Source organism: Pinus tabuliformis, chromosome 4_2 (genome assembly GCF_031772625.1).
Source record: "Pinus tabuliformis cultivar Carrire ecotype Pingquan chromosome 4_2, CPIR1, whole genome shotgun sequence".
NCBI classification, from domain to species: Eukaryota; Viridiplantae; Streptophyta; class Pinopsida; order Pinales; family Pinaceae; genus Pinus; species Pinus tabuliformis.
The window spans coordinates 158,879,079-158,951,167 of record NC_142304.1 but is presented as its reverse complement, the minus strand read 5'-3'; positions in this window follow the sequence as shown (position 1 = coordinate 158,951,167).

Genomic DNA, 72,089 nt, shown 5'->3' with positions numbered 1-72,089 from the left:
AAACACTGTGGCAACACAAGTTATGTGCCAATTTGGAGAAATGCACTTTTGGCATGACCTAGGTTCAATATATGGGATACATTATTGATGAACAGGGGGTGCATGTGGATCCAGCTAAGATCCAAGTCATTCAGGATTGGCCATCTCCAACCACTCTGATAGAGCTCCACAGCTTTCTAGGTCTTGCCAACTTCTACCACAGGTTCGTGTTGGGATTTTCTCATATCACTTGGCCCTTAAGTCAAGTCACCAAGGGAGGAGCGAAAGCAAAATTCTTTTGGCCTGAATCTCAATAGAAGGCATTCATAGAGTTGAAAGATCACCTCTTCTCGGCACCAGTGCTCGCATTACTATACTTGCAACAACCATTTGAGGTCAAGACAGATGCCTCTGACTATGCTATTTGGGTAGTCCTTACTCAACATGGGAATCTAGTGGCATATCACAGTGAGACACTTTCAGACACAGTCCAAAAGTATCCCACTTATGACAAAGAGATGTATTCCATTGTGCAGGCCTACCGACAATGGAAGCATTACATTTTGGGGAAGGAAACGATCATCCACACAGACCACCGACCCCTGCAGTTCATACAGACTCAAGGGAAATTGCAGAATGATCACCATCAGAAGTGGTCTACATACCTACAACAGTTCCATTTGAATATCAATTATAAGAAGGGCTACACCAATAATGTTGCAAATTTCCTCAGTCGACCACTAATCATGGTGTTAACCACCCTGCTCAACTCTTGCGGGCACAAGACTTTTGATTGGCCACTTCTCTACAAAAGCTACCCAGAATTCGGCCACATATACGAGACACTCTTGGAGGGTCAGCATGTTCCATATTTTCACTCCAAGATGCACTGTTATGCCACCTAGGTCACCTTTGTGTTCCTTCAAGCGAGCGTGCCAAGATGATTTGGGAAGCACACTATAGTCGGGCTACTAGGCATTTCGGGGTTGTGAAAATGGTGACAATACTGCAGAAGTGTTTCTATTGGCCGAATCTTCGACAAGATGTCGAGAAGTACATCAGATCATGCACTACCTGTGCCATTTCCAAACTGACCATCAAGAAGCAAGGCCCCTATACCCCGTCGCCTAACCCTAGTCAACCTTGGGAATCCATCTCCATGGATTACATTTTATGACTTCCTTCCACTAAGCATGGAAACGACTGTGTTTTTGTGGTCGTCGACAAGTTCTGGAAGATGGCCATTATGACGGCCTGCAAGAAGAATATCACAGCCAAAGCCACTGCTAAAATCTTCTTTGAACGAGTCTAGTTACACTTTGGGATCCCATAGTCTATCATATCAAATTGGGATAGCAGGTTCCTTAGTACATTTTGGTCCAGTCTCTGGTCGATGTTGGACACCAAACTCACTAAGTCCACAGCCTTCCATCCTCAAACTGATGGCCAAACAAAGGTTCTCAACATGATGTTCATACACATTCTGCGTATCTACAACTCAAAGCATCCACGCACAAGGGATGAGAGTCACCCCTATGTTTAACACAGCTACAACCGGGCTCTCCACAGCTCGATTGGCCACAACCCTTTTTAGGTGGGCTTGGGATTCCAACCACTATGTCCCATTGATGTGGCCATGGCATTTGCAGCTACTCGCACAGATTTGGCTCATGTCCAGTCTGAAACAAATAAGGCAAATAGCTTCATTGAGCACATCCAACATATTTTCCAACAGGTCCATGAAATTTTGGAGAAATCAAATTCCAAGTACAAGCAGCGATATGATCAACATCAAGTGCCACATAAGTTTCAGGTGGGAGACAAAGTCTGGTTGCATTTGCAAAAGGAATGCCTTACTGGAGCCTATCAGAAACTTAGACCAATCTGATATGGTCCTTACACCATTACCAAGGTTATGGGAGACAATGCATTTGAGCTCAGCATTCCCCCATTCCTTGGCCTACACCTAGTGTTCGATGTGGACCGCCTTCAGCCATACTTTCCACCATTACTAGACACATCCGACATTGGAAAACAGCTCACACCCATAGATTTAAATCCAGATTGCATGGAACAAGCTGCAATTGATCAGATCATGAACACACAGATCAAGCACACTCGCCAATAGAATATCCAACTATATCGAGTTGTCAAAGTAGGCCAACTCCTTCACTGGGGCAAGTGGCTGACCAAGGACCAAGTTCAACAGAATTTTCCTCATCTCATGGAGGAACTCAACGCAATGGGGACCATTGCTTCCTAAGGGGGGAGAAATGATCCAAGTGGATATTGGTGGCCACCTGCTAATTCCACTTGGACCCCCACCATTGCTTCTTTCAATTTTTCAGTTTCCTTAATTGTAGCACAGTTTATTATTTTTAGCAATTTTTCGGGTCCTAAACTTCCAAATCCGTTTTGAGGCCCTAAACGACATTTTTTCGGAAATCTACACCAACGATTGTTTGTCTAAAATCATATTTTCCGTCGTAGTCCTCGGAGAGATATTTCCAACGGGTTATCATGCGCATCAAATAGAGATAATATGACCAAGTCACGACCCCGAGAAGTTGGTTGTCCAATTCACCCCAACGGTGCCCATAAAATCTTGGTGTTACATATCCTCGGGTTAGGGTTTTGGTTGTTTAGGGTTTTCTCTTATTGTTCAATAACAAAAATGCCCTTGAGCCTCATTGTAAGATGGTTCAGAGGCATGCAGCCACCACATCTCTTCCCAGAGATAAGCTACCATTGCCCTTGCTAGGTTATTTCCATTTCTGTTTGTAAGTATATTTCAATATTTTACATTAATGAAATGAAGTATTATTTCCATTGCATCTTTGTGTTTATGGTTATCATTGTAATTTGTTGCATTGTTGTTTAAATCGGGATCATGGACCCCCCTGGTGGAGCACATAAACGGGCGACGTTGCCACCACATTACCAAATGGGGTCCATTGCAACAATACCTTTGAATAAAGAAGATAATCAGGCTCCACACCCAACATTTCCCTGGTGGTTTGATTGGTCCTATGAATTTGATTGCCTACTTATCAAATTCTTGTAGTCTGACCTATCGCTTTAAGGGCAATTCATCTTGTCGCAAAGTTTCCTAGTCCTCTGACATACATCACATGCTCTGCAATATTCCTTAGCATCCTTATGCATCGTTGGCCACCATAAACCTACTGTTGGCTTAATGGGGCCTGACCTAGGTTCAGAAATGTTTAGCCAAAAAAATCCCAACACTACTGGCCCTTTCGGCAACAGTCCGCAGAACGCAGACTGAAGTCTCACCCAAGGTAGTATGGGAGGGTGCTGGAACCAAGTTTCCACACCCTAGGGATGTCTTGATGTGGTCTGTGTTTGCGCGGAGCAATCCTACACGCGGAGTTGCTTTCGCGCAGCTGTCTTCTTGGAGAAACTACCTTAGTCAAGCGCGAATGCAATTTACCCTTTCCTGTGCTTATTATTATTATAGATTTTTGGTTATTTACAAAGTTACAGCACTTCCAGTTTTTATTCAACATAAACAGGCATGCGCGTAATCATAAATCAGGAACAAATACGTAAACCAGAATCGAGAACAAATACACAATATTTTAGAATGAGCTTATCTTTATTAATTCCCTTTATCCAGTTACAATCAACTTCCTACCCTGCACACACAGCTGTAGGGGTCTGCGCACTTAGTTGTGGACACTAACCAGGCCTTCGCACACCGCTGTGGAGCCTCTATCTCCTATTACAACCCACACTTGCACTTATAGACTCAGATCTACTATCACGTTCAGACACCCATATTACTTCTATTACCAACAATCTACCTTACACTTAGAGCCTTGCTCTTATTTATACATTCCCATGGTCCGCGGACCATGGGCAAATCGACACACTCTAGATTAGTTTATAATATTTTGGGGTGGACTACCCTTAGACTTGACCCATTACAATTCGCTCTCTGCGCACTTCGTGGAGCTTTTACAATATAATTCCCAAAAATGTGGGCTTTAAGCCCCAAAACCATTATGCGGGGGATCCGTTGCCCAACAGGCCCCCAACACAATCATCATGACTCGTCCCTAATCACCTTTCAGTGCTGCGAGACGCACAGCCAAGGCTTCGCGGTTCACCATCCCTATGAGTGACGTACTGCGCTTCGTTGTTCCATCCTCGCTTCTTGCAATACTTCTTCAAGCTCCTGCTCCATTGCCCCTACTAGTTCACCTAACCGATGATGCTCATTCTGCTCTACTTAGTTAACACAAAGTGGCTCCTCATAGGATTTTAGCTCTAGCTAGGATGCCAAAGCCATGAACTCTTTGTGCAAGTATGACAAGCTTGCAATCTCTGGTCTCGTATACTCAATATCTGCTGCAGCCTGTGTTGCATTTTTGCAAGAGAGATGTTGTTGTCCGCAAGGTCCCAATCTTCAAGGTTCATTGTAGGCACGTAGCCCAGGGTTGTACTTATCCACGATGTCCCAAGATTCACCATCTCACCCTTATCCTTCATAGATCGCTTAGCCGACCACAGGTTTCATGGCTAAATTCGGACCAATCCTGCTATCTGTCTGGGAATTTGCGGTATGTCTCTTACCACCGGTGGTGAGCTAGGCACGGTGACTTCGGCCATCGGCATTATGCTTTCCCAAAGGTCTTGCAAATCATCGAAGTTGGGCAGGTCCATATCTATCAGGTAACTCAATAACTTAAGCCTCATAATGCCATGGTTTGTCCGGTAGATGACCAACTGTGATTTATAGGCCAACCAATATTCAAATTCGTCCGTTCCCTCCTTTTATGGTTCATTAATACGATACGTACTAGAGATCATTTCAAATGCGATACGTATTGGAATACTGACTTCCTGTATTAAATGCCCACCATCCACTCCTTGTTGCCACAGATTGACCATCTTGTCATGAACAGTGACCTCAATGGTCACTTTCCCGCCTTTCTGCGCAATAGCCTAGCCCTTTATGCGCGATCGTGATTTCTATAATAAATGCTTCTTATGCGGAACCCTGTTTCCACGCAGCTTTCCTGTAGACTCGTTTATAGTCTCGCGCCTTCTTTCAACTACTTGAAGTGCTGAGACTGTACTTCAATCGATTAGTCAGACAGCCGGCTCACTCGTGTAGAGCTTCAGGCGATTGCCATTTACCTTTCCTGGGAAGGGTTCTCCATTAATCTTGTCGAGCTGGACCACCCCACCATCTCTGACTTCTTTGACTACATATGGTCCTAGCCAATACATTCAGAGTTTTCTAGGGAATTTCTCGAACTTGATATCATACAGTAATACAAAATTGTTGGCTTTTAATGTGCGCAACTTGATGTGGTGATCGTGCCAAGCTATCTCGCGCTATTTTTGTAACTGTTGATGGAAGCTTGCTAGAAATCATTCTTCCTCTAGTTCTTCTAGTTGCATGAGCCTCTCTTCCAAGGCTTCAGGGTCGGCCATTCCTGTCATCACTGCTATCCGCAAACTAGGTACAATGTATTCCATTAGCATGACGGCTTACGTACCGTAGAGTAACCTGAACGGTGTCTGCCCTGTCTATTTTTTACATGTGGTTCTGTATGCCCATAACATGGCAAGTATGTGTAAATCCCAATTAGTTTGCTACGCATTGCATAATTTGGTCAACGCAGTCTCTAGAATCTTGTTGAATGCTTCTAAAGTCCCGTTCACTTGTAGATGGTACGGCGTGCACTGCTGATGATACACCTGGAACTCTTTAGTAAGTGCGTTGATAGTTTCATTTAGGAAGTGTGTTCCGCAGTCACTCATTAGAATTTTTGGGCATCCAAACTGCGTCAAGACGTTGTCAAATAAAAATTTCACAGCTGTAGCGGCCATACAGTCCTTAACCGGTTGTGCTTCCACCCATCTAGTCAAATACTCTATCACAGTGATGATATAGCACGCACCCATCTTCCCTTGAGGGGTGATAGGTCCCACAAAGTATATGGCCCATTTTTCGAATGGCTGCAGCATCATCTATGGATTGAGTGGCATCTCATCCCTTCGCGATGGTTTCCCAGTTCGCTGACATACGTCACATGCTCGACAGTACACTTTGGAGTCTTGATGTAGGGTTGGTCACCATATTCTGGTGCGAAGAATCTTCTGTTCTATCACGTGTCCCACATAATGTCCTCCTGCAACCCCCCCCGTGTGCTTCTGCAAGGATCTATCCTCATTCAAATTCAGGTACATATATTCGTAATATTTCATCATTTCCCATTTTGTAGAGGTGCCCCGCGATAACAGTAAAATCCTTCGCGCGTACCACCAATTCTTTCTTCTGCTGAACTGAATATCCCTGTGGCACGGTCCTTGTGGTTAAGAAGTGGATTATATCCTCGAAGTGGCCATCCACGACGTGCACTACATAGAGTTGTGCATCAGGTATTCCTTCCTCCAAATTCGTTGGCTCCTCATCGTTCTCAATTCGGGACAGGTGATCTGGCCCTGCGTTTAGGCGTCCCGGCTTTACAATGACCTCGAAATCATATTCTTGAAATAGTAACAACCATCTAAAAATGTGCCCCCCAACACAGGCTTGTTCACCAGGTATTTCAGCGCGGAGTGATCAGTATACATTTTACAGTGCCTACCGAGGAGATAGTGGCGGTATTTCTGGAGTGCATATACCATCACCAACCCCTCACACTCAGTAGTGGAGTAGTTCTTTTCTACCTTAGACAATCGTCGACTTGCGAACGTGATCAGGTGATCAATGCCTTCTACTCCTTCCTGTGTGAGTACAGTGCCTAGCGCGATACACGACGCATCAATGTGTACATGAAATTCAATGTCCCATTTTGGGAAAACCAAAATGGGGGTGGATGCCATCTTTTCCTTTAGAATATCCATACTCTTCTTACAGTCATCATTCCAACAATATGTAGCGTCCTTTTTCAACAATTTTTCCATTGGTGCCGTGATTTGTGCATAGCCCTTAATAAACTTTCGATAGTAGCCAGTGTGTCCCAACGTGGTACAGAGTTGTTTGACACTGCGTGGTGCTTGCAGATTGAGTATGACAATAATCTTCGCAGGGTCCACCATCAAGCCTTGTCTGCAGACTACATGGCCGAGCAAGTTGCCAAAAGGGATGAGGAATGTACACTTTTTAAGATTTAGCACAATCTGGTGTCGTCAACACATATCCAGCATCAACCGTAAGCTCGCTACATGTTTCTTGACTAGCCCAAATACAGTCCAATCATCAAAATAAATGAATTCTTTGAACACAACCACTATTACGCGCGATAATATAGATGGCATGTTCTTCAACCCGAAGGGCATAACAGTGTACTAAAAACATCCCCATTCGGTCGCGAAGGTGGTCTTTCTCCTATCTTCTGGTGTGATCTTGATCTAATGGTACCCTGAGAACCCATCCATGAACGAGTATGCTTTCTGTCCACCAAAATTCTCCAGGACTTAATCTATAAATGGGGGCGGGAACAAGTCATGAACGCAAGCATCATTCAGTTTTCAAAGGTCCACGCACATTCAAATTTCTTCCTTCTGTTTTTTCCCCTATACTATCATAGGACTCACCCAGTTAGACTCTTCCACAGGTTCAATAATTCCTGCTGCAAGCATTTTGTCCAATTCTTCACGGACTTTTTCCTTATACTTCGGATTCAAACGGTAAGGACATTGCTTAACTGACTTCGCGTCCGGTTTCAGAGTTATCTTCATCATCCCCAGGTCACCGAGAATCCCCTTTAACTCTGTCATTTTGGTCGGGAATAAGTCTTGATATTCGCATAGTAACTTGCTAACTTTATCCACCGTGGCATCATCCCAATAGTCCCCCAGGGTCACGTACATTGGCTCCTCACCTGTACCAATGTTTACCTATTTCGTTTTTATTGGCATTGTGATGTCAAGGTCCTCAATTGACGATCCTCGAATTTGGGGACTCCATTCTGTTTCCAGAATGTTAATGTTTCAAGGTTCATCATGATCATCCTCCACTTGCATGTTGTAATATTCTAGGGCATGGCTTAACTGATGTGACCATTCTGGTTGAACGATTTCTTTTGGTTCCCGTGGTATTTGGAAGATAGCGGCTTTCACAATTTGCAGCACATTGTCAACAGTATCCATCCATTGGTCTTCAAATAAGAATGTTAATAAAAACCCTTCACGCAAGATATCCCATTCGCCCATACCATGTCAAAGCTCTGTCTCAGTATACCAGTTTCTGGGGATGACATCCAAGGTATGATAGAATAAGTGTACCCATTCAGGTTGGGGCTCTTCGCCATAGGCTTTGGTCCATTTTGCGAGGTGCATGCATGGGTCATCGCGTCCATCATATTTCTCGGTTATTCGTAGTTCCGGCTTCCCAAACCTTAGCTGCATCATCCTTCTGCAATCACACCAGTTTTCAAAATTCCCTTCATGTGTTCCCCACCAACGTGCAGGTGTTGCGCATAGCACCCACTTTAATGCATCGAACCTCTGGTGCTCTGGTACTACACTCTCAAACTTGCTCAAGAATTCGTCCACCGCTGTTAGTCCATCATATGTTGGTAGATCTCGAGCTTGGGTGGTTATGCAACGCAGTCATTTGGTCATCATATTACAATTTAGCGTCGTTACTTCACTCAATCGATTGTGCCATCGCTCATCTTCTTCGTCAGACTCCAACAGGGAGGATTCTGCATGCTTCCACGGGGTTCTTTCATCTGCAGTCAGATGTAGCCAATCCTGGTTTCACACGGTTATTTTGTAGATACAATCTAACTCTTCGTCGCTTCCATCATCACGCACGGGTTCTGTGTAACGCTTTCCTTCGGCGGGATCCAACGGAACTATCACATGTAGGGACTTTTTCTCGAAAATCATTTTCCACTTCTTTAGATTGATGACTCCATTCATATCCATTTCCCAGTCTGTTCTTAGTAATGCGAGGTAAAGGTTACTGTCATCGACAATCTCTATTACCTCAAAATCTATCTGCGCACTTGCAGCTTCGATATCCATTGTTACTCCTGTTAATATTCCCATGGGCAAGATCTTTTGTTGGTTCGCCATCCATAATTGAATAGGAGACGAATGTAGTGCAGGCCTGCCCATGCGTTCCCAAGTCTTCTTTGGTAAGACATTCGCGTCTAAACCCAGGTCTAAGATACCTGATCCATCTCATATTCGCCAATTTTCACTATCAGCCACATTTCTATTCCAGTACATAGAGCATGCTTCCCCATTTTTCGAACTACGTGTGGCTCCCCTAACCCTGTGCACCTAGCAATCAACTCTTGTAGTCCTTTAACTTCCTTATCACGCAACAGTTTCATACATGTCTCTAAAAAGGTAGTTAGCATCAAGGGATCTAGCCTCATCTCTGGTTGATCCCTACTACCTCAAATAGAGACCTCTACGAAGCTCTTCTTAGCTTCCATAAATGTTTCTTTTGTGCGATCCAAGTCAAACTCAGGTTCCTTTGTAGGAGCCTTACATACCCAGGTATCCTCTTCAGGATTCTTCCCCTTATCTTCCCACGTGGTCACACCACTTCTCAGCATCATGTTTACATTGGGGTCCTCTTCACATGATTCAAACCTCATCATTTGTATATTTTGTGTCGGAGTGGGCTATAACACCCCTTTTTCGCGCATTTGTGCGATCAGTGTCGAACAATCTATCATTTCATGATCAAACTGTTCAAAGTATGGGCAAGATAGTCTCATCAGGTTGGTACAATCTCGAGCGTAGTGCCCAAATCCTCTGCAATTATAACAAATTAGCTATCTGCAACCCCTCCCGAGCCCCATTCCCCCGCAACCTCGACCTTGCCCTTGGAAGCCACCCCACGCTATTGCTACAGCTGGATCGAGGCCTCGTGTTTTTGTCTGCATTCGATAAGCTGGAGTCCTATCCATCATTATTTCATAGCTTTGACATGTTCGCTCATCATGACCCACTGATCTATAGAAATTACAATACAGTTGCTGCGGAGTCTGGATATATTTCTGCAACAGGTGACAGTTGTTCGTTGCGTGCTTTCCTCCCACCTGACAAATCGCGCACCAGAGAGTAGCGGACATACTTGGACTTGCTTGCACCTCTGGTCTCAATGGCATCGGTCCCCCTCCTGCCAAATAGCTCATGAATACAGGACAGTGATCCTTATCGTGACCCTGGCCCTTACATTTTATACACCACACTTCTTTGTGTGCCTCTAGCTGGGGTGCCCTATCCTGCTTCAAACTCTACATCTCTAAGCATAGGTTTTGTAGTTGCATGTGGATTTGTTGGACTCCCAACCCTAGATCTTGTATTGGTGTTTCGTGCAACCTCATCGCCATTTCCAATGCCTCTGCCTGGGTTGAGAGCTTCTGTTGTGACAGTGTTTTCCTCAGGTGTGGTGTCAAAGACGCCAAAAACCACACGCGGTGCTGCGCATCTGTCAGTGTCATATTAGCCTCGCGGATCATAATTTTCAGCCTTTAATCTACATCCCAGGGGGTTTCACCTGGAAGCATCGAGATCTCCTTGAAGCCCATAATCTACAGTGTCTCTAATTTCGGTCAACTAAACTCTCTCTTCAATGCACTTTGAATTTCTATTATTCCTGCATTCAGGTGATCATTTGAGTGCTTGATATACCAAGTCAGTGTGCGATCCTGCAGCGTGCTAACCAGTGTGACCTTCTTAATGTTATCATCTGTAACCCCATGTGCTTCCCTCACTGCTCTTACTACGAACCAAAATTGACAGGGATCTTCATTTCATATTCCTTTGAATATAGGAAACTTAATTGTGCTTGCCATGCTAAACTGCTGGTTTGGCGGAGGCTGAGTGGGCGAAGTTGGAGGTGAAGAAGGTGATGGGAGTGGTGGCATTAGCAGAGATGATAATTGTGGAATGTGCTACCTGATCAAACTAACCACACTCCTTGGAGAAACCCAGGCGCGCTCTTCTTCACTTGCCCATGATGGTGAAATTAAAGGACTGTTTCCTAGCCCTTCGATCCCTTTGAAGATCCTTCTACTTCGCATCGTTCCAATCATTAATGTATGCACATCACCTGTTTTTCACATAACAACATCTTAATCCAAGTATTCAAAGACTTGATTTACTTACCTCATGGTCCTTTGAGAAAATGTCTTTCGGCTTCGATGTAGCTAACAGTTGTATCTATCGCAATTCAATGATAAACCCTCCTATTATCCGATCCAACCAATTATCTAAGGCCTATGCGATCTTATCTTCAGACGCCTCTAGCCTGCGCACTAACTTCGGAGTCCAAACTACTGGCTGATCAAGCTTGCACCTTCCCATGTTGTCTGCTAGCCTCACAGTCTAAGCATATAGTTCTGAAGAGAATGTCGCTAAGAAGACCTTGTGGATTTCTGTATATATGAAGCGATCTAACCACCTTCTCTCAGATATCTATGGAGTTTTGTTTTCCTGTATTACGAACTCGTGCAGCTTCTGATCCAACCAATCTTCAAGTTCTTTCTTTATAGGGTTCCAACATCCCGACATCAGACATCCCTAAGGCAGATCCCGGCCCTGGAAATGGAACCATTTGTTGGCTTAATGGGGCCTGACCCGGGTTCATAAATGTTTAGCCAAACAAATCCCAACACTACCGGCCCTTTTGGAAACAATCCACGGAAAGTGGACTAAAGTCTCACCCGAGGTAGTATTGGAGTGTTGGAACCAGGTTTCCACACCCTAGGGATGTCTTGATGTGGTCTGGGTTTGCACGGAGCAATCCTACACATGACGTTGCTTTCGCGCAGCTATCTTCTCGGAGCAACTACCTTATTCAAGTGCGAATGCAATTTACCCTTTCCTGTGCTTATTATTATTATAGATCTTTGGTTATTTATGAAGTTACAACACTTCCAGTTATTATTCAACATAAACAAACATGCGCGTGATCATAAATCAGGAATAGATGCATAAACCAAAATCGAGATTAGATACACGATATTTCAGAATCAACTTATCTTTATTAATTCCCTTTATCCAGTTAAAATCAACTTCTTGCCCTGTGCACACAGCTGCAGGGGTCTGCGCACACAGCTGCGGACTCTAACTTGGCCTCCGCACACACAGCTGCAAACTCTAGCCTGACCTCCACGCGCACAGCTGCGGAGCCTCTATCTCCTATTACAACCCACACTTGCACTTACAAACTCAGATCTACTATCACGTTCAGACACCCATATTCTTCTATTACCAACAAGCTACCTTACACTTAGAGCCTTGCTCTTATTTATACATTCCCATGGTTCGCGGACCATGGGCAGGCCGACACACTCTAGATTAGTTTATAATATTTTGGGGTGGACTACCCTTAGACTTGACCCATTACAATTCGTGCTCTGCGCACTTCGCGGAGCTTTTACAATATAATTCCCAAAAATGTTGGCTTCAAGCCCCAAAACCATTATGCGGGGTATCCGCTGCCCAACACTTGCGCGTAGAATCTTCTAGGCAGTAGCCTTCCCTACATAATTTCCTCTGGCGATACCACCATACACTTCAGCCATGATACTGTGTCATTCATAGTCAAGTAGATATTGGCACATCACTTCATCCAATCCCATATTGTATAAATGTCTTGCAATTACAGTAAGTCTACAGCTCTGAACACCAATTCCTTCTTCTTCTATGTACTATATCCTTCGGGGGCTACACTGGTAGATAGACACTGAATAATTTCTGCAAAATGTTCATCAATAACTCTAACAGCAAAGAGTTGCATGTCAAGTAACCCGTCATCAATATTGGTGGGTTCTTCGTCATTTTCGATCTAAGAAAGGTGATCGGGACCAACATTCAACCTCTCTAGCTTAATGACTACTTGAAAATCATATTCTTGGAAGAGAAGCAACCACCTATAGATCTTCCCCCCCAACATAAGCTTATTGACAAGGTATTTTAAAGCATAATCATTTGTGTACATATTAAAGTGCACCCCAAGCAAATAATGCCTGAATTTTTGTAATGCATATACCATGGCCAACCCCTCTCTCTCTGTGGTTGAGTAATTTCGCTCAGCATTAGATAGTTTTCTACTGGAAAAGGCAATTTGGTGTTCAATATCACCTTCATCAGGCTAGGCTAGCATAACTCCTAACACTATACAAGATGCATCTACATTATGGAAAATTTTAGGGGCTAATATTCGCAAGTGGGCTATTTTTCCATGATTGTTTGAAAAAAAAATCGATAATTTCAATTTTTTATAAAAATGATTCGCCCAAATTTTACAATACAAAATTATTTTACATTAAAAACCGCTAACATTATATAGAGAGAATATATAAAATCATTATAAATTTGAATACTTTTACAAATACATCAATAAACAGTTTATAGTTTGCATATTAGGGATTATTGAGATTCACCAATGTTTTTAAACTTCAAGATAATTTTGCATCCTTAAAATTTTCCCTGATCTACATGCACATGAAATTCCTTCTTCCAATCCGGAAATATCAGGCACAATGGATATTTTTTCCTTAAGGACATCCAAACTCGTTTGGCAGTCATTGTCCCAGAAAAACGTAGCATCCTTTTTCAATAGCTTCTCCATTGGTGCAGTGATCTGCGCGTACGCTTTAATAAACTTGCTAGAGTATCTTGTATTCCCCAACATTGCACGTAGCTGTTTGACATTTCTAGGCGGGTCCAAATTGATAATTACAACAATATTGGCCGGATCTACCATCAACCCTTGTTTACATATGACATGTCCTAATAGAACTCGATAAGGCACACAAAAAATCTATTTCTTTAAGTTCAAGGAGATATGATACTTGCTAAAAGTATCCACCATCAAGCGCGGACTAGCAACATGTTTCTTAATGAGCTCAAAAATTGTCCAATCGTCGAGGTAGACTTCCAAAAACTTATGAATAAACTCCTTGAACATTGTTATCACCACCCAGGAAAATATTCTAGGAGATTTCTTCAATCTGAAAGGCATAACGTTATACTGGAATGATCCCCATTCTATCATGAAGGTTGTCTTGCTTCTATCCTCTGGTGCAATCTTAATTTGGTGACACCCTGAGAAGCCATTTGGGAATGAGTATCCCTCATGTCCACCAACATTTTCCAAAACTTCGTCTGTGAAAGGCGTATGAAAAGGGTCATGCGCACATGCATCATTTAACTTCCACAAATCTACGCATATCCTTATTTCACCTTTGGTTTTCTTTTCTTGGAACACTATCAGACTGGCCCAATTTGATTCTTCTACAGGCTTGATTATGCCTGTTGCGAGCATCTTATCCAGTTCATCTCTGACCTTCTCCTTGTACTTAGGTTTTAGTTGATATGGGTGTTGTTTAACCAGCTTCGCATGTAGTTTCAAATTGATTTTCATCACACCCAGATCACCTACAATTCCCTTTAATTATGAGAACTTCGTCAGGAATAAGTCTTTATATTCGTGAAACAATTCATCAATTTTTCCTATTGTATCCTCATCCCAATAATAACCAACATGAGCGAAGTTTGGTTCTGCATCTTAGCCAATATTAACTTGTTTTGTATTCAGCGGTTGTGATATGTTCAGGGTCTCCCTACTAGGTCCTGCAACTTCATGTAGTCCCTCAGACTCTAAGATATTGACATTCTGAGGATCCTCCTTGCCTTCTTCTGTAGTGACATTGTAACATTCTAACGCATATTGTAACTACGTGCACCAATCAGGCTACAACTAAGTGATAGTTTCTATTGGTATGCGGAAAATTGCTGCCTTGATTGTCTGAAGTGCCTCGTCAATACATTCAAATCCACTTTCAAAGCTAAACGTTAGTAGGAAACTCTCTTTTAGCTCATCCCAGTCAGCAGTCCCATGTCGTAGCTCAGTTTCTAAATACTAGGTCATGGGGATAACATCTAGAGTATGGATAAAAATATGAACCCACTCTGGTTCAGGGACTTCTCCCCAGGCCTCAGTCCATCAAGCCATATGTGCACAGGGTTCATCCTTTCCTATTTATTTTTCACTAATCTAGGTATTGGCATAATCGAACCTCAATCTCATCAGTCTCCGCAATTCCTTCCAACAAACAATATTATCCTTATGGGTTCCCCACCATCTTGTAGGCGTAGCTCTTAAAGCCAAATATAGAGCCTGGAACCTGTGCTCCTCTAGTACATCCTTCTCAAACTAATCAAGAAAAATATTGACATCATCTAACCCATCATAGTAAGGCAACTTATGTACCTCTGTCGAGACGCAACACAAAGACTTTGTATGCTTATTGCATCGCAACATAGAGACTTCATGTAATCGATTCTGCCAGTTCTCTAATTCTTCATCGGAATCTAACTGACAGGAGTTATCTTTTTCCCAAATGATCTGCAGTGGGTTTGATCCACTCTTCATCCCGTGTAGTAAGTTTATGTATGAAATCTACATCTTCATCATCATTGTCATGAACAAGCTCTGTATAGAGAAACCCTTCATCTGGATCTAATGGAACAACAACTCTGAGGCCATTCTGTTTAAACACCATGTTGTGCTTCTTCAAGTTAATAATAGCATTCATGTCAAAGTCCCAATTGATTCCTAGCAGCACAAGATATGGTTTGTTATCATCTACTATCTCAATAACCTCAAAATCAGTGAGCACATTATCTCCTTCAATGTCTACATCTACTCCATGTAAGTGGCCCATTGGAATGATATTTTTTTGGTTTGTCGTACATAGTTAGATTGGTGACCAATGCAATTTAGAATTCCCCATATGTTCCCATGTCTATTTTGGAAAAACATTGGCATCAAATCCTAAGTCGAGAATTACCTGGTCCATATCAAAGTCGCCAATCTGATTTGTCAACCTCATCTCCCAACCAATTATTTTCTTACTGCAGTTCACCTTATTGATTGCGCGTTGTTCGAGTACCAAATTATCTTTGTTAGCACAGTTATCTATTAATTCCTGAATTCCTTCGATGACCTTTTGATCCCTTAGCAGCTTCATGCACATTTGGAGGAACGATTTTAGTACTATGGGGTCAGAGTCTATTATCGTAGTATCTTCTGTCGACTTCTCCTTTCTCGGGACTATTATCATTTTTTCTTTAAATGTTGAAGTGCTCGAATCCATAAAACTTCTCTTCGCCTCCATAAAAGTCAACTTCCCTTTGTGTAAATCAAACCCTACGTTCTTCTCACCAACTTTGTGATCCCATGTCTCAGTTATCATTAATTATCTTCTATCTTGTCTTCACGAGTGGCTTTACCACTCTGCGTAACTATATTGATGCTTGGATCACCTTCACGAGGTTTAGACCTCAACATCTGAATGTTATGTTTTGGTTGTTGGTTCTTTTTTTCTTGCATATTGGCTATCAACATAAGGTAATCTTCAATAACATGATCAAATTGTCTACAATACTGAAAATATGGATGGGTCAGGTTTTGATAGTCACACGCAAAGTGTCCCAATTCTCCACAATTGTAACAAATAATTTGTCCTCAGCCTCTCCCAGTGCCTCTTCCTCATCCTCTTCCTTGTTCTTGGAATCCTTTGTGACCTGTAGGTGAGCCTATTCTGATCTGCACGCAGGATTCAATTTGCATTCTATACATGCGAGTTCTATCCATCATTAAGTCATAGCTCTGACAGTCTCTTTCATCATGACCAACTAACTTGCAAAAATTGCAGAATAATTATTTTGGAGACTGTACAAACTTTTGTAATAGGTAACATTTGTCTATCGTATGCATTCCCATCACTGGGCAGATACTACACAAGTCATTTGAGCCAGAGCTAGATCCAGCGGAATTCTCTAGTTTCAGCAGGTTCCCGCAGCTACATAGTATTGAAATATAGGGAATTGCTCCTTATAGTGGCCATCTGCCTTGCACTTTGTGCACCAAAATTCAGATTGGATTCCTAATTAAACCTCCTTTCCATTTTTCAGATCCTACAGTTCCATATACAGGCTAGCTATTTGCGACTGGATCTGTTGTACTTCTATGTTCGTATCCTAGATCGACGAAGCCTCCAACTTCATTTTAATCTCCAATGCTTCTTCTTGAGACCCAAGATTATGTTGAGACAACGAAAATCTTAAGTGAGGTAGCAGCATAGCTATAAACCACTCATGTTGTTCATCTGATATTTGTAGATTAGCTTGTCTCATCAAACTCTTTAGTCTCTGATCTATATCCCACACAGACTCATTAGCATTTTGTTTGAGCTCTAGTATTTTGTTCATACACTGATTTGGTGACTTCAGCCTTCAGAATTTTGTATTCAGCATAGCCTTTGTTTCAGCTAATATAGCATTTGGATTGATCGTGATATATTTGATGTGCCACATAAGTGCACGATCTTGCAGTGCCATAACCAACTATGCCTCCTTTATACCCTCATCATTAATTTACTGTGTTGTCCACACAGTGTCTGCTACGAACCAAAAATGATCAGGGTCTTCTGTCCCCAGACCCTTGAGTACGGGCATCTTCAATGTATTCACCATATCAAATAATGAAGGTGGCAGTGGAGGTGGAGGAAGAGGTGTAGGGGTGTGATGTGGTGGCGGAGGTGGAGGTGTGGTGGATGGACATGGGATCGTAGAAGTGCCCTAACCTTTTGTCTGTAGAGCACCCCCAGGTGTATTAAGGTTTGCCTCTTTGTCAGTCTCTGAGTCTCCTAATAGTGGAATGTATTCTCCTTCTGTTACATGGAATTTTCATCTATGGATAAATACATTTTCCCTAGGTGGGTGACTACACCTAGAACAACAAAAAGAAAGTACTATAGAAGATAGATGAGATAGAGGAACTTACTTGTTGCCTTTCGCTTCCTAAATCTGTTTTGAATCACTCTTGTCGCTCCCACTTGAACTAAATCCACTCAAAAGGTACCTGCATGTTACACTAAAAAATGTCACCATGGCTATTTACAGTTAGTATGGCTCTATCAACAGTCATGCTATCCTCCTGGGCAAGTCTTATGCCTCTGCTCTCCATGTCAAACTCCAAAAAGAGAGAAAGTCTTTGCAAAATGTGTTTATCTCTGGGTACGCAGATTCTCTCGGCCTTACCTGCGTATACGCACCTAATGTTCACAAAAACTGCGTACTTGTACGCTCTGTATGTAAAGGGGCAGGTGCGTACCCCTGTAAAGGTCAAAAAGCACAAGTTTCACTTTAAAAAAGTTACTTGTGGTCATTTCTAGAGGCTTCTAGAAGTATGTTTGACGTGTATGAAGCGCCTCCAGATGGTTCATGTACCCCTACCAAAGAGGAACTTATCCCATCAATAAGGGAGCTATCCCATCCAAAAAGGGGATTATCCCATTGATGGTGGACCTGATTAACTTCCTCTTGAGCACTATAAATACAGGCATTGGGCCAGAAGGAGGGGAGGTTGGAAGCTAAACATTTCTAAGGGTAGATGCTGCTGGAATTAGGACTCCCATTTAGAAGCTTGTGAGGAGAGATTACCATCTTTGCTTGTTCTATTTGGAAGTGGGTGAGCTTTGTCAAAGTAAAGGAAAACTCTTGATGGACCCTGGGAGGGACTTGCACAACACCAAGGCTCAGGTTGTAATTGTTCCTTTTGTTTCCTATTAATGCAAATGAGTCCATTCTTCTCAATAACTTGTTATTTATGAGTTGTTTCATGTACTCCTTGGTCTATGTGTTAAATATGTTTTATTTTATGAGATTATCAAGTGTTATTTAATCGTTTGATTGTTAGTGAATGCAGGTTTCGAAGTGAAGGAGGAGCTCATCCGGATCAGCGAGGCTGGACTGCTACAACAGCGTTGGACTACAGGTAGGATCTAAACACTTGATTTCTTATATAGTAAATGCATGTTTAGAGAAGTAATGCTCTCGTTTGTCTTGTTTGTCACTAGAGAGTCTTAGGCTCCTAGGGAGGTTGGTTGTGTCCGCACTATCGACTCTTTCCGCCTGACAAAATGGCGACTCTGCTGGGGAATCCATTGATGGGAAAGTTTTTTCCTTTGTATGCAACTTTGATCTGAGAAAAGTCATTTATTTTCTGGTTTTTGGCTCTGTGACTTTGTATTTGGGTGGGTTAGCTTAGGGTTAGATTGAATTTAGTTTTTCTTGGTTTTTCCAGTAGTATGCACCCTCTGAGTGTTGCACAGTGCGTACCTGTACGCACTGTTTCTGTGCGCACAGAGCGGGCCCGCACCTGTCTTAACAGGTTGCCTGCGTACCCTGCTAAAAATTAAGAAATTTCCATTTTTTGCATTTTTCCTCTTATATTTTGCTTTTTCTTAGTTTTTACTGCCCAGATCCATTAGTCTCTTGTCAAATATCTTCACCTGAACTTGTTTCAATAGCATTGAGTGTTTTAGTGGATTTCATAGAAGTTTAAGCCCTAGGGTTTGATTTTTGAGTAGGTCCTGTAGTGACTTTGACGGTAGAAGTTGTCAAGCCTTAGATCTCTCTGGTTTTGTCAGCCTTCTTAGGAGTCGGACCTGCCATAAAGTCTACCTGTGAGAGCAACTTACCTTTGAGTTGTCTCTTTGGCAAATTTTGAAGTGCTTGTTGATTGAGTATTGAATTCCATTTTACAAAAAGAACAAAAAGATTTGAGTTTTGTTTTGACTGGTCTTTTGATTCTGCATTAGCTGGTCCTTGGCTTGATTGTGGTCAAGTAAAACAACCTAGAATCATCCTTGTAGGCTTTCGCCTCGTTAGGTTTGCTTTAGAGTAAATTTCTTTTTGATTTGCTTGTGAGTCAATTTTTCATAGATTTTATACATTTTGAGATTGGTTTTCGTTAAAATAGATTTATATGCTTTATTAAATAAGAAAATAACCATGAAATAAAAAAAAAAATTCGGAAGATCTTGAAACGATGGAGCTAGGGTTTACTCTGTGCAAGAACAATTTCCTGGGTGCGGCCGCCTTGCCCCTGCCTGCTATCGGCCTGTGGGGCTGCCATGGGGGCCATGAATCTTGGCGGCAATGGGGGTCTCTTTACCACATGAATGCATCGTTAACGCGTGATCTACCTGGAGCACATGGGCTCTCGGAGTTTTGCCCTCACCGGCAAACTGGAATGATAAGGACGCCCTGTTTCTTGTTGAAACAGACGGGTTTGGGGGCTCAAAGGATACAGTGGGTATCCCGCCATAGTTTGAATCATGCACAGGGATCGGGACTAGGAGACTATATACCCAATAGCGTTTCAAGGCCTGAATGGGGACTTTTGCTCGCCCAAGGTATACAGCAGGGGGTTGCGACGGGAACTCCCGGAGGTTTTTCGAGCCCGGGGATGGTCGCTGGACGGACTCCCTTTCTAATCGTCTCCCTTGCCGTCATGGGCATTGATACTATCTATCTGTTGGTTGCTGAGAACCTCGCTTATACAGAGGAGGTGATTTTTAGTATTTTTTTGAACCAGATTATTTCTAGGATTATCATGAAGCAACAGACCTGCACATTGAACTTGGCAATGGAGGCTTGGTTGCAAAATCTCTTGTTTGACAATAACTGTTCAGTGCGGCCCTCGGCGGCTCTTGCCCTTTCCTTTGTCGCGCGCTCTGGGGGACACAAGCGTGAGGAAGACACCAGTGCCCAGGCTGATAATGGTACCGATTTAGAGCTATGCTCTGTATCGACAATCTGGATCCCATCTGGACAGCGAAATCCCAGCAAAGTAGCAAGGGGACGGTCCACAGTGGCTACTTCTGCGTTGGGAGCAGAGACGGGGAATAATACAAATGAGATGCATAAAAACAGGGGAGCGAAGGAAATGACACAGAACACATATAACCCTCAGAAGCCCACCCATAAGGCGGCTGAATGCTACCAGGATGAAAACAGGATTCAAATATTTATAAAATCTACTGTGGAAGGCCATCGATGCATGCGACTTCGTATGGGCACAACCATACAAGAGCTCAAGAAAGAAATACAACAACAGCTTGGAATACCATTAAATCAACAGAACCTGATCTGCGCTGGACGATGTCTACAGGACCAGCATACTATTCAGGAATATGGGATCAGTCAAGATACAACCATACTTCTCAACCTAAGGTTGCGTGGTGGAAGCAAGGGCTCTGGTTCAAAGGCGCCAGCTTCATTCCGTGACGCAGTCAAGGGCAAAGAAAAAATGTAGAACAAACCAGAGACACTAACAGAGCTACCAGGCCCATATATAGTAGATCAAAAACTGGAATCCCCAAGGCTCCAAGTTTCAATGCCAGAGGTAACAGCTCTACACTCTGCTTTCACTAAAACTGCTATAATATGTAGATTCAATGGCTTCTGGCCAAAATCTGATGCATTACATCAGTGGATTTATTCCAATTGGACTACAGAATGCGATATTCATCTATGCTCAAAGGGCTTCTTCATTGTTGGCTTCCATACAGAAGAAGAAAGGGATAGTATCATTACTGATGGGCCTTGGTTTTGGGGTAATGCTGGTCTTTTTGTTACCCCTTGGTTCGCTGATTTTGATGCAAACACTATGAAAATCACAACTATGCCGGTTTGGGTGCGGCTTCATAATCTCCCACTACATTTCTGGCATCACTTAGCTCTAGCAGCCATTGGGAATACCTTAGGGAAATTCATCAAAATGGACGAGGACAGATTAAGCAGAGGTATCTTCTCTTTTGCCAGAATTTGCGTTGAAGTGGATATGAGTCAGGGACTGCCTGAACATATCACACTGATCTTCAATAACTCTCAGCGGGTTCAGCCCCTTGACTATGAAAATACCGCTTTCAGATGTCGCAGCTGCAGGCAAACAGGACACCTCCATTTTGACTGCCCCCTGGTTAAAAAGAATCCCAAAGGAAACAAGAACAAGGGGAAAAAAAAGCCCAATGGTTGGCAACACACAGAACCGCTGGAAGAAGAGGACATATCTTCAGATCAGGCAGTCAACCAAGAGGAATTGGACACAAATATGGAACAGCAGGCTACACATAAGGATATCTCCCCAAATCCTCATCCGGAACCGCCCCAATTTCAACCACAGCAAAATCCCCAGCTGGATGTAGGGGGCATCAAAAGAACTCATGGTTCGGAAGGCTCTGAATCCGACAAGGAATCTCCAGTGAACAATCTGGAACCCACGCGGGCTCTCATTGTTTCTTCCCCTGACACACAAGGTTGGCGTAGAGTGGAGAAGAAAAAGGGCCGCAAAGATTAGGATTGCGGCTATTTGTAAAATATTTTTCTTTTTTTGTTTCTGTCCTCCTCATGGACGGCTTATTTTCATATGCTACTAGCATCTACAACATGTAATTTTCTTCATTTTATGAATAAAATTACGAACTCTATTTTCCCCGGAAAAAAAAAAAAAAAAAAAATAAGAAAATACAAAAAACATCTCCTTTGAAAAGTTTTGTTTCAAGTAGCTTTGAAGTATTTTGAAAGAAAAAGAATTTTTCGTGCACGTAAGGAGTGGTCATGTTTGTATGCTTGGAAAGATAAAGAGAATTGTTTCTTTGATTGTCTTTACTGAGAAAGTTGTTTTCTATAAAATTTGCATTTTCCAACTCTCTTAGTTAGGAGTTTCATTGAAAGAGAAAAGTAGCGTAAATCATCTTAGGTGCATCTTTGTAGTGGTTTGAGTCGAGTCTACACACCATTGGTTTCATTTCCGCTACCTTTTTTCTTTAAGAAAAACCATAAAATTAACGCTTAAAGTAAAATCAACGTAGTAAATTTTATTTACTAGGGCTCTGAAACACCAATTTAGATCAGGCTAGTGTCTTGGAGTAGGAGAGTAATTAACTCTCCAAGACAACAAAACCAAACAAGTAGCTTATCTTGTGATAGAATAAATCCAATTGTCTCATTTGTACTCTGGGAAAGCTCCTCTTAAAGGAGAAGCACGAGCTCGTGTCCGAACCAGTGAGGGGATCAATCCTCCCTCGTCGGGAACGACGCCAGACATGCACGTATTACAAATGGTAAACCTCGGATTAACCATTGTCGAGGAGCCAGGGGTCACTTGTCGGTAAACCTTGGATTATTGTCAAGGAACCGGCAAGGGGATTGAGCTTGATACTCTGCCCTTGCGTGATGTCGGAGTGTAGACTGTTCCCCCAGGTGCATTTGTTGCGGTTGGTAACCTTAGTGACCATTATCTTTAGGATTCTACCGAGGTGACGGTGGAGGGAAGATCCCACTGTACCTGGAGCAGACGTCGGCTAGACTCACTTGGATTTTCCGGGGGGTTCACTTCACTCGAGACGGTTAAAGTGGAGGAACTTGTGCCGGTCTATTCATTAAGCAGGTTGTCGGGGTAACTGTTCCACCCGCCACTTCTGTACTGAATCCGGCGATGTTGGGTTTCATCTCCAACTAGCGTTTTCGGTCTAGAAGGCTACTGTTTGTGCTTGGTTTGATGCCCTAGATTCTTTAGGCGTGTGATTCAAATTTGTTTGGTTCTTTAGCGACTTTAGGTGGTTTGATTTGAGATTTTACTTTGTTTTCGTGTGTAGTAGTTAAAAGTTTTTAGCTGTGGCGGAATTACCGAGACAGTCCTGTAGACTTCGGGGCAAGTCACCTGAGATTGTTACCGGAACTGATTTGTTGAGGAAACTCCGTAGATCACGGGGTGGATCTCCTGAAAACGTCCCGGGTCAGTACGAAGGATTGAAGGTCCTTGTAACTCCTCCTAGTGGCAGTAGAGTAGGTTCACCTGAAGAAGGAGAATCTTCCTTGGTAGTCCATCCAGATTACCAAAGTCTAGAGACAGGTTATAATCCCGAAGCTGTTACAGTTTCTGAGCTTGCTGGTAGTTTTTCGTCTACTAGTGATATAGGCGAAGAACCTGAAATATCTGAACCTATTACTCCGACTTCTAGTGTTCCAAATTCACCAAGAGTAGAACGAGTTATCACCGAAAATCTTCCAACTGGTTTGATTGCTATTGAATAACTTGCTCCAGAGAAAGAAATAGGCGTCTCTAACCTTGAATATCAACTTACTATTGAGCTCAGGGAGCGTGAATCTATCTTTTACAGTCCTCCTAGAAGTACTACATGGTACCTTTCGTTAACCAATTATTTAGACAACTCAGGGATAGGTTTTTCTACACCTCGTACTCCTTTTCCACCTAGAGGTATTTATACTCCTGTAAATATGTCTGGTCAGTCGTCCGTGTTTACTCAAACTCCTGAATCTTTCTTACACGGCGGTCCTTCTGTTCCCACCGGGTATCAATCACTTTCTGGTACCTTTGCGGGGGCATCTCCTCAGCCCATTGATCATGGGTTATTAGCTGGAAACAATGGTAATATACCGTTGGGTATAGGAGACATTTACATGATGTCAGGATCAGTTCCCGTTTCTCAGCCTCAAGGTGGCCAATTACCGCCTAGGGGGCAGCCTCAGTTAACACCTGGGGGGAAACCTCAAGGTACACAAATTGTGTCTAGGGGGCAGCCTCAAAGTCAGTATGTACCTATGGTGCAATACATGCCTCAAGGTCAACCCCGGCCTCAATATGTACCCCAGGGTCAACCTCAGTATCAATATTTACCTCAAGGGTATCAACCCCAAGGGTATCAACCCCAAGGGTATCAACCTCAAGGGTATCAACCTCAAGGTCAAGGTCAACCCCAGTATCAGAATTTACCCCAAGGTTATCAACCTCAAGGTCAATACTCGAGTCAAGGTTATCAACCACCTCAAGGTCAGTCATATGTTCCAGGTATGGGAACTGTACCTTTCAGTTATCAATCCTATCCTCAATCCGGTTATGGATCTCAGTATTCTCAACCTGTTACGGGTCAATACCCCGGAATGATAGTGTGGGATCCATCACAAGGTCAACAGGTGTTTCAGCCAAGTATACAGTTGGTATCTCAAGCTGGACAACCCGTAGTTTCTGGTCCACCCCAGCAACCGCAACCTGTCCAGTCAAATGTTCAAACTTCTGTAGCTTCGGTAGTTACTCAGCCACCAATTGCACCTAGTACTCCATCTCAAACGGTTGCTGCAACTACCGCAACATCTGCCGCACTTACTTCTGGAGTATCGACAGCTCCGGTTTCTACTGTCTCTGCAACCACTCCTCAGACATCTTTACCTTTTTCTGGATCTATGATTCAAACCACGGTCCAGATGCCTATAGGTCAGCCTGGTATAAGTACGGTTGTCACTACTCAACCTCAATTTGTTCAACAACCATACCAGGGACAGTACCAATATGGGCAAGCTGTCCAGCAGCCGGTTTACCAGTATCAACCGTATCCTGGGTACACTTATCAACAACCTCAACAACCCCAGTACGGTCCGGTTAATCCTGGTTTTCCAGGAGGATATAATATCCCTAATGCGACTCCTGTTCCTAGTTATCCTGGATATCCTCCTCCTGGGACTGGTCTTGTGACCCAGAGTTTTAGAGATCCTAACCAGCAATTATCGTTTATCGCAACTTTGGATTTACCGGACTTGACGCGCCTAACGAATGATCCAATTCAATATCTTCCGTTCTAGCCGCCAATGCCAAATAAGTTTCCCAGTGATATACCTAAGTTCGAAGGTAAGTCTGGAGAGGATCCGTCCAATCATGTGATGACTTACCACCTCTGGTGTGCTTCAAATTCTATCTCGGATGATTCGATCCGCTTACGTCTTTTCCAGCGTACACTCATTGGTCTCGCGGCCAAGTGGTACATTGAGTTGCCACGGGCCTCTTTTTACAATTTTAGCCAGTTAGCTACCTCGTTCTTAACTCACTTTCAGTTGCCGGTCAGATACGATAACGGCACGGAATTATTAACTTCACTAAAACAATCGACGTCCACGTATATTTCTGATCACATTCATGAGTGGAGACGTCGAAGAAGGTTAGTGAAAGTTTTTATTCCGGACCAAATCTTAGCTGAATGGTTTGTTAAATCATTATTACCGAAGATTACTGAAGATGTAGCTAAGGCCGGAGTAGTTACTGAGGAGCAATTCATTGCTCAGCCGCAGTACCTTGACTTAGTTTATACTCAGTCAGGTACGTTACACGAGAAGATCCCAAATCTTCCAAAATCGAATCAAATCGCTGCTGCTCCTTCGAGATCTCATGCCGCTGATGGTATGATTGGTACGGTGAACACAAAGAGCAAGAAGAAATCTTCCAAGAATTCTACTACTCCTATAATTACCTTGCCTGATTCCCCGACAGGAGAGTCTTCTCCTGAACTTTCCGTCGATATTCACGTTGTAGAGTCATCTACGGCCAAATCAAAAAACGGTGGAAAGAAGAAAGGAAAGAAGAAGGCTAAAGCAGACAAGGCTCCGAAGGAGAAAACAGAAAAGTCGGAAACCAATGACGAAAAGCGCAAACCTCGATATCCTTGTCTAATTTATGAAGAGGATCATTTTACAAGAGATTGCCCTCATCGGGCCGAGGTTGTGAAAATAGTCAAAGGTTCTCCCACTCCTGCTGTGTTAAAAGATCCATTTCCAAAGCAGGAGAGTAAGATGATAGGTTCTTCCTCGACTGCCAGTGAAGAACCCATTTTGATGATGTCTCATGTGAGGATTGCGACTCGGTCACACGATTATGGTAGTAAGAATCTTGTTGATGGTAAGGAAGCAGAATCTTCTCATTCTAATCCATCAACCTCAACTCCTGGTTCCGATCCACTACAGATCGAAAAACCTAACCCGGACTTAGTAATCAAACCGCCCGCCAAGGGTGTACTTCGAAGGTCTGCTTTTAATCCACATGCGAGAGCGGCTAAGAATTACAACATTGTTGAGGATTTAGCTGTTTCACCCTCAGCAATGTCGGCTTTAGAAGTGCTGCAATCATGCCCAGCACAACGAAAATTACTTTTGTCGGCTATCGGAGCTGTTGATGTTCAGGACCCGAATCTAATAATCTTCGATCTAGAAAATAGTACACCGCGACTTCCCCATCAAATGGCTTTCCAAATTCCAGTGATAGTAAAAAACAGGCCTATTCATCGGACTGTGATTGATGAGGGAGCTTCTACGTGTATTATGTCGATTCAATGTTGGAGATCGCTTGGTTCTCCTTCGCTGAACCAATCCCCGACCATCCTTAAGGCCTTTGATGGCCGTGGGTTCCGTCCGTTTGGTATTCTACAGGAATTGCCTATAGGGGTAGAAGGGAAAACCGTTAGTTTGGATGTGGAGGTGGTTGATGCCCCTCTAGACTACAACCTTCTTTTGGGTCGAAGTTGGTCATATGCTATGACAGTGGTCGTTTCATCGGTCTTCAGAGTAATAAAGTTTCCACATAACGGCAAGATCGTGACAATTGATCAGCTGACATACTTTTCATCCGACCCAGCCTCTTCAGAGACTATCCAGCACGTCGGTAAGACGACAATCCCTTATAGGGATGTTGGCATAGGTTTAGTTAAAGATTCCGGTTTACTGGGAACTTTTCCTTTCCCTCCAATCAACGCAGACCCTTCATTTGCATCAATTCATATGATTACATCAGACACCATTATTTACGACGATCCTTGGATTGTCCCATCTGAATCTGAGATAGACTCATTCGGTGATGCTATGCCTTTGAGTCCATATGAAATTGCTTATGAAGCTGTCATGTCTTTTACCGACTCGCGTTCAACCCAAATTGACCAAATGAATGTGGTCAGTGAGGAATCACTTTTCACGTCAACCTCAGAACGGATAGCGTTTCCCGAAGTCGTGTCATCTAACGAACAACTTCGCGAAATCCTAAGTGTAGACGATCTACCGTGGGAAGATCTCCATCATAGATCTTCGTTTTTACCTGAGGATGACGCTTTTGAAAATGATTTTTCATCTATCTTTACCGCTGAATATGTCAAAGACGCTCAGAATCCAACGAAACATTCTAATTCGGAGTTGAATTTAGGGAATATTTCTCGCACTATTCCCATTAACATTTCAGTGAAGCCCAGAATTGAGGAAAACATTCATATAGGTGCCTCATGTACAGAAGATGAAATCCAAACTTACAAGGCCCTATTCCAAGAATTCCGCGATGTGTTTGCCTGGTCTTACGAGGAAATGCCGAGAATCGATCCTGCCATTGTTTTTCATGAAATAAAGACCTACCCGGACGCTAAACCCATCCGGCAACGGTTGCGTCAGATTCACCCTCGGAAAGCGGCTACGATTAAAGCAGAAGTCGAGAAGCTGTTGAAAGCAGGTTTCATTTATCCAATCTCGTTAACGGATTGGGTATCGAATATTGTTCCGGTTAACAAGAAACAAGGAACAATAAGAATTTGTATCGACTATAGGGATATAAATCGAGCTTGTCCAAAAGACAACTATCCAACGCCTTATATCGATCAAATCATTGATGATTGTGCTGGAAGTGAAATGTTTTCCTTCATGGATGGTTTTTCGGGCTATAATCAAATCAATATTCTACCTACCGATCAACCAAAAATGGCATTCATTTGTCCATGGGGGACATTTGCTTATTACAAATTACCTTTTGGGCTTAAGAATGCCGGAGCCACTTTTCAACGGGCGATGTCTTACACATTTCATGACATCAAGCACATTGTGCAACCGTACCTCGATGATTTTCCTGCTCATTCTTTACATCGAGCCGATCACCTTGTCCACTTACGAGCAATCTTTATGAGGTGTAGGCATTATCGTATTCGGTTGAATCCCCACAAGTGTGTATTCTGTATAGAAACGGGTCGATTGCTGGGATTTGTTGTTTCAAAAGCCGGCATTCGCGTCGATCCCTCGAAGGTCGAAGCTATCATCAAATTGCCTCCTCCTTCGAGTTTGCGCCAACTCCAAAGTTTGCAAGGGAAAGCGAACTTTTTACGTCGATTCATCCCAAACTACGCCGAGGTCACTAAAGGTTTTACACGGTTGTTGAAAAAGAACGCTCAATTCTTTTGGGACGAGATTTCCCAACAATCTTTTGATGCACTTAAACACGCGTTGACCCATGCACCGTTGTTGCATCCTCCCAACTACAACCAAGACTACTTCTTATACCTCGCAGCTTCACATTCCACTATTGGAATGGTGTTAGTTCAAGAAGATGAATTCGGAGTGGAACATGTGATATATTATCTTAGTAGGACATTAAACCCCACTAAGCTAAAATATTCGCATGTGGAGAAATTGGCCCTGACAGCCGTTCAAGCTGTCCAGCGTTTTCGTCACTACATTCTTCTCCGTAAAACTACAGTTATTTCGGATTGCAACCCTATGATTTATATTTTGACTAAACAACTGCTAGGGGGAAAGTACTCTAAATGGATCATTATCCTGCAAGAGTTCGACTTGGAGTTTGAGAAATCCAAGTCTAAGAAATCCTTAGTTTTTGCGGAATTGATGTGTGATTTCCCGCGTGCTGACACAGAAACTGTGGCAGAGGAGTCCATTGCGGATGAATCTTTGTTTCTTATCAGTACTTTAGATCCGTGGTACGAGGATATAAACATCTATCTCCAAACCCAAACCTTTCAGCCTGAAGCTTCAAAGTCAGAACGTCGAAAAATTCGGTTTCAATCCCAGCAATACAGAATTATTGGAGATACACTTTATCGCCAGGGGGCAGACTTATTTTTTCAACGTTGTTTAACTCACGAAGAGGCTGAGAGGGTTTTAAATGATTGTCACTCTGGAGCATGTGGCGGTCATATGTCTGGGTATGCCACAGCTCAGAAGGTGTTGCGCGCTGGCTATTTCTGGCCGTCCATGTTTAAATATTGTATCATTGCGGTCCGAAAGTGCCACAACTATCAAGTGTTTGATCGCAAGATGCGCGCACCACCTGCTCCTCTCCATCCTATAATTGTCGTTGGTCCTTTCGCCAAATGGGGTATCGATTTTATTACTTGTAACCCTCACTCGGCCGGGGGGCATGCGTATATCATCCTCGCGGTTGATTATTTTACTAAATGGGCTGAGGCGATGCCTACATTCGACGCAAGCAGCAAAACATCTGCAGTTTTCGTATTCAATCACATTATAACTAGGTTTGGTGTCCCACAAGCGATCATCACTGACCATGGGAGCCATTTTCGAAACATCATGATGACTGAGCTTACAAGCCAGCTTGGTTTGCGCCACGATAGCTCTACTCCTTATTATCCGCAAGCCAATGGTTTGGTTGAGTCTATCAATAAAGTTCTGGTTATCATGATCCGACGAATCATTGGTATTCATCGATCGAATTGGCACAACATGTTATTTTCAGCGCTGTGGGCATACCGAACTTCAGTGAAAACTTCAACAGGGTTCACTCCTTTCCAGCTAGTTTATGGCTTGGAAGCTGTGTTACCCATTGAATGCGAAATCCCATCACTTCAAATGGCTGTCGAATTACTCCCAGCTACTTCCAAAGAGGAGAAATGTTTATTATACTTAGCTCAGTTAGATGAGACTCGACGTGACGCTGCATTGACAATCGAGACTCACGCAAAGCGAATGAAAGCTCAGTATGATAGAAATGTGACCCCTCGAAGTTTCTCAGAGGGAGACCTAGTGCTATTATATGATCAAGCTAACGATAAGCTAGGTGCTGGAAAATTCGTTCCTATGTGGCATGGACCCTACATTGTAAAGCGAAAGCTAGCAAAAGGGGCCTATGAGTTGGTAGATTTTGATGGGGACTCTTTGGGTAAACCCAGAAATGGACTTTACCTAAAGAGGTATTATGCTTAAATGGTGGGTATGGAGAATTTTTAGTTAGGTTAGGTTTTCTTTCTAGCTAGTATGTTTGTTAGTTTAGATAGTGTGCTTAGCTTAGAAAGTGTGTTTTTCGTCGTTATTCTGGCTTATCTTGGTTTTACTCTTGATATTGCAGATGTCGACGCCTCTCCAAACGTACATTGGATTTGCCGATGGTGCTTGTCGTAGTACATGGAATATCTCTTCCGCAGCTTGGGTTATCTATTCGCCCTCTTACGAGTTAGTTTCTATGCATGGGGTGAGCCTCGGTCAAACGACGAACAACATTGCAGAATACAGTGCAGTGGTTGAATTATTGTCTGAATCTATTTCATTTGGAATTCGACGTTTGATAGTGAGGTTAGATTCTGAACTCGTTGTATTACAGCTTAATAGAGTATATGCCATTAGAAATTCTGTGTTATTAAGGTTGTTTTTGAGAGTGCGCCTCTTGGAACGTGAATTTGATTACATTGAATATCAACATATTCCAAGGTCTTTAAATACATTAGCAGATGCAATTGCTTCTCGAATGTTGGACAGACATTTACGATAATCATGCAAGTAAATTTAAAAACATTTCGTCACATATGTTAAACAAGATGAGCCGGTAATAATGATATATATATATAGATAGGAGTGTGTCAAAAAATATACATCGTCTTCGATCATAGGTTTAAAACACCTTATGATCAGCAAAATGATAAGTACAAAAAAGTCAAAATGTCACATGTGACTACATAAGGTGACCATCCAGTCACTGGTGATGCTCCCTGTAAGACACCACTGCACGGGCTACCCTACATAGAAATCTCCTAAAAGGCCCTAGGACTGCGACTACGTAATGCTGCAGTCTGATAGGAATATCATCTATGGTCGTCTCCGGTATGTCTACCGTCAGACGCTCTAGATCCTGCTCCAACTCATCTAGCATGTCTGCGGCTGCATCCTGTGGGGCCGGTGCCGGTACAACTGGATGTCTCCTCTCAAAAGCCCGGAGATTGGCTGGACGCCATGGGCCTACATCTGCATTTTGAACATTTTTACTGTCAGTTTGAGACGATATATATAAAAAACAAAAAAAAATAGATAATTTAAAAACTTGTGAAAAATAAAGTACCTCTGTCGTCCCACTGTTCTCCCTGTGGAAGAACCATGTCCGGGTCATTCCGAAAATCCATTCTGGCATAAGGAAAGTCCTGAATAGCAAAGACCTGGCTCTCTAGCCAGTGAAAGTAACCATTAGGAAATCGAACCACTGTCGTGCCCTCATCAGGATGTCGGGCCATCACTGTAACCCATCTCGTCAACTTAGGCTCCCGAGGAGCCCCAACTGGAACAGTAAGCTGCTGAGGGATCAACATAGGAACTCTCTCTAGGGCAAAGCTCACAACCAAAGGCCCATACCCAAAGGTCTTTAGTTTCCCGGTCTTTACCCTAGTTAGTTGGGCCTTCATGTTGGCCAGCACAGCTTCGCACCAGTTGAAAATGGTGCCTTGGTAGCAATCTATCGCTATCCGCATTTGGGACCCGGTGGCAATGTGCAAGGCGGCTGCGCCGCAGAGTCTGGTAACTGTAAAGGCAATTACCATAAGTTCAGGCAGGGATATATATTTGATTTCTATCCCTTTCTCATGGTTCTGATTGTTGCACCACTCTAGCCGGAGGCTAGCAAGGGATTGGCCACCCGGCCTAGTCCCGGAGAGAGTCAGTTGCTCGCCCCTGTTGGGCAAACCAGTGAGAAAATATATATCAGAGGGCTCTATCTCGAGCTGGTGCTCTCCGATGTAAAAGCATTGTTCCTGGACGTTCCACCTTTCAACCAGCCACTCTAAGAATGGCACCTGTGCCCTCATGCCAGCTATGGCCCAGTATTTGTATAGTCTGCATGCCTTCAAAGCATCAATGGAGGGTTGATGATTGATTGCGGCTAAATCAACGTCCTCGTGCTCTCTTTCCCGCGAATCAAGCATGATGTGCTCCCTACACATCATAAAACATCAGTTAGGATCCATAAAATTTAAAAATTTTGGTCTATTTTGGAGGTATGAGGGTTTCAATTTGCGGGGTACGCACCCCGGCCTTTAGGAACAGAGCGTCTGGACGCAGCTGCCCTTAAGGCCGGGTGCGTACACCCCGTAATTTTCCCATTGAGAAAATATCGGGGTACGCAGGTTAGCAATGCATGACCTGCGTACCCCGAAGTGCGCATCTTGAAACCCCAAGACCCCCAAAAAATCAAATAAAAGCTTAAAAATGAATTCTAAATGGATGGAAATCAAGAGAGGGGTGTTGTAGAATACCTGGTGAAACGGCGTTCGATTCTAACGGTCGGATTCTCTACAATCTCCACGGGAAGTTTCTTGTCAAAAGCTCTTTTCTCAACCTCAACAGTAAAATGGTAAAAATGACATGGTAAAAAGTCTTTTTATAGGTTTTTTGGATGAATAAATGCTAAGTTTGTTTATTTTTCACCATGAAAGGATATTTTCGATGTATTTTTGCCCATCTTAAACAGGTATGAGTAATGTGTTGTTTCTGTGCAGGACAAAGGGACTTTAGGGTAAATTATCATTTTTCACGTCAGAGTCATCTTTTAAGCTCTTTTCTGACTCCTAAAACATGAAAAGATTGCCGAGCGTTTCTTTTACACTCGTTAAAACGGAATTAAAAGACGGTCCCCTTATAGCTCTTTTCTGACCATAAAATCAGGAAAAGATTGCCAGGTTTTTGTCGTTTCAAACTCGATATGGAAATAAAACGACGTGTCCTTGATCGCTTTTTACTTTTCAGGTCAGAGACACTAATTATGAAAGTACTCCTTGGTCGCAAGATCAAGCGGTTCTCCCAGGTATTATTTTATACTTTTTTTGGGCTTGGGGGACACAAATTTACGAAAAAGTTCAACCTGGAGTCTTCTTAAGTTTTTCAGACTCTCTAAAATTGAAAAACGCCGAGTTTCTCCTATACTGGGCTCGTTAAAATTTCACAGTAAAGGACCTGTTCAATTACAAACAGGAACGAACCACTCCTTCCTAGGGTTCGAATCAAAACTAGGTTGGACTCATCCGAAGGATGACCTTATAATCAAGCATATGTTATCCTCCTCAAGCTTGTTAAAAAATAAAGAGGTACTTGCCAGAAATGGTGGGGGAAAAGAGAGAAGAATGAGCCTATTTGTTATCCTTTGTCTCAGAAGAAACCTTATTACCACTCTTGAACACGACACTTTTCATTCACCTGGGTTGGGAAATCCTTTACCTCACAGTTGATCAAACCACATTGAAAGTCTTCAGCCGGGTTCCGGGGATTAACTTTGAGTCATTCATCACCAAGCCATCTGTTGTGTCGTTATGTGTTCAAGAGGTCTCTGCAAAATACTTGTCATCCATTTGACCATCCCTGAGTCAGTCCTTACAGCAAAATTTCTTCAACTTGAACAATGATTTCGTGTTGTAGGCTTGCCTGCAACGGGTCGCTTTCTATCGACATCAACACATTATCTAGAGAGATGACTTAGAAATCGTCAGTACCTTGAAGTCTGCATGCATCAATGGCAGGTTTCTCGCCTTTGACGTCATTTTACATCATTGACTTTCGATCAAAGGATTCCGTGAAATGTTCGACATCAACTCATTCATTCACATCTCATAGATTGTACTGGGTACTTTGAGAATCATTGACATTACTGGTGGTCTCTCTCACACTTGTTAACAGTTTACATCATCGACTGGTAATCAAGTGGTTTCTACCATGTTCGACATCAACTCATCTATTCGCATGGCTAGAATCGTACCAATTCGGGAAGTAGAAATGAAGACCCTGGATCTAGTTTCCACCATCCAGGCTGCGAGGAATTTTGTATTCATTATCTAAGTAGACTAATCATAAACAGATGGTTGCGCCCATATTGTGTCTACAAAATTCTATGATTATGATGTACTGCAAGATCATTCCTGTATCAGAGTAGTTAGTCTGTTAGTTAAAGTTTTGATCTGAGTATGGGAATGCCTACCTCAGCAATGATATAATCTTATACATGTATTTTGTGTTGAAAATTGCAGGTTCTGACTAGGCTCTCCACGAGATAATCCTTGAAATGATAAAGCGCTTCACCCTTCCTAGATAATACAAAACACTAATCTACTACAGGCTTCGCACTTTAGGGGGCAATCTGTTACACTAAAAAATGTCACCATGGCTATTTACAGTTAGTATGGCTCTATCAACAGTCATGCTATCCTCCTGGGCAAGTCTTATGCCTCTGCTCTCCATGTCAAACTCCAAAAAGAGAGAAAGTCTTTGCAAAATGTGTTTATCTCTGGGTACGCAGATTCTCTCGGCCTTACCTGCGTATACGCACCTAATGTTCACAAAAACTGCGTACTTGTACGCTCTGTATATAAAGGGGCAGGTGTGTACCCTTGTAAAGGTCAAAAAGCGCAAGTTTCACTTTAAAAAAGTTACTTGTGGTCATTTCTAGAGGCTTCTAGAAGTATGTTTGACGTGTATGAAGCACCTCCAGATGGTTCATGTACCCCTACCAAAGAGGAACTTATCCCATCAATAAGGGAGCTATCCCATCCAAAAAGGGGATTATCCCATTGATGGTGGACCTGATTAACTTCCTCTTGAGCACTATAAATACAGGCATTGGGCCAGAAGGAGGGGAGGTTGGAAGCTAAACATTTCTAAGGGTAGATGCTGCTGGAATTAGGACTCCCATTTAGAAGCTTGTGAGGAGAGATTACCATCTTTGCTTGTTCTATTTGGAAGTGGGTGAGCTTTGTCAAAGTAAAGGAAAACTCTTGATGGACCCTGGGAGGGACTTGCACAACACCAAGGCTCAGGTTGTAATTGTTCCTTTTGTTTCCTATTAATGCAAATGAGTCCATTCTTCTCAATAACTTGTTATTTATGAGTTGTTTCATGTACTCCTTGGTCTATGTGTTAAATATGTTTTATTTTATGAGATTATCAAGTGCTATTTAATCGTTTGATTGTTAGTGAATGCAGGTTTCGAAGTGAAGGAGGAGCTCATCCGGATCAGCGAGGCTGGACTGCTACAACAGCGTTGGACTACAGGTAGGATCTAAACACTTGATTTCTTATATAGTAAATGCATGTTTAGAGAAGGATTTCTCTCGTTTGTCTTGTTTGTCACTAGAGAGTCTTAGGCTCCTAGGGAGGTTGGTTGTGTCCGCACTATCGACTCTTTCCGCCTGACACTGCATCAAGAGAAACAAAAACAAGAAACGATCAAAGCATACATGAACTATCAACTATAAAAAAATGGAATCAAAGACATTGAAACACATAATCATCATAGATATGAACAATCATATGAGAAAAGGAATAAGCACTTTATTAATGCAGAAGGAAGAGTATCACCCAATACAATTCGATCCTATGCCACTCCTCCAGCTTCAGTTCAACTCTCACCACATCAAAATAACACAACTCTAGCAGCATAACATTGCTTAACATAAACTCAATCCTCAAACCAACATAATTTCCTTACAAACTTCAGATTCTAGCCCCTTGATCACTATGATGAGTGCTCAATTTATAGGGAATAGAGGTGGCTTTGTCATAAATGAGGGCATTGAATGGCCTTCCAAAATTGGATTTAGTTTCCAATGAGCAAGGGATGAGAGGATAGGAGGTTAATTGATCCTTATCTTATCGAAATTTGAGCTCATAAGAGGAGATACGAGATGGGATCCTTCTAGAATGATATAGAATCAAGGAATATTCCCAGAACCCTATGAAAATTTCGCTCATTCTTGGCCAACGCAGGTCAAAGAGGGCCTAAGTGCACTGTGATGCAGGCCTGAATGGGCCTACCTACTCTGTAGAGTAGTTACCCCTTACCAAGGCTGCGTTGGTGTCCCAAGGAGGCATTTCAGCAAGGCTTCAGGTTAGGAAACTTTCATGGATGGAATCATTCAATGAGATGACTTGTTTAGGGCATGTGACAAGTAAATTATGGTTTGATGAGCCCTAATTGTACTGATCTGAATGTTGGGAGTGATGTGCCCAGATAGACTTGTAACAAATTCCACATACCTTTCACGAACTGTTTAGAATCTCTTACCACTTCGTATAGATCCTGTCAGGCTTCTTTTGAGCATCAATTCAGCGGCATAACCCTTTTTTCACACAACAATATTTTAATCCAAAGTTTTAGAAATTGAAGGCACTTACCTCTTGGTCCCTTCAAGAACCTGCACTCAGATTTGCTATATGATATAGATGTGTCGATTGCAAATTCAGTGATGAATCCGCCCAAAATACTATCAATATAATAATCAACAACTCTTGTAATCTTATGGTCAGATCCTTCCAGATGTCTCATTAGCTCAGGAGTCCTCACTAGGTGTTCATTGTTATTATGAGTGGGTTGGCTTGCTCCCAACTTAGATAGCCACTCATTTAGTTCTCTAGGAAATGATCCATATAAAATCTCATATTCTTATGTATAGAGGTACTTCTACAACCACCTATCCTTCGACCAATGCAGATTTTGGTTTTCCTAAGCTGCAAATTCATGCATCTTTTGATCTATCCAATTCTGGATTTCTGCCTTAGTTTCTCTCAACGAATACATCACACATCCCTCAAATAGATCTTGTTCCTAGCAATAGAACCATTTTTTGGCTTGAGGGCGCTTGGACCTAGGTTTAGAGTTAGCGTAACTAACCAAAAAAGCCTTATACTACTGGACCTTTTGATAACAAATCACTTGCGCAGGTCGTACTCTCACCCGAGGCAGTATTGGGGAATGCTAGAACTAGGTTTCTACATCCAGAAGGCTATGTGATGTAGCAGGGAGGATTGACTCAGATCTAGGGCTCGATCTGGCCTTTGCGGACCTTATCTTCTGTATTACAAAAAAAATCAATTATAACAGATCTATAAATTGTTCTAACATGCATTAATGGATTTAACAAACATTAATCTTCCTACTTAAACAGATCTGATCCTTCATAGAGAAATACTATTAATATTAATAGTGAACTGAATCATCAACCAATATAAATGCAGAAACAGATACAAGTACACAATTTTCATAGAACAGATCCAAGTATTTTCTTTATTATTCAATTTTAGTTTGTTACAATTTTTTCCACCCTGCGCACATATCTGCAAGGGCCCGTGCACTCAACTGTGAACTTACCAAGGTCTCTGCACACAAAACAGCAGGAACCTTACCCTTCACCCTAATACAGGCTCAAAAAGAAGTAGAGTTATCAAACTTATCCCCAAACTTCTTCTCTAATGACTCCTAAGAGACTCATTTATATAGTTATTCGATTACAATACCATGGTCAGTGAACCATGGGTGGAGCTCATTATTTTTTCGAAAGAACTTATCTCTTTACAATTAAAAAACCCCCTTTGACTCTTTTCAACTTGCGCTATTCACTCTCCACTCCTCAAAATGCGGAGACTTTACATTAATATTTCAAAAATTGTTCAAAATTTACCCAAAACTTGACCCAAGGGACCCCTACCCAACAGTAGGAAGTCATATGAAAGGACACCCATGGTTTGACCAACCATGCCTCATGATCTACATGTGTACTTAAATAATCCAAGTACACATCTCCTTTTTCACCTAAGGAGGAGTACCATACCTCATTATAAATATCAACCTTCCCTTTCCCTACTATTTTAAATCTATAGTGTTTCTTGTAATTCCCTTCTTTTCCACATCCCCAACATATCTTTATAAATTTTCCTAGAGATTTAGAGATTCATATAGATTTAAATCTCCCACCTGAGGACTTATTTTTATTTTTATTTTGTGAGAGTTATCTTATATTCATAGCATATGTGTTCTAACTTACCACGTTTTTTCATCTCGTCTCCTTCAATAATAAGGATGAGATTATATTATAAAAAATTTAAGTAGTTTCATTACTACCTATGGAAACAACCAAAGTATCCCACGAGTTTGGTAAAGAATACAAAAAAATGACACATGTACTTTCATATGAAATATTAATATCGATAGATAATATCTTACTTACCATAATATTGAAGGTGTTTATATGCTCTATCACTATGTCTTCGTCCTTCATCCTTGAGTTATACAACTTTTTCCCTATGAACAATTTTTTCACCAAGGAATTACACTAATACAAAGTCCTTAACATGTCCACAGTGCCTTCATTGTAGCTTTGATCTGAATTTAAACAGGAACACAAAGAATTACAGATATAACCATAAACATAGAGATGCAGCAGAAATACAACTCCATTTAATTAACATCAAAGAACTGAAATATGCTTACATACAGAATGGAAATAAACTAGTTTGGGTGATGGTACCGTATCTATGAGAAGAGATTTGGTGGCTACATGCCCCTGAACTATGTTACAATGAGGCTTGAGGGACGATTTATTATTGGGAAACAATGGAAAACCCCAAACATCTAAAAACCTAACCCTAGGAGATGAAACGCCAAACTATGGGCCACGTTGGGGTAAATTGGTAAATCAAATTCCTGGGGTTGTAACTTTGACATATGATCTTCGTTTGACGCATATGATACCTCATTATAAATATCAATCCGAGGACTAAAAATACTGATAGTGAATATCAAGTTGAAAACTTATATTTTCTGCTAGTGATTTTCCAAAAAAAAAAACGTCGTTTAGGACCTCAAAACGGCTCCAGAAGTTCAGGACCTGAAAAACTGGCAAAAATAGTAAACTGTGCTACAATTAAGGAAACTAAAAAACTAAAAGAAGCAATGGTGGGGGGCCAAGTGGAATAGGCGGGTGCCCACCAGTATCCACCTGGATCATTCATCCCCCCTTAGGAAGCAATGTTCCCCATTGCGTTGAGTTGCTCCATGAGATCAAGAAACTTTTGTTGAACTTGGTCCCTAGTGAGACACTTGCACTAGTGAAGGAGTTGACCTGCTTTGACAACTCGATATCATTGGATCCTCTGATGTCAGATGTTCTTGATCTGTGTGTCCATGATCCAATTAGTTGTGGCTTCTTCCATGCATTCTGGATTTAACTCTATAGGTGTGATTTGTTCTGCAATGTCTGATGTGTCCAACAATGGTGGGAAATTTGAGCTCAAATACATTGTCTCCCATAGCCTCAGTAATGGTGTAAGTACCATATCGAAGTGTTTTGAGTTTCTGATAGGATCTGGTAAGGCGTTCCTTCTGCAAATGCAACCAAACTTTTTCAGCCACCTAAAACTTGTGTGGCACACGATGTTGATCATGTCACTGCTTGTACTTGGAATTTGATTTCTCCAAAATGTCATCGACTTGCTAGAGGATGTGCTGAATGTGCTTAATGAAGTTGTTTGCCTTGTAGGCTTCAAATTGGACATGAGTCAAATATTCCTGAGTAGTTGCAAATGATATGGCCACATCAATGGGACATAGAGGCTTGAATCCCAGGCCCACCTCAAAAGCGATGTGGCCAGTCAAGTTGTAGAGAGCCCGGTTATAGTTGTGCTAGACATAGGGTAGGCTCTCATCGCATGTGTGTTGATGCTGAGTTGTACATGAGAATAATATGTACGATCATCTTGTTGACGAGCTTTTTTTGGCCATCAATTTGGGGATGGAAAGTTGTTGAGTTAGTGAGCTTGGTGTCCAGCATCGACCAGAGAATGGACCAAAATGTACTGAGGAACCATTGTCCCAAACTGAGATGATATATTGTGGGATCCCAAAGTGTACCCACACTCATTCAAAGAAGAGTTGAGAAGTGGCTTCCGTTGTGATATTGTTATTGCAGGCTGCCACAATGGTCATCTTTGAGAATCTGTTAATGACCACAAAAACACAGTCGTTGCCATTCTTAGTAGAAGGAAGACCCAACATGTAATCCATGGAGATGGATTCCCAAGGTCAACTAGGGGTAGGCAGCAGAGTATAGAGGCCTTGCTTCTTTATGGTCGGTTTGGAAATGGCACAGGCGGTGCAGGATTTGATGTACTTCCCAACATCCTGTCAAAGATTCAGCCAATAGAAATACTTCTGTAGTATTGCCATTGTTTTCTCGACCTCAAAATGCCCAATGACCCAACTGTAGAGTGCTTCCCAAATCATCTTGGCACACTCACTTTAAGGAACACAAAGGTTTCCTAGGTGGCATAACAGTGCATCTTAGAGGTCAAAATCTGGAACTTGTTGACCCTCCAAGAGAGTCTAGTATGTGTGGCCAAATTCTGGGTTGCTTTCATAGAGAAGTGGCCAATCAAAAGTCTCGTTCCGAAAAGAGTTAAGCATGGTGGTTAACGCCTTGATCATGGTCAGTTGAGGCATTCTGCAACATTATTTGTGCTTCCCTTCTTGTACTTGATATTCAAATGGAACTGTTACAAGTATGTGGACCACTGCTGATGGTGATCATTATGAAACTTCCCTTGCATCTGTATGAACTACAGGGGTCGATGGTCTATGTGGATAATTGTTTCCTTTCCCAAAATGTAATGCTTCCATTGTCAACAGACCTGCATAATGGAATACATCTCTTTGTCATAAGTGGGATACTTCTAGACTGTGTCTGAAAGTGTCTCACCATGATATGCCACTAAATGCCCCTGTTGAGTAAGGAATGCCCCAATAGCATAGTTAGAGGCATCTATCTCGATCTCAAATGGTTCTTGCAAGTCTGGTAATGTGAACACTAGTGAAGAGTAAAGGAAATGTTTCAACTCTGTGAATGCCTTCTGTTGAGCTTCAGACCAAAATAATTTTTCTTTTGCTCCTCCCTTTGTGACTTGAATCAAGGTCCAAGTGATATGAGATAACACCAACATGAACCTCCGGTAGAAATTGGCAAGACCCATAAAGTTGCGGAGCTCTGTCAAAGTAGTTGGGGCTGGCCAATCCCAAATGAATTGGATCTTGGCTGGATCCACATGCACCCTCTGTTCATCAATAATGTATCCTAGATACATAACCTAGGTCATGCCAAAAGTGCATTTCTCCAAATTGGCACACAGCTTGTGTTGCCGCAGTGTTTGGAGAACCTATTGGATGTGGTGGAGGTGCTCTTCCCAACTCCGGTTGAAGATGAGGATGTCATCCAAGTATACCACTACAAATGAGTTGGTGAGTGGCCACAATATGTCATCCATCAACCTCATGAAGGTTGTAGGAGAATTCTTCAACCCAAAAGGCATAACTAGCCATTCGAAAAGGCCCTCCTTAGCTTTGAACGCAGTCTTCCGCACATTGAAGGGTTCGATTGGTACCTAGTGATATCCGGACTTTAAGTCGATCATGCTGAAATATTTTCCCCCCTTGAGTTGGTCTAGAAGATCATAAATCTGGGGGATAATGTACCTATTCTAGACAGTGATCTTGTTCGGCACCCAATAGCCAATATAGAGTCTCCAAATCCCATCCTTCTTCTATACCAACACGAGCGGGCTCCCACAGGGTGATGAAATCAGCCGGATGTGACCTTTCTGTAGCAGCTCCTAAATATGCCTCTTAATTTTGTCATTCTCCATAAAAAAGCATTGATAGATTGGTCCATTGGGAAATGACGCACATGCGGTCATATTGATGGAGTGCTTAACCTCACAATGCAGAGGCACCCCTATGGGGGAGGTGAATATGTCCTCGTACTCCTCCATGACCTTGTCCATTTGTTGTTGTCATGCAGAGGGGCCCTGTCTAGAGGTCGTGGCCACCGTATTCTTCTTTCCCTAAGGGCGTATCATCAGGAAAACAAATTTCTCAGTTCTGGAAATGAGCTTACTGCATCTTTTTGCAGTAACCAAAGAGATGGTGGTAGGCAGTGCTACCTCGGTATCCTGTACAACTTATTTCCCAAGGTAACAATAACAGCAAGGCCTTGACTCATACACAACATGTCGCTTCCACAAGTACGATTGCCATAATAATACATCACAAACATTAAGAGGAGAAACATCACATGATACCTCATCCATGAAGGGCTTGATGTTGTATGGAAGGCAGCACTACTGGCTGATGTGAAGATCCTGTCCTTTGTGAAGCCACCCGATGATGTGCGGTTGTGGGTTTGTTGTGGTCGGTAAGCCAAACTTCTTCATGAACTATGCTAAAATGAGGTTCTTTTGGCTCTCGTTGTAGATAATGAACTGTACCGGAGAACCCTTTACCCACATCTAGGAGTGGAAGAGGTGCTCCTCATCCTTTGGATCTTCGGTTTCCTCCTTCTGGATCTTCGTGGTGGCAACGGTGGCGTTAGGCTCGCATAGATAATTTGATTCCCTTTTTCATTCCCATTGTCGGATTCTGACTCAAAGTTTGAACTGCATCTTATTCAGAAGCCTTCAGCTCGGCTACCAGTGACTGCTTGGCGCGACACTCACTTGTGTTATGATTGGAGCTCTTATGAAACTCACACCACTTTCCCCTATCCTTCTTAAGATTCGTGGCGTTTTTATTTACTTGTAGCTTTGGCAGGTTGTCCTAGGCTGCCCCACCTTGGCTTTTTCCTTTGTTCTAAATTTTGGGGTCACCTTTCCCTTGCTTCAGATTCGCAGATCCAAAGTCTCACTTTTTATGTTTAAGCTTATGCTCAATCTTGTGAGCATATCGGTACACCGTGCCGAGTGAGGAGATGTCTAGGAACTGCATCACATCCTGGATGTAACTATGTAGGCATCTGTGGTACTTGAGTACCAAATGCTTCTCAGAATCCTTGATACCCAACTTCGTGTGAAGGGTATGAAAAGCATTGGTAAACTCTTGCACATCTTGGTCCCTTCCCTGCCATAGTGTGGTCCACTTTATGTATTTCCTCATAGCTTCCGACAGCATAGTACTACTCCTTGATGGCGTCTTGGAATGAATTCCAAGTGGGTACAGCTGAAAATAGTGAGGGCATACTTTCATCCTTCTACTCATAGTAGGTTTCCCACCAATCCTTAACGTGGGGGGCAGCTTTGAGAAGAGCAAAAGAAATATTTTCTCTCTTGCAAAAATCATGAACAAAAAAATATCCTTCTAGAATATTTAACCATTTATCTACAACACTTGCATCTATTTGGCCCTAAAATGTGGGAATCTCAAAGTTTAATTGTAACTTAAAATGAGTGGCATCTCCAGAGTGGCTATTAGATGTGGATGCATCATCGATGGGCAACCATTGAAGGATCTGGGAAAAGTTATACATCATCGTGTTCCTTTGTTTCTTGAGGGCCTCCTCGAGCAATATTTTGATAGGACCTCCTGCTCCCTCATCTTTATCTTATCCCCCATGGGCGGTTGTCGGGATTTGCGAGGCGAATCTTGCAAAGGTTCAACCAGATTGAGCCCTAACTCCTTGTACCTCGAACTCATTGCAAACATGCAAAAAAGCATCGAGAAAGAGCAGACCGCTCTTATGCCACTGATCTGAATTTAAATAGGACCGCAAAAAAATATAGATATAACCATAAACATATAGATGCAACATAAATAAAACTTCATTTCATTAACATCAAAGAACTTAAATATGCTTACATACAGAATGTAAATAAACTAGCTCGGGCGATGGTAGCTTATCTCTGAGAAGAGATGTGTTGGCTACATGCCTCTGAATCTTGTTACAATGAGCCTTGAGGGCCTATTTATTATTGAGAAACAATGGAAAACCCCAAACATCCAAAACCCTAACCCTAGGAGATGAAACACCAAACTATGGGTCTCGTTGGGGTAAATTGGTAAATCAACTTCCTGGGGTTGTAACTTTGGCATACGATATTTGTTTGACACATATGATACCTCGTTAGAAAGATCTATCCGGGGAATACAAAAATTAATAATAAGTGTCAACTTGAATATTCATATTCTTCGACAGTTATTTTCCAAAAAAAACATCGTTTAGGGCCTCAAAATAGCTCTAGAAGTTTAGGACCCAAAAAACTGCTAGAAATAGTAAACCACACTACAAATAAGGAAACTGGAAAATTGAAAGAAACAATGGTGGGGGTCCAAGTGGAATAGTCGGGTGGCCACCAATATCCACCTGGATCAAGCTTCTACTAAAACATTTAGTGATATAGAATCTAAGGGACACAATTGTACTATGCTCTTTTCCTTTCAAACCAACCTGGTCTAGTATTCTATTGAAACCCACATTAGTGCAGCCTGCTCGGATCCACAATGATCCACTAATATTTATCCATCAAAAGATCTTCCATAGGTCAAAACTCTACCCATTGAATTTCTTGATCTCTGCCTTTGTACTACTCGCCATTTCCTTTCATCACAAGAACTGATTCCATAGATCTACCACTATAACAAGGTCTACCACAGGCTCGAGCAAAACCCCTTAGCCACAAAAGCGTCCTTTTGAAACCAAAATTAATCTAATGCCAAATGTTAGTTTTAAATATGTATAGTTAATTGTGGAATATATTTTGAATAAAATAGAAAAGATGCAATGGAAAATTCACACAATAACATAGATATTTTACCCTAGAAACCCAAGTCGGGAAAACCAAAAATCTTTTTCAGTATATTCATCTTTACAATATTACAATACAATTATATATCTTGAAACATCCATAAAATTCCAATCCATTTATCCTGTATTAGAATACAATCATAGTTCCTTGACCGAAACCACAAAACCATGGGCTAAACCACCATGCACCACAAAACCACTAAAATTGAAAAGCGTGTGGTGAAAACCACCAAACATGGATATAAAAAATTGCCCAATTTTTTTTTTGTGTGGTGATGCCCCCAACCCCCGCTATACCCAATGAAATGTACAACATGTGGGGTAGCCATGCAAATAATATCACGCATACCCAACATCCTCACCCACTTCTCCAACCCAAAAAAAATTGATGGTTTACACAAACATTACAAATTGCATAAGAGTGCGTAGGAGCACTCAAATATTCAATGAGAGAGAGTTTACCTCCTCATATAATATCGTATTAACTACCATTTATGATCCTTATAATTGTTTTAAGGAGGTAACATGTGATGCCTTCATGGAGATGAATGTTGTTTGGGTGAAAATTCTTTTCCAAGGACTGGCAGTTGATTTTGAGACAACAATGTATTCAAATTTGCAAATAGCAAGTTTAGTTGAGATGTTGGCAAAGAATATTGGTGTTTGTGAAAAAATCAATTTCATAAGAGACAATGTTAGTTATTAGGGTCCTTCAAAATTGTTTCACCATGCTTGGAGGTTCTTGATCTAATGTGGATTTCATGGCGTGTTCCCTACACCTGGTTATATTGTAGCAAGCATACACATTGGAAGTAGTTTACTCATGGATTGTTATACCCTGTCTTGATGGTTATATGGAGCCTTTCTTTGGGAGGTTGGAGACCTAAGTGGAACAATGAAATTATTCATAAGCCACACATTACTTACTTAGGAAAAGGACCTAATTGGAGAGGAAACATCGGGATTAAGGATAAGGGGGTTAAACCTTAGGTAGCATGGGGCCAATAGGTTTCTTAAATGGATGCATGTCTTTGACTTGAGGAAAAATGGGTTGATGAGTATTCATGGAGGTGTGGTGGACTTGGAGGATCACATGGCTTAGAAGGTAACTTTTAAGAAATGGATATGTTTAGAGAGGAGCATCAGATAGATTTAGAGAGGAGCATTGGACCATGTGGAGAACTCACCTTAAGACTCATGCTTTATGAACATGCTTACTTTGGATATTGACATGTGCTACCTTAGAGATGTAGCACTTCACATGTGGACCTATATACCAATTAGTTGAGTTATTTAATTGTGAAGCTTTTCTTCTTATCATTATTTTTCCTCCCTCACCTATATATATATGATGAGAAGATATATTCATTACTCACGTCATCACATACTTATTTTAAGGATGTGAGAGCTAAATCAAACCTATCTCTTTCTTCTGTAACTCTTCTTGGGAATATTTTTCTCTCTTATTTAGAGTGCTAGGATTCTTGTGTTGATGCAAGGAAGGTATTACGGTTAGGGTTGGCCAAAGAAAGAATAAAATTTATGGTATAAGATAAAATCTAGAGGAGCAAAGGGGGCATTTGTTCTTGTGGTTCTTGTGAGATAAGACTATGAAGTTTGTGGAATTGGAAATGCTAGTACTTGTGGGATAATAATGTAGATGTGGAAAAGGAATACTTGGTGTTTATTTTTGTTAGTTGTGGAACATTGATGGAGCAACCAACATTGGTTGGGACTTATTCCTAGCTAGGATTTTGTAGCTAGGGCTTGATAGTGTCTGTGAGGCTAGCTTTTGTGATTACCCTAACTAGGATTTTGAAAGCAATGGAGAAGACCTAGATTGTGATAATCTTGGACTTACTTGTATTATAATTTAGTAGTTCTAGTATGTATTTGTAACTTCATCTTATATATGCATAAAGAGTTCTTTGATGCTAAAACTTTGTGCTTGCAAATCTGATTTTTTAGCATATGTTCTCGTGGTGATTGAAGTTTTTAGCGTTGGTTATGCATGTTAATTTTACATCACAATAGAAATTGTTTTTTGAGTGATTTGAAAAATTTGTAGAAACTAAGAGGGAAAATTGATGGCTATAAAAAACCTATTATAATAATTTATTTTCATATTTGCAACTTTGTTATATGTTGAGATGTTTGCCCTTGGGGCTAGAAACATTGTTCCCTTGAAGTATAATTGTTCCATTGTGTATGTTTTTGGGCTACCTTTTGTAATCGTTAGATAGAAGTGAAGAATATACGAATCTAATTTATATTTAAAATTAGACCCAAATGTTTTAAGTTCACACAGAATAGACCCTGGTAAGCTCAAGGTTGAGGTGATATTTTTGAATTCACAACAAAATCTATTTCCAAGAAATTTCAACAACTTTGTGGAGACATATTCACATCTATTATTTGATATAAGTATGATCTTATTCTTATATGATTTTTAAACAAAGTATTTAACTCCATGAACTTACAAAAAAAAATTAATAAATCTAAGCCTTCAATGAGGAATCATCAATAAAGATAACATAATACACAGGCTGCCCTCCAAAGAAGAGAAAGAAACAAATACACATTCATCTAAATGTATTATCTCAATAAACCCTCCCAATTTATACTCATGTTTTGGAAATGTAGCATTGGTATGCTTACTAAGTGCACATCCCTTACATACTCTTGTATTCTCAATTTTAAAACCTGAGCAATCCTTACACCATGTCATTCAAGAAAGGAAGTGATCCATATTGTAGGTGACGAAAGTGCTTATGCCATATCTTGCAGATCTTGTCACTAATTATACACTAGAGCACCATGCTTCACTAGATCTACTTGTGTTATATAAATACCACCTACTCAAACTCATCTTGCTACAATCTAACTAGGGAAATGTGGCTATGATCTCTAGCAATAAATTTCTTATCATCAAACTCAACCACATAATTTAGATCTAACATGCACGACATCAAAACAAGGTTCTTCATCAAAACAAAAACAAATAAGTCATCATTCAACTCAAGAAAATCACCTAAGGAAATGATAAAGAAATGGAGCCCAATCCTGTCATAGGAAAAGTGGCATAATCGCCCAACTCAACTCACATTATTCACTCTTTTTCTTAAAACTTGTTGAAGATATCCCTGTCAGAAGGCATATGTCTCGATTCCAAATATCTACATACCATCCAAAACCAAACATAGTGTCTAACTTGTCACTACAATATGTTTCTGAAGTTGTTTGGCCTTCTATGTCTTCCTCCCTACACATTAGCTACCATGGAGTCCTTTTTTGTAGACACCTTAAACATGTCATACAACTCCTTAACTTGGTTATAAGAACATGAATTGTCTTTCTTACACTTCATAGGAACCCCTCTCTTGCTTTCCTTTCTCATCCTCCCAATGAGGGAAATTTATTGTACCTCTTTCTCTTTGTTTTAATCTTTGTTTGTATCTCTTCATATACAAAATCATACCAAAACTTCTTTAATGTGTAGAAATTATGGTGTATATTTGAAATTGCTCATGAAATTTTAATCAAAATCACAAGACAAAAACCTACTCTACTGCTATGTGGAATTCAATTCACAATTTATAACATCAATCACAAAAATGCAATCAGAAATAACACACATGAACACAATATTTTTTCCTGGGGAAAGAAATCTGCCAAAACCCTTTTTCCTCCTTGCATTAATCTGATGAATATGAAGGTTTTAACCCCGTACAAAAATTACCTACACATGAATTATAAAAACAATGGCGAGAGTATAAAACATAAAATAGTTATACACAGATATTTCCCTTGGATATCAAAACCGGGACTACCAGATTGGTTTTTCATTATATTCCTTTCAATGTTACAATATATATGTGTGTGTGTGTGTGTATGTGTGTGTGTGTGTGTGCTGAAGCATCCATAAACCCCAATACATTAACCCTAGATTAGAACATAATCATAGTTCCATTGACCAAATCTACAAGATACCATGGACAGAAAACCATCATGCCCAAAACCATGTGCAAAACCCATGCACAAAACCATAGGTAGGTCCGCCCACTTAATATACAGTCCAAAAAAGAAAATTCCCCGAGGCCCTACCCCAGACCCCATAGAGGGGGGCTATCGCCCCCCTCAAACCCCCCAACAAGAGGGGCTTCTGTCCCCCCACTGCACGCGGCGCAACAAAGGGGGGATGGTCACCCCTCATCTTCACTATTGGGGCTAGTCGTGGAAAGAATATAACACACACCCAACATTCTCCCACTTGTTGTTTTATTTCCACAGGGGGCCACAGGAGAGCTTAGTCATTTGTCTAGCCCTGCAATGCCCATTTTTTCTCTACACCAAGAGAAATTATCAGTGATCATAGACTTTGTCAATGCATTTTTAATGTTCTTCAAAGTGTCCACCTTTACTAGCAACACCTTTTTTTCATCAACCATATCCCTCACAAAGTAATACTAAACATCAATGTGCTTTGTCTTTGAATGATAAGAAGGGTTCTTTGCCAAGAAAAATGTAGTTTGGCTATCATAGTCTATCCTTATAGCTCATTGTACTAACCCCATACTTGAACATAATCTCTACAACCAAATTGCTTCCTTGCTTGCCTGAACGACTACCATGTATTCTACCTCTGTAGTTGAAAGTGCCACTACAGACTATCTCTTAATCATCCAACTAACTACACCTCCAAATAGGTTAAACACATATCCACTTGTAGATCTTCTCTTATCCATATCTCCAACCCAATCTGCATCAACAAAGCCATGGATGTCCAAAACTCTATCCAATCCTGGTCTTCCTTAGTAGCACATACCATAATCACTAGTGCCACACAAATATTTGAAAACACGCTTCAATGTTATCTAATGCTCCTTCCCTAGTTTTGGCATAAACCTGCTCAACACTCCCATTGCATGTGAAATATTTGGTCTAGTACAGACCATTACATACATCAGGTTACCGATTGCACTTACATATGGAACATGGGACGTGTCCTCTTCCTCTTCTTGTGTCTTGGGACACTGTTCAGTAAATAACTTTACACCTACAAGAATAGGAACATTCATTGGTTTACTATCATGCATATTAAACCTCTACAATATTGTCTCGAAATACTTCCTCTAGTTTAACCAGAGCTTCCTCTTTTTCTGATCTCATTTAATTTCCATGCCCAAAATATCGTTTGCAGCACCAAGATCTTTCATGTCAAATTTGGAGGACAATTGGGTCTTCAATTCCTGGATAATTTCTTTATTATTTCCAATCAGAAACATATCATCCACATACAAGAGAAAATAAATAACATAGTCACCAATTAATTTAAAATACACATAATGATTTACTTTGCTTCTGGTGAAGCCAAGTCTCTGTATATGTGTATCAAATTTTTTATACCGCATCCTTGGTGATTGTTTTAACCCATACAGAGACTTTGTTAACTTTCATACCAATTCTTTATTACCCTTCACCAAAAATCCTTCAGTTTTCTTCAGGTAGATCTCTTCTTCCAAATCCCCGTGAAGAAATTTTGTCTTCATATCCATCTGTTCTACCTCAAAATCAAAGGTAGTAGCAACATATAAAAGTAATCTAATACAAGCTACCTTGGCATATCACGAAAATCTATTCCTGACACATGGGAATAACCTTTTGCTACCAACTGAAATTTGTATCTCTCCACCTTGCCTTCTTCATTCATCTTTTTCTTAAACACCCATTTGCTACCAATGATTTTCCTTCCAGCCGACAACTCCACCAAATCCCAAGCCTCATTTTTTTACAAAGATACCATTTCATCAACCATGGTATCTTTCCAAAGTTTTCCATCCTCTGAATCTACTGCTTCCCTGACAATTTTGGGATCATCATCAGTAATAGACAAATCAAAATTTGAACAGAAAGAAGTTGGACTATACCTTTCTGGCTACCTTCTTTCTTGGACTGATCTTCTCATAGTTGGAGTTTGTGGCTATTCATCTTATGCTTCCTCTTATGTTGTAGAGTATGATTCTTTCTCCTTTAGCTCAAACCTTATCTTCTCAGGTTCCTTTGGTAGGACTTCATGTTTAATAACATCTTTCACCTCTCTAAGCACCACATAGCATATGTACACAACCTTCCTTGTTTCTGGGTTCCAAAGCTTATAACCATTTAAACCATCCTTATACCTAATAAAGATGCACCTTTTAGATTTACTATCCAACTTGGTTCTTTTCTCCTTTGGAACATGTACATATGCATCACATCCAAATACCCTCAAATGTGAAAGAGACGGTTTATTACCAGTCCATACCTCTTGTGTAGTCTTATCCTCCAACACTACTAAAGGTGATTTGTTAACCAGGTAACATGCAGTATACACCACCTCTTCCTAAAATTATTGTCCTAACCCAGCACATTGAGCATGCTTCTTGCATGGTCCATCAACGTCCTTTTCATTATTTCTGCAAATCAGTTTTGTTGAGGTGTGTATGGAGTAGTATTCTATCGTGCTATACCACACTTCTTACAAAACTCTTCAAATTCCTTCTTGCAAAACTCTCCACTGTTATCTGTCCTCAACACCTTTATCCTCTTCTCTGTCTCATTTTCCATGAGAGCCTTAAATTCTTTAAACCTGTCGAATACTTCAGATTCCTTCCTAAGTAAATATATCCATGTATTCCTTGAGAATTCATATATAAATGATACATAATGCATATACTTACCCAGTGATGGAACCAACACAGCTCCAGACACATCATTGTGCACAAGCTGTAATATTCGTTTTGCCCTCTTAGCACTAGAGGGGAAACTCACCCGATTCTACTTCCCATATACACAATTTTCATAGAAATCAAAATCCAGAGAGAAATTCGACATACCATTACCATGAAGTATTCAAAGGCCATTCTCTCCAATATGACCAAGCCTTTGATGCCATAGCATGGTATTTTCTCTAGAGACCGCTATATTTTTTGCTCCACTTTCAGGAACCACGAAACTTTTTGCACCCATAAATAATAGTGCTACCCTGAAGCTTGTACAGAGTTCCAATTCGAATTCCCTGCATCAATACCAATGCTCCCTGAACCATCTTCCAGGTATCTTTCTCGAACACTATTTTTACACCTACATCATCCATCTTGCTTACATAAATCAGATTTCTGGCTAATGCAGGAATATGCAAAACACCCTAAAGTGTTCTAATCCTTCCACCTTGCAACTTCAACTTGACTTTTCTGCGACCGACAATTCTATCCTTCATGTCATCCCCTAAGAAGACATCAACACCATCATATTTATCATACACAGAAAACCACTCCCTGTGGGGAGTGAAGTGAAAGGATGCACATGAGTCAATCAACCATGCCTTATGATCTACATGTGTACTTGAATAAGAAGACAAGTACACATCCCCACCTTCATTTGAGGTGGTTTTCGCCTCTACAGAAGGAGAATTATTAGATCCCTTCCCTTTCTCAGGAGATTTAGATCTACAGTTCTTTTTGAAGTGCCCCTCCTTTCGCATTTCCAACACACCTTTACAAGTTTTCCTGGAGATTTATATCTCCCTCTAGATTTAGATCTCCCACTCAAGGACTTATTTTTGTTTCTATTCTGGGACCATCCTAGTAAAAACAAGGCATCACCATTCTGACCCTCCATATTTTTTTTCTCATCTCCTCCAACAGTAAGGATGATAATATTCCATCAAACTGCAAGGCAGTCACATTGCTACCTATTGCAAAAACCAGACTATCCAACGAATCTGGTAGAAAACACAGAAAACTGATGCACTTATCTTCATCTAAAATTTTATATCAGAAAATAAAAATTGGCTTACCACAATATTGAAGGCATTTAGATTCTCTATCACTGAGTCTCAATCCTTCATCCTCGGGTTATATAGATTTTTCCACAGGAATAGTTTGTTCACCAGAGACTTAGATTGGTAAAAAGTCCCTAACTTGTCCCACAAAGCCTTCATCGTAGCTTCCCCTGATACATTCAACAATAATGAATCTAAGATACACAATGGTATTGTGATTTTTGCATTTCGATCCAATTTCGCCCAGTCTTCTGCTGATATTGTCATTGGTTTAGTACCTAGATCTATTGCAATCCACTAATATTTATCCACCAGCATATCCTCCATCTTGATTTTCCACAACTCAAAAATCTCACCATTAAATTTCTCAATCCCTATCTTTCCACTTCTCTCCATCTTCTTTCACGACAAGAATCGATCCCACAGATCTCCCACTGAACAGGGTCTACTACGAGTCTGAGCAAAACCCCTTAGCAGCAAAGGCATCCCCTTGAAGTCGATACAACTCTGATACCAAATGAAGGTTTTAACCCCATATAGAAATTACCTACATACGAATTCTAAGAAGCAAAAATAAATAATGGTGAGAGAATAAAACATAAAACATATATACACATAGATTTTCCCCTAGATCCCAACATTGGGACTAATAGATTGTTTTTGCATTATATTCCTTTCAATGTTACAGTACATATATATACATGTCGAATCATCCATAAACCCCAATCCATTAACCCTAGATCAGAACATAATCGTAATTCCCTTGACCAGATCTAGAAGATACCATGGACAGAAAACCATGTGCAAAACCCATGCACAAAACCATAGGTAGGTCCGCCCACCTAATATAGGGTCCAAAAAAAAATTCCTCAGGCCGTTGCCCACCCCCCCTCTAACCCCCGAGCTTCAATACTGGGGATATTCATGGAAATAATATAACACACACCCAACATAATAGAGATGTATTACAATCTTTGTTCTCAATTGAGAATAACCTCTAAGTGAATAACCTATCTCTCTGCTCACTGAGAAGCTCTAACCTAGACTTACTCCATTCCTGCCTCTGCTTGAGCCCCTATTTCCTTGCACAATTCCTAAAGAAATTTGGCCCCTATTATTTAGGAATTTCCTCCAAAATGCTTGTGCAATTCCCAAGGTTAATCATCTGACTACTTGCAACACCTATATACTAAAGACTAGTCTACAACTAATGTTACACTACCTTGGAATCTCCGCCACAACTGGGGAACTCGAATTATTTGCATGCACTATCTATTTTGGGTTGACTAATAATTTAACTATATGATCGTTGAGTTAGACTAAAGTCCATTGCGCAACTAACCTTCAACTAGTTCCTCCAATAGTTAGAGCTAGTTTAACTAAAAATAACTTGAAATAACTAATCTTGATTGAAGAAATTAGCAATCACACATTCTTAAATAAACTCTAACTCCTCCAACTCAAATTTACTGAGCTAACTGAGTGACAAAATCCATGTCACACAAGTTAACTGCATCCAAGTTGATTGCTAATGAGAAAATTTGATTTTTTCTCAATTTAACTTAGGAAAAATAAAATTGAGACTTTCTTGTAGCATTTTTCAACACTCCCTCTCAGCAATAAAGGGATTATCAACCACCCCTATCCTTCACCTATGGAACTCAAACTTCCCTCTTAACAATACCTTTGTCAAAATGTTAGCATATGTTTACTTTGTTGGAATTTATTGTAGCAACATAATTTGCCTTTGCACAAAGTCCTGTAAATGGTTATACCAGATATCTATATGCTTGCATCGATCATGAAATACAAGGTTCTCAGAGAGCTTGATGAAACCATGATTATCACAATAGATCACAGTTGGATCCATCATCTCACCAAACAGTCCCACAAGTATCTTTCTCATCCAGATCGCCTCACATGTTGCTTGACTTGCAGCCATGTATTCTACTTCTGTCGAGATTAGTGCCACTAATCTTTCCGTCCTGTTGTACCAAGAAAATTTTGTGGACCCAACAATGAAAATTCCACCTGATGTACTCCTTCAGTCATATGGACTCCCCACCAAATCTGAATTTGTGAAGCCACACAACTTCACTCCCTTTGTCTGTATGTACCATTTTCCAAACTGTGTAGTGCCTCTGAGGTACCATAAAGCATGCTTATTTTCCTTCCAAAATAATTTGGCTGGCCTAACCATAGCTTCACTCAATTGGTTGACTTCATAGCATATATCTAGTTATGTGTTCACAAGATACAACAATAAACCCACTAGTTGTCAATAAATGGTAGCCTCCACTTCCTCACTTGAAGTAACATCCTCCCTCATCCAGTTGGTCGTTATAGGTGTCTCCATGGGTTTGCAATTCTCCATGTGGAATCTCTGCAATATCTCTTTTTCATCATTTCCTTGAGAGACAAACAATTCCCCATCTCCTTTCCATACTTCCTACCCGAGGAAGTAGTGCATGAGACCCTTTTCATTCATTTCAAATTTCCTTGCAAGGTCCTCCTTGCAAGATTTGATTAGTTTTTCATTGTCGGTTAAAATCAAATCATCAACATATATGACAATAATAAGAGATTTACCTTATACCAATATGTGATAGAGGTTTTCATCTTCTTGCTAAAGCCCAAACCAATGAGATAGTTATCAATCCTAGTGTATCAAGCACGAGGTGCTTGTTTGAGACCATACAATGCTCGCTTGAGTTTGCATAAATGAGACTCCTGATCAAATGTATCAAAAAAAAAAAAATCTTGATGTACAACTCCTCCTTAGTAACCCCATTGAGAAATGTTGTTTTTACATCCATCTTGTGGATCTTCCACCCCATATGTGCAGCCAGTGCAAGAATTGATCTAATGGATGAGCACCTTGCTACAGGAGAAAAGGTCTCCTCATAGTCAATTCCCTCAACTTGATAGTATCCCTTAGCCACAAATCTGGCCTTATACTTCTCTATTCTTTTGTATTCTACGTCCTTAACCTTTAAGATCCATCTCGAACCCATAACTGATTTATCTGTCAATCTTAGCACCACTTCCCAAACACTGTTCTTTACAATGGATTTGTCATCCTCGACCATTGCATCAACCCATACAAGTTTCTCTATTGCTTCCTCAAAATAGGATGGCTCAGTCTCTACAAGCTTAGTCATTAGAGCCATGTAGCTAGTGTACCAATCAGGTGACCTCCTCTTCCTGTGTAAATTTGAAGGAGCTTCCTCATTATCCCTCATATCCTGCACAATTCCATCAGCTTCCCAGGTTATTTTTGTGCCTTCTCTGGATGTTTCTGCTTGGGTTAATATCTCCACTCTTTGCTTCTCGACTTGTGGTTTCTCCACAACTTCCTAAGGCTCCTCCTTTGGAGCTAAAATATCCTCTTTTGGTGGGATCTAAAGCTTCCTCTCAAGATAGCACAACATCGCTTTATCCTCATCAAATTTTACATCCCTTTGCACAACTTTCATTATGAGGGATGGCAAGTACACACAGTAATTTTGGTGAGTTTCTGTGTAACCCACAAATGCCCCTAATATTTCTATCGGTTCAAGCTTCTTCCTTGATTCTTTGGAGATATGGCAGTAGAAAAAGGCTCCAAAAATCCTGAAGTGTGACACATCTGACTTTCTCCCTGAGAAATCTTCCTCCAGTGTAATCATGCCCAAGATCTGATGAGGACTCCAGTTCTGAAAATAGACTATTTTGTTACATGCATCTGGCCATAAATGCAATGGTAGTCCTTGGACATGAAATATATCCCTCACATCTCACACATTGCTACGTTTGTTTCTCTCGGACACCCTAATCTATTTTTGGTTGAGGGGCATTTTTAGCTCTCTTTTAATTCCTTCTTTTGCGCATAAATTTTTGAATTCATTCAAAACATATTCATCTCCATTATCACTCCTAAGAGCCTTCACCTTCTTTCTGATTTATTTCTCAACAAGTGCCTTGAATTCTACGAACTTGGAGAATGTCTCGTTTTTCTTCCGCGTGAAGAAGACACAACACTTCCATGAGAATACATCAAAAAAAATGACAAAATATTTGTGTCTGGAAATGGAGGTTGTCGAGAAAGGTCCAAAGACATTAGTATGAATCCTTTTTAGGACTGCATGTGCTTTGTTGTCCCAATCATGGGAATGTGGATTTTGTGTACTTCTCGAAGGTACATCCTTTTCATACATCATGTTTCTCAAGTGCTCCTTTAGGGAGGCTAGTGATCATTTGTTGCATAATCTTCAAGGTGCCATGATGTAAATGGCCAAGTCTTATATGCTAAAGTTCACTGGCATCGCACCCCTGCACTTTCTCCACCTTAGTGCTTAATGTAGCACGGTCTTCCACATCTATCTTATACATGTTCTTCACACGAACCTTGATCTAATTCATATGTCATGTGGTTATGTGTCTCAAGAATGGTTTCCCTTTTCTGAAGATCACATCATAACCACAGTCTTTCAAAACTACAACAAAGATGAGATTTTTCTTTAGGCCTAAAACGAACATGACATCTTTGAGACTGAGAGGGGATCCAAACTCCCTCTAAAAGGTGACTATACCAACCTCGGTTGCATTGTACTTTCCATCATCCCCTAGCTCAATGTACATCTGCAAAAAAAATTCCTCCAGTTCATTGAAAAACTCTCTACACCCTGTCATTGGGAACGATGCACCTAAGTACAAGTACCAAACGCTCCCCATCATTGTGCTAGCAATGCATGTGATAAGCGTAAAGTCAAGCTTGAACTATGAGGTCAAGGCTTTGCATGTTTCTCCTCCTGAGGTCTTCTTGCTTACCTTTTTGTGTGGACACTTCGTGGCATAGTGCCCGAATTCATGACAATGGAAGCATTTAATTTTGGACAAATCTTTCTTCTTGCCCCCTTTGGCCGGAATCTGGTTTGGATTGAGATTTCTTCCCTTTTCCCTTCTTTCCCTTTCCAACCAATGAAAAGTTTATTCATCCTCGCCCTTGGATGAAGTCACATCTTTGGTATTCCACCTTATTTCCTCCTATACCAAATGAGACCATAAGTGTTCCCAATTTGGTAGTTTCTCCCTCCCGTTCACTAGATATTTGTAGCTATGCAAGCTCCTGGGAAGTCCTAGAAGGGATAGGCTTACCAAGTCATAATTTTCACATTAACACCAACCTCACCAAGTTCATCACAAACTTGTGTAAATCTGCTCTGATACTACGAGGTAGTGTCATTCTTCTGCATCTTGATACTTGCAAGGTTATCCTTTAGTGCCAGCTTCCTATGGTCACTACTATTCTTGAAATTTTCTGTCATTACTTTCCAAATTGGGAACAAAGTTTCTTTCCCATGGAGATTTTACACAATTTGATCTCGTACTCCCTCCAATATTATTCTCCTCGCCTTGGCTACATCTTTCTTCCAATGAACAAGGTTTTGGGCATCAAATTTCTATGGTTTTGCAACATTTGTCTTGATGTATTCTAGCAATCCATTTCCATCCAATACTTCCTTCATGCGATGAAATTAGAGTTATATTCCAAGGCATACTCTATCCTTAGCCCATTGAAGGTCATCTTCCCAACTCTATAGAGGTCCTGCTAAACTGAATTGCAAATTCGATTCTCCTGAGAAACAACTTCGAAATTCATGCCCTAATGTGAATCCTTCTCTGATACCATGTAGAATTTATGGTGTATATTTACAACTACTCCTGAAATTTTAATCAAAAATAGAAGACACAAACTTACTTTATTGCTATGTGGAATTCACTTCAAAATTTAGAGCTTTAATCACAAACATGAAATGATAAATAACACACATGCACACAGTATTTTTTCCCGGGGAAAGAAATCTACTAAAAACCCTTTTGCATACTTTCATTAATATGATCAATAGAGATGTATTACAATTCTTTTCTCAACTGAGCACAACCTTCAAATGAATAGCCTATCTCTCTGCTCACTAAGAAGCTCTGACCTAGACTTAGTCAATTTCTGCCTCTTCTTCAACCCTTATTTATTTGCACAATTCCTAAGGAAATTAGGCCCCTATTATTTAGGAATTTCCTCTAAAATGTTTGCGCAATTCCTAAATTTGATAATATGACTGCATGCAACACCTGTAGACTCAAGACTAGTCTATAATTGATGTTACACTTCCTTGGAATCTCCACCACAGCTAGGAAACTTGAATTCTCAGCATGCAGTAGCTATTTTGGGTTGATTGATCAATTAACTGGATAATCACTGAGTTAGACTAAAGTCCCACTACACAACTGACCTTCCACTAGTTCCTCCAATAGTTAGAACTAGTTTAATTGAAAACAACTTGAAATAACTAACCTTGATTGCTACAAATTAGAAATCACACATGCTTAACTGAAAGCTAACTCCTCCAACTTGAATTTACTGAGCTAACTGAGTAATGAAAGCCATGTCGCATAATTTAACTACATCCATGTTGTCTTCTAATGTGAAAAATCATTTTTTTCTCAATTTGACCTAGGCAAAATCTAATTGAGACTTTCTTGTTTCATTTTTCAACAGAATGTGGGCAAGTTCTCACAAGCATAAATACCCTAGACAAAATATTACAATGACATAAAAAAATCCATTAAATACAATAAGCACCAAGTCCTCATCTTCAATCTTTGTCTCTATGGCTTCTAATTCATCTATGAGGTCAATGAATGTAATGTACCTAGGGAGGATAATATGGAGTACCTAGGGAAGTGCCCAAGGGAATAATGAATGCAATGTGGTCACGCTACAAGGAAAATGCCTTCTAGCGGAGGTTGTAATAGGGGTTTTTAGTAACATAAAATTGGCACAAATTGCAAAAAAAACATCTTCTAAAAAATTTGTTTGTGATAACAAATATTTTAGTGGAGATTATAATGGAACTTCATAACAACTGAAAAAATCTAGGCGGACGAAGGTTTTCATGGATGTTTTTTTTGCTATGCACTTCATAGAATGAGTAACATCGGTCTGTTGCATATCTAAAAGCACCAGGATGAATACATAACTAAAATCAATGAGGAATTGAATGCAAATAACATCGGTGCTTGAAATGTATACTGCTTCGGTGCTTATATATCAAAAAATGATATGGGGCATTGTTTTAAGGAATGACACCAGGACACGCAAAAAAATATTGCAATCTTGGTGCTTTTATTTAAACTCACAATGTTGATGTGTATTGTTTACATAAGCTCATTGGTGAGTTACGTATATAAAATTATCGGTGCTATTAATTTTAATAATTAATGCACTGGGGTTGGAAATGATATTTTGTAGGACTAGGACTTTAGTTCTATGAAAGCACTGGTGTGTTAAGAATTACAATGCATTTGGGTGTTAATTGCAAACAACACCAGTGTTTAAAGAACTAAACACCTCAGTGCTATCGTTTTCCGAAAAGGAACCAACCATGAAAAATATGTCGTCGCAGTGCGTTTATATAACATAACACATCGATTTGTTTTTATGTTATGGATGCACCGGTTTTTTGTATGAGATTCTCTTTTTTGGAAACATCTACCTGTGACAATGAAATTATTGTAATTTAAAAAAAATATATATTCATCGAAAAATCGACATAATCTTATAACAGTATTCATATAAATTAAAATTTGATTAGCACATTTGTATATGATATTTTCACTAATTTGTTATATTATCAAATTTTGTATCTCTTCATTATAATATTTAATCACCCATATATTTAATCAGTGGTGTAACATTTCACAGCGACATTGGATAACATAATAGAATAAATTAAAATGTAATTTATTATATATTAATAAGAGACTCTTTGTCATACAAAATAGGATTTTTATTGGTAACCCCCTGTCTTTCAGTAGGGACACTATGTCCATTACATTAAACAAAATGTCTGAATTTCACATAAAATTATTTCAAAAATTGCAACAAGATGCATTGATATCCAAATAGATCATCATTCTTCATTGGAATTGTTGTCAGTGCTCGAGCTACTTCCATGACTTGGGTTATTTGGACGAATGTTTTCTTCATTGCATCGATTTCTTTCGTCTTCTTGATCTTGTTCCATTTAAAAAAATAAAAATAAAGTGTAATGAGGGTATCCACATTGGTGAGAATAATGAGAATTGAAATAAATAATATACATCAATGTAAATCGAATAGCAATGTACCATAGCAATAAGTGACTCATAAACTATGCACATGGTTTCAAAACCAAGTCTCATCCCTTGTTGCAAAAAGTCTTCTACTGGTGTAGTTCCATACTTTGTTTCCTACATGTTTTAAACCCATTATAAATCATAGATTTAATATAAGGGATTTTTATTCTATTAATTATAAACTCAGAGAAGTAAAGCAACATAGATACTTACAAATTCCACAATTAATTTTTGATATGCCAACATATACTCACAACCCATATTTAACCCAATGTCAATCAATTTTTCAATGGTTCTTTGTATCTTAGCACCTAGTTGAAGGCATTCAAGGACGGTTGCTATAAAAAAACTTAAAATATACAAAAATGAAACCATGATTTGTTATAAGGAAATATTAAAAATTAATCACAAACTTTGATATCAACTCTTTTCTTCCTTGTCGTCCTGTTTTATGTGCTGAAGGAGGTCCATTTTACTTTCTTTTCGGGAAGAAAATATTTGAAAATTAATATTTAATGCTAAATTATTTTTTTATATGTACAAAGTCAATCATGATTACATACATTTAAAGTATGTTTTTGTTGAGATGGATCCTCCCGTGATGCAATTATGTCCATTTCTTTGACCATCTCCTAATACACTTTTATCGATATCCCTACTGGCATGTTTCGCATATCAGCTCATTGATCATTTGGGATTTTCATAATCTTCCTGGAAAATATATATATATATATATAATAAAATAAAATAATATAAAAAATAAATATATGTATATGTATATATATATATATATATATATATATATATATATATATATATATATATATATATATATATATATATATATATATATATATATATAGATATATATATAGATATATATATATATATATATATATATATATATATATAGATATATTTATTTATTTATTTATTTATTTATTTCTATATTGATATATGAAAACTAAATATAACAAAATTGATATTAATAAATGAATGGTTTATGACAAATCCTACATTGTTACTGGAAACATGGCTATGGCACGCATTCTGGTGCATTTGGACACAAGAGAAGGGTTAGAGGAGAATCTGCAGATTCATTGGAGAAATACATGCCGAATTCAAATTCTTGATTATGAGGGGGTGCCCTATCATTGCCGGTGATGCCACAAAATTGGGCACTTATACAAGGACTGTCCTCTTCTTGCATCCAACTCTGCTTCAGTGGCTCATCCAGATCATGTTGTAGAGGAAAATCCCGCTAACTTGTGGAACAAGTGTCCTTCTCAGGTTGATGAGCGCCCATCAAAGTTTGCCCAGCTAAATTGTGGAGCTCGCACGGAGATTGTTCGCCCCCCATCCCCACGTATTACTAGATCTCGTGCGGTTGTGGTGGCGGATGCCTCTAATGCAGGTATTTCTTCCACTACATCCTCTTTTAATTATGCTTTTTTATCTGATTTCTTTCACAATATATCCATTTCGCATTGCACCATTGCACCTACATTTATCCCCCCTCTATTACATGCTCTTTGGCTCCCTCTCTGCCTATTTTTACCTCCCCCCCCCCTACTATACCTGATGTCCCTGGATCCGTCCCCTCATATGAGCCTTCCATTGACTCTAGTCAAAGTCATCATTACAACCTTCATTCCCTTACCAGGTCTTCTCCCGGCGATCATTGTGGCATCGGTATTATTCCTCCAAACCCCTCCGCCCACTAAAACCCCTCGGGGTCGACACTCCAATATGTCCAAGGCTATATTCCAGGTGGGATTGGACGTGGCTCATGGTTAACAACCTCCTATAGACAAGGTCCTTAGAGCATTGACCTCTCCTCCCCCTGGTTCCCCATGAAGTGGTTATCCTTCAATTGTCGTGGGATGGCTAGTCCCGCCAAGAAACTAGCCTTTAGATGTTTGATTGAGACAGAGATGGTGGACATCATTTTTCTTCAGGAAACACTTGCTCCTTGTAATCTGATCATCCCCACCCTAGAGGCCCTCGTCCTGGGTTGGAATTTTAATGCGTTGGATGTTCGTGGGCGATCTGGTGGCCTGGCATTGGGATACAATCCTCGAGTTGTCAAACTACTGAATATTTGGGGAGGGGAGGGTATCATTGGCACTGATATTTTTTCCTCTGAATTTGGGAAGGAGCTGAGACTTATCAATGTATATGGTCCTTGCATCAACCGGGCATATTTCTAGAATAAGCTCCTTAATCATTCATATATGCAAGCTAACAATATCATCCTTGGGGGTGACCTTAATTTTTCTATTGGTCACATGGAATCCTGGGGACATAATGCACAACTTGACCCTCTATTTGATCATATCATCTCTTTGTTGGAGGATCATCATCTTTCTGATATTCCCATGGCACGGTTGCAACCTACCTGGCATAATCGGAGGACTGGAGAAGCTATGCTTGCCAGAAGGTTAGACAGATTCCTTGTCAAAGACCCTCTTTTGGACCACCTTTCTTTATATCGGCAATGGGTGGGATCTATTGGATTCTCTTATCATGCTCCCATTTACCTTGAATCTTCTTATGCTAATCCTAAGCCCAAATACCCCTACAAATTCAATTCCACTTGGCTCAAAGATGAGGGTTACATAAAAATGGTCACTAATTATTGGAAGGCTCACCCTCTTACACCTAGATAATTTGCTTCTGAAGCTTTTGCTAAAAATATGCTCTATCTCAAGCAAAAATCTATTGATTGGGCCAGAGAAAAAAGACACAAGGATGATCAGACTCTAAAATACACTGAAGTGGAACTTGCTAATCTGGTGGATAGGGATGGTCGTGAGTTTGTCTCCACTGAAGCCAAAGAATGACTTATTAGAATTAAAGCAGAACGAAATAGAATTTTGAAGGATAGAGAGGAAACCTAGAGACTCTGAAGTCATGCCATTTGGCTATAGTCGGGAGATGATAATACGAATTTTTACCATCATTTTGCAAATGGACGATGGGCTATCAACATTATCTGGCATCTGGAGGATGATACTGGCCAACAAGTAAATTCCTTCCACCAATTGGCTACCCTCAGTACTTCTCATTTTAGTCGGCTATACAGAGCTTCACAGGATGCCACTCTCGCAGAGATCATCAAGGTGGTTGGACTTTTCCCTAGGTTTGTTAATCATGAAGTGGTCGAGGACCTTGATCAGCCTGTTACCTTGGGAGAACTGGAAGGCACACTTAAATGGTTTAATAAGGACAAAAGCCCTGGACCTGATGGCTGGCTGATTGAATTTTATCTTGCTTTTTTTGAAGTATTGGGAAATGATCTCCTATCAGTAATTGAATAATGCAGGATGGGGGGCCGAATGTATGATGCATTCAATTCTACCTTTATTGCACTTATTCCCAAATCAGATGATCCTCAAACTTTCAATGATTTCTGGCCTATTTCACTCTGCAACTGCATATACAAGATCATTGCAAAGATCATAGCAAATCGCCTCAAGCCTATCTTATCAGAGTATATATCCCCAGAACAGTTTTCTTTTCTCGACCATAGGAAGATCCATGAAGTAGTTGGTACTGCACAAGAGGTCCTTCACTCCATCAAAACCAAGAGGCTAAAAGGTATGATTCTCAAGATTGATCTAGCTAAGGCTTTTGACCGCACTAGTTGGCTCTATCTGAGGATGCTATTGACTCATCTGGGCTTTCCTTTATCTTTCATTCAATGGATTATGTGTTGTATTACTAATGTCTCTTACAATGTTCTTATCAATGGCTCTACCTCATCATTTTTTCATGCTGAGTGTGGCCTCAGACAAGGCTGTCCCCTCTCACCTCTTCTCTTCTTGCTAGTCATGGAAGGGTTGAGTCGATATATATCAGAGGAAAAAAGACAGGGCAGACTGATGGGCATCAAGATCACAAATACTTGCATCCTTACCCACCTCCTATTTGTTGACGATGTACTCATATTTCTTAATGGATCGATTGGTGATATTATTGCATTCTCCTCTGTTCTTTGATCATTCTGTTTTTCTACAGGAATGGAATGAAATCATCTCAAATCTACATTGACTACTACTAGATGCACACAAAATGAAATCCACACAGCACAACAGTGATTCCCATACACCTTTCTCCCCTTTGATGAAGGGCTCAAATATTTGGGATTTCATCTCAAGCCTGTTAAATACAAGATTTCCGATTGGGTTTGGCTTGTGGCAAAGATCGAAAGGTGACTGAATATTTGGCATCATAGATGGCTTTCCAAGGTTGGCAGACTTTTCCTCATCAAATCTGTTTTGGAAGCTACTCCAGTGTACTGGATGTCACTGGCTTGGATTCCGAGGGGCATTTTACACAGAATACAATAGTTGTGTTGTAGATTCTTGTGGAAGGGAAAACAAGAAGGGCACACCTTTTCTTGGGCTAGATGGGATATTCTTGCTCTTCCAAAAAAATGGGGAGGATGGGGTATGAAAAATTTAGAAGCATTTTCTAGTGCTCTAGCAGCCAAATTGGGGTGGAATGTTCTTACCTCCAGGAATCTCTGGGTAGAGGTGGTCACACAGAAGTATATATCCCCACTCCATTCTCTCGATTGGATCAAACAACCTACTTGGGACAGATCAAACATTTCTATAGTTTGGAGGGCAGTCCTTAACTCACTTGCATTTATCAGAGATGGACTGACCTGGAAGATTGGCAATGGAAATTTGGTTCGTATTAGTTTGGATCCATGGAATGGATGCGGGAATGCTTATCAATTACCACAAGAACTGCTTCACTTCCTTACCAATGCTAGTTTTACTAGACTTTCCCATATTGTTGATCAAGGAAACTCTTCTATCTTCAGACAAGCCTGGAAATCTACTGAATTGTTGGGCATCCCTCCCATCTAGAAAAACAACTGGAAATCTTATATCAATTCTCTTTCTGAATCTCATGTCCGGATCACTGAGGGGGAGGACGAGCTAATTTGGGCTCACTCATAGAATGGAAAATACTCCCCCAAGTATGGTTACCTCTATATTTTTTCAGATCACAAGCCCCCTGTCCCTGCTTGGTGGTGGAATGTTCTCTGGAAATTGAAGGCGCCACCCAGAGCCAAATTATTCATGTGGTGCATTCTCCGAAACAAGGTTCCTACTAGGGATAATCTCCAAAAGTGAACCTATCATGGCCCATCCTAGTGTACTCTATGAAAACAGGACTCAAAATCTATTGATCACCTATTTCTTACTTGCCCTATTACTACTTCTTTATGGAAAGAAGTACTTACACTTCTTCATCTTCAATCTAGATGGAAAGGGGAGGATATCTTGGAAGCTTGGAAATTGTGGTGGACGACAGCTCAAACACATAGGATCTGAAACCTTCCCATACTGATCTACTAGAGTATTTGGATTCAAAGGAATAAAATCATATTCTCTGGTACCTTACCTTGTTGGTCGCATGTTACTGCTCACCTAATCTCTTTATATCATTGCATCCCGGAGGAAGACCGAGCCCCCACTACTCGCAATATCTCTGCTGAGATTATTGACAGGAATACTCCATGGGCATACTTTGATGGCTCGACACAACACCATGGTTGTGGCAGGGGTATCTTACTTCACATCACAATTAATCACTTCTATAAGATTCAGATGGGATTCGGGGATGGGACAAATAATTTTGTTGAACTTATTTCTCTCTGTCATTTATTATATTTTGCACTTGAGAAGGGATGTTGCAAATTACAGATCTTTGGTGACTCTAAACTAATCATAAATTGGTTTAATCATCAATCTGCATGTCACATTCACACACTCCGGCATATTTTGGATGAAACTATGATGTTGAAAACACATTTTGATTATATCTCTTGTCATCATATATATAGGGAACGCAATCAAATTTCTGACCAACTATCCAAAGAGGCCTCGCACCAGCCATGGGGGCTCTGGTTGATTCAAGAACAATCAGATCAGGACTACTACAGCTATTACCATCAGCCATATGAGGATCAACAGCAGAATGGGGCCAACAGGCCCTGATTTTATTGTCTTATCTGATTTTTTATGTATTTAATATTTTTTTGCTCTGTACATTTCATGTCTATATATTACAAGAACATATCATATGTAATTATTTAACAGTCTCCCAACCTTGGGATAGATATATTTTTTGGATAGAACATCACAGACAGTGGCTTTGACCACTCATACAACATATGCTTCTAGCATATACAACATGTAATTTTCAACTAAATCAATGAAAATTACAATTTTTCCTTGGGGAAAAAAATATATACATATAATTCTAGAAAATCATTTTAATTAGGAATATTTCTTTTTGAATGATGTTTTTTTGTTGTTCTATGCTTTTGATATTGTAAGTCTGACATGTCTCATTAACCACTGCTTTGGAAACACTTCTTGTAGTTTAGATATAATTTGCTTCTTGGAATCATTGGATTGTTTTTTGTATTGTAAGTGGAAATAACATCTATACATTCTTTCCACTAGATCCCTCATAATTTTGTAAAAAATATTCCCCCTTTCATTAACCTCCAACACCACTCCAGATGAGCTAATGACCAATTCATCTTCATTTACATGTTCTATATTTTTTATTTTCTTAAAACGGCATTGATCTTTTCCTTCGTTGTTTCTCTTTGTAGAACATTAAACATATATGAATTAATAGATTGTTTGAAACATATTATCTAATATTCTTAAGTACATTATTAATGAAAATTCAAAAAAAAATATTGAATAATATTTTTCCATTCACCTAATTCATCCTTCTGCAATTTTTCTATCAGGATTTTACATTCTTCTACACTTAGATTATAAATAATCTTATCAACCGTCTTCATTTTGTGGCTCTACATGACACACACTAACCCATGCATATTAGTTAAACTTATGTATAGTTCAAACATATTAATTTTCTAAAGAATTTACAAAGAACTTTCCTTCTCTGTTTTTTTATGTGCTTTCATTGTATCGATCAATATTTTTGTTAATCTACACTTTCTTAGACATTTTTATCAATATACAAACTGTACCATTCAATACAGAAACCATAAAATATATTTTATACAAAAATGAAATAATTTTTAGCCAAAAAGAGCTCTGATAACCGATGTGTTTATTTGAATAAACACATCAATGTGTTTATTCCATTAAACATACTAGACGTTTAATTATTCGGCAATGTAAGCGAAAATTAATTTTTTAAATAATTTTAAATTATGACAGTGCGATTTGTAATGATTAATGCACTGGAATGACTTAACGATGTTATTTGCTAGAGGCACGTTGGTGCATTATATTACACTAGGAGAAACGATGAATAGACTGGACATAGTTGACAATGTTATAATATATCGATATGTCGTATTACACAAGGAGAATCGATGTGTTACATTACGCAAGGTGCATCATGGAACGTATATTCGTTTTTATTTTTAATGGACAAGGTCGATAGGGTTTAGATCTAATTCAACAAACGATCCCCCTACTTTATATGTCAAATTCCCTATATATAGTAAGTATAAACTCTAAAGTGAAATTTTGCACTCACATAAGCAAGTAGAAGCAAGGATTTAAGGTAAGTAATTTTTTTTTTTGAATTTTAATTAAACTTAAATAGGAATAGAGATTGTAAAAAAATTACTAGTAAAATCAATAGTAAATTTTTTATTATACATGGTTTTTATTTTATTTTATTTTATCTTATTATTATTATTATTATTATTATTATTATTATTATTTGAATTGTAAATAAATCTAACATAAATTGTAAAAACATTTAATAATAAAAATTTAAATTTTTTGTTATCCAAGGTTTTGAGTGAATCATCATACCTTTCAAATTATGATCTTTCTACAGTTCCAAAATATTTTGTTGGTCCACAATGCTCATAGTATGTCTCTCTTGCAAATGATCTCTCTTTTAATTAAACCGTAACAGAAGTTGTAAAAAAAAATATTAGTAAAATAAACAATAAAATTTAAAAATTTTACTATGTAGGGTTTTGAGTGAATCACCATACCATTCAACTTATGATATTTTGAATAGTTTTGTTGCTCCAAAGAATTCTACTGTTGCACAGTGTTCCTCGTATATCTCTCTTGCCAATCACTCCATTCAAAATCTGGGAAAAATAATGAAATAGTGAATTTTTTTTTATTATTTAAAAGACTTTATGACATTAGATTTCGAAAAATCAATTGTCCCTCATTTTTTAATTTATAAAAAAAATTTGCATTTCTTTTTTCACTTTATCCGAACATCGGTGCGTTTGATTGTAAAGAGAACTGGTGTGTTTATAACAAAAGCGCACCAATGTTGTCGGGACGCCAATTTTTTTCAACACACCAACATGATACAATTCTCTTTTTTTTTTTCAAAATCCTGAAACGGTATGATTATTATTTTAACAAAATGGTGCAGTTTGTATTTAAATGCATTGGTGTTGTAATTTTTATAAGAGCACCAATATGGTAGAATTCATTTTTACTTTCTAAATTCTAGAAACAGGTACATATTGTTGTTCTTTTTATTTAAATGCATCAGTGCATTTTTGTACAAGAGAATCGATATGAAAACATATTTTATATTTTTCAAAATTCCTGAAACCGATGTGGGTATTATTTGAACGCATCTGTGTTGTGATGATTTAAATCCATTGCTGTGATTTGTTCTTATAAGCACACCGGTAGGGTTTAAAAGTTATCTGAAATTTTACTTTCACATAAAATGGCATATTAATCTTGAATTATCCTTTAGGATGCATCCACATGAATTACAGTAGTTCATAATATACATTTTCTTCTTAATCTTGAAAAATGGTTTGAAAACTATATTGAAATTCATATTATCATTATATGTTTCTCAAAATTAATTTTATATATGCACACAAAATTGTATTTCTAATTTTTCTCAAATGCAGGGACAAAATCTCAATAATATCAAATTATCAATTCTTCAAATTCCATCTTGCTCCATATTGTTGATCAAATTCCTCCGCGGAGTTCTCCCCTTCCATCTCTAGTAAGTTCAGATTTTATTTATATTTTGATTATCTAAATGATTTTGTTTTTAATCCATGTCAATTTGAATAAAAATGTATCCAAATTTACAGGATCCTGATTCATAATCAAGTCTAGATGTAGAAAATATTCCTCCATTTCAAAAAATTTAGAAGCTCTTATCAAGAGCAACATATCTCAAGAAGTTGCTAAATGAAAATGGAAAACCTCTTCACCCTGCCAATTGGAACATCACATATTCTAGCCACAATCTTGGATCAACAATGGTAATAATTGTTTGGTATAATGTAATTTCAATAAACCAATTACATTGACATGCTTATTAATATCATTGATATTGTACTAATGACGTTCAATATTTTTTGAAATTAGGATTCTAGTGATGATGAGTGGCCCACTTACCATCTTCTAGTGCACCCCACTACAACATCAACTCAAGAGAAGGTTGCATTAAGAAAAAGACTCAAAGAGGAAGCATACAAAGAATTGTTGAATTAACCACCTATTCAATTCCCACTGCGTCCAAATTCACAAACTAGGAACGACTACAAGAATAGCAATTCTTCATCAAAAGTTGGCAATGGTGGCAATAAAATAGAGCTGGGTATGGATGATTACTTACAGGATACGACTACCATGGAGGCAATGTTCTTAGATGAATTCCAAAATGATGAGCTAGGGGATGATGGTCATATCACTAATACCTTATTCGAAAGCCTGAAATATGCTTCCACCACCCTCTCTTTGGACCTAGTGGTAAGTCAAAGTATACTCTGTTGGGGACAACGATGTTGTTGTACAACTTGAAATCAAAGTTTGGCATGTTGAATGCATGTTTCTTGGAAATATTTAAGTAATTCACCTACATGATCGATTAAGTCCCTTATATTTTGAGAAATATTGTCACACAATCAACATTAAAAATGGTCGATTTTATGAATGTTAAATATTGACATTGTACAATTATATTCCCCACCAACTGTAGGTTATTCAAAGATAAGGTTCTTCTGAGTGATAATGTCTTGCCGAGTATTTGCGAAGACATAAAGAAGTTGCTGAAAATGTTGGGTGTTGAGTACATATCATATCACTCATGTTTGCATGATTGTATTCTATATAGAGGAAAATATGCAGACAAAGAGATATGTTTAAAATGTGAGCATGCCATGCACTGTAATTGAAAAAAAAAGGGTAAATCATAAGGTCTTCCTCATAAGATATTGAGGCACATGCCTATAACCCCAAGGATTCAAAGGCTCTTTCATTGAAAATAATTAGTTATTTTGCAGGGATGGCATGCCTCACACAAAAGTGAGTCGAGAGTAATGTGAATCCCAACATATTCAATAGTCATGAAGCATATAAAGGATACATGGCCTGAAAAATTCAAGGATGAAGTATGTAGTCTATAACTCAGCCAAGGATAATTTTAGGGGCGAATGTTCGCCCTTTGGCAAAATTAAGGGGTTTTAAATTTTTAGTGGGCGAATATTTTGTATCATAGTACATTTTTACAAATCACCTCAAATAGCCCACCTTATTTTAAGGGAGAGGGTAAAAAAGGTAAATTTAGCCCTTGAAATTAGGACTTACAACCTTCCATTCGCCCATTTTCAAGAATAGGTTTTATTTAAGTGAATCCATTCGCCCATTTTCAAGAATAGGTTTTATTTAAGTGAATCATATGGGTCAAATACCATATTTATAAAAGAGGTATGGTAAATTAATAAAAATATAAATAAATGAGAGATATGGTAAATAAATAAAACATTTTTTATATTTACTCCATAAGTCACCTTATATACATGTAAGGGTGTAAATGAATAAAAATATAAGTAAAGTGGAGGTATGGTAAATAAATAAAACATCTTTTTATACTTACTCAAAAGGTATGGTAAATAAATAAAAATATAAATAAACTAGATGTATCGTAAATAAATAAAACCTCTTTTTATATTTAGTCCATAACCCTCATTCTATTTATGAAGGCTCAAGAAAGAGGTTTTATTTAAGTGAATCCTATGGGCCAAA